The sequence below is a fragment of the Rhinolophus sinicus genome, linkage group LG05 (genome assembly GCF_036562045.2).
Source record: "Rhinolophus sinicus isolate RSC01 linkage group LG05, ASM3656204v1, whole genome shotgun sequence".
Classification (NCBI taxonomy): domain Eukaryota; kingdom Metazoa; phylum Chordata; class Mammalia; order Chiroptera; family Rhinolophidae; genus Rhinolophus; species Rhinolophus sinicus.
The window spans coordinates 151,926,837-151,998,925 of NC_133755.1; the positions used below are offsets into that span (position 1 = coordinate 151,926,837).

Below are 72,089 nucleotides of genomic sequence, written 5' to 3' on the forward strand. Positions count from 1 at the left end.
ATTATACGTATGTGGGCATCTGTGAGTTCCTTAAGGGCAGCAACTGTTTTATCCATTACGGTAGCCCCAGAATTTAGCAGGAAAATTACCATAAAGCATATGCATAATAAATATCAATTGTGTAGATGAATTAACTTAAATTCAGAAACCTGGTTTTTAGTTCCAGATCTGCTTATTAGCTACTTGAATTTTGGCAGGTTGCTTAAGTGAGCCTCAGTTTCCTTACCTGCTAAAAGGAGATACAATATCCACTAGCCAACTATGCTCATCAAGGTCAAATGAGACAATGAATCAATCACACAGCCCTCTTTTAAGTTATATATATATAATACATATGACTTTTAAGTTATATATATAATATATATATATTATACGACTACTTAGCTAACATATAAAATGAGAAATTTATGTTTGCATTTTATTTTTACTTTCCATGTTTTAAATTTTGTTTCACTTGATGTTGAAGTTGGGTTGAACCTGCTTTATATTCTTAAAATTCTTATGCTTAAATATATAGTAGGAGAGTCATGTAGTCAAGTATTCCATCAACCAGTTGAGTCTAAACTAAGACCATTTGTAACTTAAAATATAGAGATATTTTTGAGTTTATTTTGCTTATCCAAACCAAAATCTTGGTTTTCATTATGTGTGGCAAGTGGTAATATTATCTTGGAAGAAATTAGAATTCATGCAACATGATACTTCTGAAAAGGTTCACACTGTGTAAAAAGTCCATTTGTGCCAATACACTACCAGATATGTAATCCCAGCCCCATTTTCCATTTTTAATACAGGCAAAATACCCATTAAAAATACACTTAAAACATAAAAGGTATTTATTATTTACCTGATTGGTTGAGTTAATCTTTAAATAGTAAACACAAACATAACTTTATTTTACTGGAAAAAGCCTAACCAAAACAAGATAAAGTCATCAGAGATAAATACAAGGTAATACAATAAAGGATGAAGAAAATCCAGGTAAAACTAGAGAAATTTAGGCCAGGGTTATAAAATAAAATGCCTCATGCAACCAGATGGATATTTTTGTAAATGAGTGAAGCCTGGAGGGCAGGAAGTTCAAAGTTTGCATCCCCTAACTGCTGGTGATTGTGGCAAATGAGCTCATGCCCAAACTGAAAAAGTCAGGCTCCATCAATGCCTGCCAGTCTGGCCATGCAAGAGTGTGGATCCAATATGGCTAGATCTTTTGACTAGTCACAAGAAATTATAAATTCATATTTTACATGAATTTTCTGGATTTTCAATGTTATTTCCATTTGTTTAAGTTGCGCAGGCCAAAAATTACACAGCTTTGAATCAAATCAGGTTTCTTGTCTACCAGTGTGCAAAATATAGGCACACACAACAGAGCAAATGAGGATACAATAGAATATAAACTGTGTATCTGCCAACAATACTGTAATTTTTAAATGAATAGAATTCTCACTGTAATAGCTACTAAGCTATTACATGGTATTAGCTAATAAGCTATTACATACTAAGCATGGTATTATAATTTGTATTGGTCATCTCATTAGATTGCGGACATATATTTATCTTCTCATTTTCAGAGGAATACATAGCAATTAGAATATTCCTATGAAAAATTATTTAAAATAACATGTTTGAAACATTTGGAAAAGATTACTCCAAGAACTGTTGAGAGTTAACAGTTGTTTACTCAAATTCAATGAAAATTAAGTGTGGTGTCTTATTGCCCCTCCTTTGGACTTTTACATATTCTGCTTCCTTTCATAAAAAAAAACCTTCTCTTAAGTCTTTATGTGGTTAATTCTGCCTGGATAACATCTCCAGAAAGCCTTTCCTGCACTCCCAAAACTCAATCCCGTTCTGATATTGTTTCATGTAATTGAGTGCATTTTCCTATTATAGTACATTGCTCTGTATGGCTTCTTTATTTCTCTTCTTCCTCTGGATCATGCACTCCTTGAGGACTAGGTCTTTCTCATTTTCAAATCCTAGGACCAAGCATAATGTTGACATATAGTAGATAATTAATAAATGTTAACGAATATATAAATGGATTAATAAATCAATCAATCAATGGACAGATGACTCCTTCATTTGACATAGTTAAACACAGGCTACTACTATTTTTCACTCATCATTAATTTCTATTCTATCCAGGAAACATACTTGGCCTTGCTAGCATGCATCATATGTTGACAAACTTTACTTGCAGATGTGATAGGAGAATTAAGGATACTAGCATTTATTGATTACCAATTATGTGCCATATTTTATTATCTACTCCTCATAAAACTCCAAAATGTAATCATTATTATTCTCATTTCACCAATAAAAAAAAAGGAGTTCTAGATAATGAAAAACTTGCTTAAGATCACACATGGAATAAGTGAAGGAGTCATGATTCTAAATAAAATTTCTTTTGGCTTCAGAGTTCATGGTCTTCCCGTGGCAACAATGCTGCCTTTCTGTGAGCTCTGATGGAAAGGCTAGTTTATTAATAGTGTAGCACTGACTTTCACAGGATAGTCACAAGAGTAATTTATTCCTAAAGAGCCCTCAATGGGTGCATGGTAAGTTGGATGTACCTTATCTGCTGGAAAGAGGCTGTTACTTAAAATTTCATTTAAAATGTGTCAGAATACCTTTATTTCTGGAAATTTATTTGTTCTGCTTAAAAACTCTTTTATGATCTCTATTACTATGTAGGCAAAGTTTTCCATTATCTTAGAAAGCATGTAAAACAGGACAACTTTTCTGGTTCTACAGATGTTGTCACATCTTATCTCTTGGTAAGTTGAACACAGGTGAGAAGTGGAAATTTTTTCATAGGAGTTCCAAGAGCTTTCTGAGAGGAAAAGGTTAAAACATGAAGCGCCTTCCCTTTAAAGTTGAGTCTTTAATTAATTGAGATCATCTTTAATGAGGTTAACTGGCAGGAAGATATACGAACCAGTTTCTTCTTTCTCCCTTTCTATACCTACAGAAATGTACGATTAGGACAGTGTGAATTTGGTTCAAGTTTAATACCAAAATAATTGCATGTTCCATCTTGCTCAAAAGAATAAAAAGGAATTAAAAATAGTTTTCTACTGTTAGTTTTTTTAAAAAATGAAACTTGCCTTTAGAATAGGCTATTTGGGCTCTCCAGAGTAGAATTTGGGAAAAACAATGAGGCCACTGGGATATACTAAACACTGCCTAGTTTTGAAAAGCTGAGTTGATATGCTCCAATTTAGACTCATCATTAAATTAGAATGAATGCTGTGCTTCTCTTATTTGCTTAGATAATGCATAATAACTTCAAAGACTCAGTTCATATTTTACCTGCTTTAGGAAGCCTTCTATATCAGGATCCAAAGAGAAAAACAGATACAAACCCTTCTGAGTATTTAAAACATAGGAAATTTACTTTACATATGAAGGAACAGTTTAAGAATTCAACCAGGTAGAGTGGGTCAATTCTGAGAGTTGAGAAAGCAAGAAACAATCCCTAAGTTTGAGAGACAAAGGGAAATTACTAGAGACAAATGGCATTTCTGGAGTCAGCTGGAATCCTGTCGGAGCTTGTCTGATAGGAACTAGGGTCACAAAAATAACCTGTCTCTGCTTTCCTTGTGGGTGCCAACCACTGTTCATAGCGTCTAGATCAGCTGACTTGGGAGGCTCGGAGCAGCCTGCTGAGGTGAGCCCTCCTGAGGTACAGAATAGATCAGGGTCACAATGAAGCAATGAATGAGGAGCAGAAAAGCCCTGGTTGGCACTTCTTTCAATAAACACTAGTCTCAACCCCTCCACTGTCCTCCATGTTAGATGTTGCTCTTATATTCCTGTGAAATATGACTATATCACTTTGCATTGTGGTTTTCTATTTGTTTGTGTGGGAAATGATGAGATGTGTGAGATCAGGGACTGTAAATATTTGATGACTAAATGAATAAATGAATCAATTCCCCACGTGCTCCCCTCAGCTGCTAACACATACTACCATTTCATTTTCAGTCTCATTGTGATGATTATTTTTCAACAATTCAAGGCTCAAGCCCTTGAAGGCTAAGAGTTGCCTCATGTAATTGAACATGGATGGATAATCAGTTGGTCCTAACCCCTGGATATTATTGCCAAATGTAATGTGAGATTTTTAGTCAATTCTTTCCTTCTTGTCATTTTATAAATATATTGTCATACCTCAAAGTATTTCAAAATAGGCACAAATTTTATGCCTGACAAAGAATAAAATACTTCCTTCATATTAGGAAAATGATAACTATAGGTTTTCATATCAATGTTTCATATTATGTTATTGCAAAATCATGGGATCTTTTTATAAAACATTTTATTTTAGATAAAAAAGAAAATAAAAGATCAGATCAGGAAAAATAAAGTTTTATTAACTACAGCAGGTACTTATTATTTTCTTATTGTAAAGAGACATTCTATAAAGTCTTTCTTTTGGTGCCAAATATTCCTGCATCTCAAATCTATCTCAATTGAAGCATGATCTTTAAGAAGGGCTTATGAATCAAGCAGTATTTCCCAAACTATGTTCCATAGTACATAAGTACTAATACAAGAGCTTAACAGGCTGTTACATGAATAGATGATTTTGTGGTCAGATTTAGGAAATGATGGGTTAAACAAGAATAAACAAGTTTCTTATAGTCTTTAATATGTTAGTGTACGAATCTCCAAGAAAGGAAACGAGAATCACTTTTAGCAGAACACTGTACAATGTGAGAAATCTTACCAAGAAAATATAATTTATTGTAAAGTAGAGAAAACAACTATTCAAGCATTCATTTGTATTAGGTAAATAAGTGAATAAACAATAGTAATTAATGGAAGTTACCAATTGATAAAAGAACATGTCGTGTATTTTTCATACTTTAGTGCTTCCTTTAACATGAGATTTTTCAAATATAGGATATTTAGTGTTCATGATTGATTGAATTAATAAAATCTCTTTTATGGGAAAAGGTTTCTTTGAGTGGAAAGCTATGTTATTGCATTTGATTCTCTTATCCACATTTACAACCTCCAACTATGAGATCATATCAAAAGTGTCATCCTTCTTCTGGCAAGAGTATCATGTGGGGGCTAAAAAAAATACTTTTCCTCCCACCTTCTAAATTCTTCCAGCTGGGCTAATAATGAAATTAACAGAGTTAGATTAACAAGAGAAAATCAAATTTTAATACATGTGCATGGGGAATTCACATAAGCATGAAAATTCCAAAGACAGAAGCAAAATTAGGTATATCACACATTTTGGATAATGGAGAAAAGGGAGGGGGAACGAGGTCTCAGATTTCAGAAGTGAGAATGAGCATTTTTACAAGTAGTTGCAAAAGCGTGGAACACACTGGGCAGGCAAAGTCTTGCTAGGCAACTCAGAAACAATAGGACATGGGGTATCTAGCTATACTAATAGGCCGCCTCCTGAAAACCTCCTATTTACCGTAATTAATTCAAATTAGGCGGACGCAACAGCCTAAGATTTCTTTCCTGAATCAGGTTTTTTCATCGGAATCTCTTGGCCAGAAAAAAGGGGAGGGGTGAAGGTTCTAAGTCTTTTGTTTCTTAATAAACAGCTTGAAATCAATATCCCAAAAGGCAGCTTCAGGGTGGCATAACTTTGGTCTCCTTCAGTAGCATAATATCAGCATATCAGGAGGAAACAGTAAGTTTCTGAAGTATCAGATTTTGGCCTTCCATTTACAAAATAATCATAGTTGTTGCATTTATCACGGTAAAAATAAAATGAAATATAAAAATGTATTCATGCATTTCATAAATATTTGATTTCTAATTATGTGCCGGGCATAACTAATTATAAGCACTTACCTTTTAAAGTAATAATTATCTTAATATATGTGTAAATTTTAGTTTCTACAGATGAGTTACCTAGTTACTGGAGATTTTCAAGCCTTCAAATATTTACTTATTTTTATATTTGTCCAATTGAAATATTAATCTCATAGAAAAAGTCTTCTGTGTGCATTTCTCATATTTATGGAAGAATAGATAAGTTATGAAACTAAGCTTTGGTAGCTACATGTGAAACTAGATGTGATTACAGCAACATTTCTTCTCCATATATTTTCTAAAATCATGAGATGATGATCATATTATGCTCTTTTGACATATGTAATAATATAGCTACTGTCTTTTTTTTTTTTCGCTTTTCAAAAAAACCCAAAATTTTTAAAAAGCTGAAAAAGTTTGCTTTAAGCAAAATGCTGGCTGATGGTGGTAATTTGGTTACAAAATATCCCCAATCCCCTTTAAAAACTTAAAAAAGAAGCAGAAGAGCAAAGCAAAAAATCTACAGCAAACGTCTTGAATAAAGTGGGATGATAATATATCCACAAGAATACCAGAATATGGGCAAATAGAACTAAAATCAGTAATGACAGTAAATATCAATACTACAGATATTTTGGAAACTAATTTGGCAAATTCTAATGAAGTAAATACATATATTCTGAGACCCAGCAATCCCATTCCTAGGTATATATTTGGAAAACCTTAATATATATATATATATGCTCATAGAAACATTGTTTGTAATGACAAAAAATTAGCAACAGCCCAAATGTTTCTTAATGAGAGAATGGTTAGATGAGCTGCTGTATTCATACCGTGAAATACAGTAGAAAAAGAATGAATTAACCAAACATGAATGAATATGTAGGATTCTCACAAACAATAAAAAACTAAAAGTTTTTTTTAAAGCAGACTGCAGAAGAATATTAAGAAATGATCATTTTATGTATAGTTTAAAATTTTGCTATGAATATTATATATTGTTTAAGAATATGTCCTTAACAATTATTTAAGAAGATATACATATATGTATACCTATATATGTATGTGTATACGTGTGTGTGTGTATATATGTATATATATACTGAGGGGTGCCAAAAAATGTATACAAGTGGACACTTTGGTCAACGTTGCTCAAGCAGTAGTTCACTGTAATCAGAAGTGTCTGCATATTGGTGGTAACCACTTTGAGCATCTCTTGTAATTGCAGAATTCAAACGTGACTTGTGTTCAGTTTTTTTACTGGTATATATTGAGTATTACAATTTTAATACAGTTTTCCTTTCTTAAAATGTATATACATTTTTTGGCACCATATATATAATATAATATCAATATATATTACATATATGTATACATATACACACACACTTACGTGAAATGAATGGAAACAAAACCACCAAGTTCAGGGGATTGGTTACTCAGGGGACATGGAGGAGAATGCTGTTGGGAAGAGTTATGTATCAATTTTAACTGCATTAGTAACATCACATTTACAAAATAACTGGTGGCTCCATGAGTGATCACCGTATTATTCTTTATACTTTTTAGTGCCTTAAATACTTTATAGTAAATTTAAAAATTAAGCTAAACTATTTTTCCCTGACTTTATGTGAGAGTCCTCCAGTTACACCTGTGACCTAGAGCAAATCTCTGTATAGTCTATTTTTATACCAATCTCCAGTATGTTTACTCCCCTGTGCCACACATGTAGATATCCTTCCTTTCCCCTTTCTTGCCTAAGGAAGTTCATCATTATGCTTTAATAACATTTGCCAAGTAGGTGTAAATAACATGGAACTCAAGGCCATCATAGGACATGGTCATTTTCAAGAGTCCTCATTTTTATCCTGAGTAATTGCCTAGCATTCAGCCATGTACAGCAAAACTTTCTCTGCACGCGGCTGCAGAAAAACAGTCGAAGAATGACCCCTTGCTTCCTAGGTCTATTGCCCAACAAGACACTGTGCTCTCTCATACCTAGTGTGCACCTTCTAATGTTCCTCCAAAATACCAGCACTTCAAAAGTTTGCACTTGCCCTTCTTTTCAATTTAAAAACAGAATGACCAAAACATACAAAATTTTCAAATGTGGTTGCTCCATACTCTTGTTAGACTCTAAGTGGCTATCATCGTATTTCCCAAAACACTGTCTCTAATTTCATACATAAACCTTGCCATTTCTCTTTAGTGGAATAAAACCTGTTTCATATAGCATGACCCTAACCTATCTACATTATTTCCAGTATGCCCAGATTTTTTCATTCCGAATGTTTGTAATTCTGGGAGACAGTGTATACTGACATGGAGATTTATTGCCAGAAGCTTCCCAGTGGAGTCAGTGGCAGGAGATAAAATTTGGTCACAATTCACATGTGTTTGAAATGAGCATTCCAAGAGAAAATGATTAATTTCTCTTTAAAACCCAAAGGATAAAATACCATACAGCATTACTACCTCTGCATTCACTCAGTCTCTCCTGTGATCATTTGTTTCTCTTTGCATTTTCCTCTCTTTTGTTGCTTTTTTTCTAAGCAATGGACTATCAAGTTATCAATATCCAAGAGAAGAAAAAAAGGTATATATGTGTTAAAGAAATTTATTGTCATCGACACCTTCAGAAAATAGTGAAATAAAGTGGAAGAGAAAAGGTAAAACTGTAGTAGCATAACATGCTAGTATTAAAACATTTCTTAACAACACCCATTTAAATACCCTCACCTTGTGAATGTGGTAACTGGAGCCTAGAAAGATTAAGTGCCTTCTCCAAAGTCATTTCATCTGTGTAAGGGAGTCCTGGGGATCCAGATTTTCTGGTTCTGAGAGTCAGGAATCTCTGTGCTTGTAGGATGATGTCAGAAGACTTATTGTCAGTGCTTCATGTGTTTAGCTTAAAACTTTGATCAATATTAAAATGTTTATCACCTCCCTTCCTCCCTCCAAAAGGTGTCCCTGGAATAATTAACATTTTAAGTCTCTGTCCACTGTACTATGCCTCAAAGTAGCTACAGATGAGGAAAGAAAGAGAACAATTTGTATAATGAATAATTTTAACCATCATAATATTCAATGGAAGTGACTTATAAGTGTCAGGTTGCCCAAATGTTTTGGCTACATTAAAAAAATATATGAATATATTCTTGCCCCATATGTGCAAAGCAGTGTACAAGAATCAGTTAACAGTATATGTGGCAAGGTGTTTGTTTATATGTTAACCACCAAGTAATACGTGTCTATTTTTTCAGTACTTACATTTCACTATCAAAAATATTTTCTGAGCCTAATAAATCACTAAATAGCCAAATAGCAAAACCATTAACAAGGATTCAAAAGGGAAAAAAAAAACAAAAACAAAAACTAAAAGCCAAGACACTTTCATTCAATTCTTCAAGTTCCAGGCATGGTGCTCCTTACTGAGGATGAAAAGGGGAATGAGACCTGGTACTTATGGAGCATCTCATATCCTAATAGCCATCGTTGTAATGCAGGCAAACTACCTGTGGACAAAATTGACAACACACTCATCAAAATGTCTGCAAAGAAGCAGGCTGTCTGGGAATAGAAAGAACTTTTCTCTAAAGTTCTGAAGAATTTTAGGGAGTCCAAGAATTTCGGGATTAGAAAAAGTCTTCAGGAGTCATTTACTCCCACACTTTAAACTAGTCCTCTATCTAATACATCTTCATTGAGGGGCTCTCAGACTCTGCTTGACCAACTCCAGTTATTGATGCTACAGGCTATTTTGCAACCTCTCTAATCACTAAATTCTCCCTTAGCATAAACTGAGTTACCCAAGACCACCTGTACCAGTCTGTCGATTCTAATGGGGTCCCATTTAAAGCAATATCTGTATTCCAGTGGCCGATGCTCCACACTGGCTCCCATAGGAACCCAACTATTTAGAAAATGCCTCCTCCAACCCCATGTATTTCTTGTTGTCCCAGAAAATTTCTCACAAGTACTGATCAACAGGTCAGATCAATAGTCCAGTAAATTGTCATGTGGAATCTGTTACTTCTGCTAGGCATGGTTTTCTCACTGGTAACAAGCCACTGTCTACCTTGTTTCCTGGGGCTGGGAGGAGCTGGGGCAGCCCTGAGCTGTGTAGTGGTCTATAGAAAATTGGGGGAGATTTTGTCACTCCCATTTTTGTGGTGTACTCTGTTGCTGCTTTTGTGGCCCATACCATCCCTCCCCAACCCAGTGATGTTCAGGGCTATTAATTCACCACCACGCCTCATCTCCGTTCACAGGACAGACCTGACTCTAAAGTTAGCTGAGTGCAAATATTAGTTAGTGCAAGTGACAGATACAACACTGCACTCAGAAAGTTTCCTTCCCTAAAATTTGTAAGACTTCGGCACTGGAAGCTCCTGAGTTATTCCTACAATAGCTGCGTGGGATCACCTCACCAACTGATCGGTCAGGTCTAATTCCCACTGATAGGCACAGCTTAGACTCAAGCTTCAATTTGTGGCATACTTGAATTGAGTAAGGCTTTGCGTCTTATTTATTCTAATATCCCTTATAGTTAGCATAGTGCCCCCATGAGTAGAAAACTAATTAAGAATAACAACAAAAATATACACTGAATATCACAGCCTTGCAGGTAATATTGTATTTAATTCCCTACTGCAATTCTATACAGTAGTACTGTATTGTTCCTATTTTATAGATCAATAAACTGAATCATGAAAGAACTAATTAATGTGTTCATGATCACAAAGATAATAAGCAGTGGGTTTGGGATTTGAACCCAGGCAGTCCAGCTGCAGAGCCTGCAGGCTTAACCATCGCATGTACTGCCTTCCTACCCTCCACACAAAGAAGGCTCGAGAAATATTTTTAGGAAATGACTATTGTTGCCTTTCGTAACATGAACACATTGATTCTTGACTTTCCTCTGGGGACATAGATTAAACGTAGTGAGCATTCACAATAGAGACAGTCAGATATGTAAAGACAGTTCTCATGGCCCTTAGCCATCGCAGAGTTTTGCTCTTTCAGTTCTAAAAAGTTTAGGTCCTTCTTAGTGGTGACAGTAAGCTCAGAATGCTGTAACACTCCAGGCATCGGAAAATGTCTCCATCTTTTGAGTGAGTGGTTTGTTTGAGCACTTAAGTATTTTTTTGAGAATGTTTTCAACACTGTTTCTTCTTTCCTTCCCTCCATTCCTATTTCCCACCAGGGCCTTTAAATCTTCATTGGCAAATATCTAGAGAGGCCCTCCTGCACAACAAACCATACTCTTCAACTTTCTTATCCTTTTCTCCACCACATGTCTTCTGTGTGCACACAATGGCTAATCATGGGTGCCAGAGTGCATGCCACTCTGACTCTTCTCATCGGGGAAATAAAGTAGATACACTTACCCAAAGGTTGTGATTTATTAGAACTTAATGTATTGAGTCATCAGGAGGCTTTGCTTTAAAAAGATGTTGATAACTAGAGATGACAATGCTTAATTCAAAGGAGTTAATCTCGAACAATGAAATGAGGAGTTTTGAAACCTAGCTAGAATTAGACTAGTTATAGGATAAGATACCTTCTTGAATCCCAAAAGAATAATAACTCAATGAATTATCATATGCTGGGAAATTCCTTTATCTTATTTAGTACTTAGAACACCTTGAGATATATTTTCGTCCCCATTTGGAGAGGATAGGAAAATTTCACAATTTGCACAGTTAGGAGGAAGCATAATTGAGACTTACACTTGGATCTGTTTGACTCTTTGACATTGTTTTATTGCCTGGTTAACTTATAAATTCAGTCCTTTGGTGAATTCTTGGAGTAATATCCAGTTAATCTGGAAAACCATTACTTTGAGTTAAGATAAAAATAATTTAAGGACACTTAGCCTATCTTCACTTTACCCACAGTTTTTAAGGCATCAAACCCAGAAAAGTGATGTGATGGCCCAGAGGAAGGGCTTACCAAGGGCGTGTTTGGGAGCAAGTGGAACTTTCTCTCAAAGCACGTTCTGTGGGCAAAGTGCTCCTTGACCATGAATGATCTGGGAATCTGAGAAGCTGATCTCTACCTGAAAATGGAAATGGACGTTAGAAACTTGACCGCATCAGAGCCTCCTCTGTCACTAATACATAGTTTGATTTTACTTAGTCTGTCTATCCTCCCATTTCCTCGGCTGTAAATGAAAATGTCTGACTGGATCAGAGCATCTCAAAACTGCGAGCTTATCAGAACCAACTCGGGAGTCATGTTTCAAAATATCTATACCTGTTCCAATTTATGCTATTCCAGAAATCACACTCAAAGACTCCATGCATCCATATTAATAAGTTTTAAATAATTTCTGACTTTACAATGTTATGCTTAAAATTTTGGGAAGTTATCATCATCCTGGGTAAAATAGGAAAAACAAAATCAACCAAAGCATGTCAAAGTAAATTTGTAATATCATGATATTTTTCGACTAAAATTATTTTGACTGGACACCAGAATAACTAGCTAAAAGGTTAACAAAAAGGTATATAATTTTCTTGGCTTCATTTCATTTTATTTATTAAACAAGAGATGAGTTGATGCACCATTGTGGCTTAAGTCATCTCAAGCTAATTTTGTCCTCTTCTTTCTTAGAAAAGAATGCGATCATACAATTGTTTGTTTTTTAATTCAATTCATAATGACTTTTTAAAAATTCAGACAATAATTTCTATAGTGTGCATACGTCAAATAGCATGCTTGATTAAATTTTTCATTTTCTAACTAGTTGCTTCAAGCAATATTTCTTTTTCATTTTTTTAAATTAGTTTCAGGTGTACAAAACAATGCAATGGTTAGCATTTCACCCTTCACAAAGTGATAACCCCCTCCACCAATCTATTGCCCCTCTGACGTAGTATTTCTTTTTCATCTTCATCCTATTCTTTCAGTGTTTTAAATCTCTTAATTATTGATATCATAAGTTTCATTGGATATGCAAAACATTTGTTTCATGAGAGAAAATACCTACTGTGACCTGACTTCTCACCAGTTTTATGCATCTGAAGAAAAATCTTTCTAAAAGATTGACAACAGCCTGAGCAAGATGAGTGACAAGAGGACAAATTTTCAAATGACACTTATTGATTAAAAGTACAATGGACAGTATCAAACTGTTTACAGATGTTTCACTTGGCCTCTTTCCCAGTGCCAAATATTTGCATGAAAAATAAAGAGCACAATTTACTCACATATAAGGATTTTTCTCTCCAAAATCTTTTGAGGTTGATTATACTTTAATAACCATTTGCTCTTGAAAATTGATTTCTTTTTTGAGGACCATCTGCATCTATGCAGCTAAGCACTGATTCCTTCTTTTCTTTCAATACTAAATACTGGCTTCTTCCCGTAAAGCACACACTTACTACACTGCCAGGGGCCTAGTAGGTTGTGTTCTTACTGGAGTGAAGGAAAAAGAAACTCAGAGATGTAGCATAGTGTTTTATTTATTCTTCAGGATGTCCATATAACCATGTGGTGGAACAGTAGATAAGAGACTAGATTTTGAAGTTAAATGATTACTCTTCTTATTCTGGCTTCACCAGTTGTGTGGTCATGAATGCATTACTTAACGTTTTGAAGCCCATTTTTACTCATCTTCAAAATGAGTATAATGCTACATATCTCCTTCGAGTTATTAAGATGATTAAATGGGAGAATGCACATAAAGATTAAATGCTCAATAATAGGTAGCTGTTATATTCCGGCAGTGTCTCAGGAACACAAGAAGTGAGTGCTAATGTGGAGGGAAAAGTGGCTGTCAAATCTACTGGGAGATGGCAGCTAATTTATATTCTGGGAATTAAAAAAGCTATGTAATTTAACTAACCGTTGTCATCCCAATAAATTTTAATTAAAAAAAAACAACGAAAAAACTATGTCACTAGTTTCAAAAGGAGTGATGGGTGGGCTGAAATATATATTCACCTTAAAACCTGAGGTAAATAAAACCTTCTTTGAGGGGTTATATACAGGATAAAGAGGGGGGGGTAGTTTTCCAAGTGCATCTCTTCTATTAGGAGCTTAATATTTTTTAGTCCAGTAGTCTTCAAACTTACCTCATTATAAGTATCATCTGTGGTTCTGTGAAAAGAGACAAAAACTAAAAAGCAAAATAAAAAAACAAGAAATTTGACTGGACCAACCATAAACCTACACATATCAGGAAATAAATGAGAAGGGGCATAGAAACTAATTATTTTCTTTATTAGTTTTAGGTGCACAAAACAAAGTAATAGTTAGACATTTATCATTTATATCCTTCACACTGTCAACCTCCCTCCCCCCATCCAGTATCCCTCTGACATTGCACACAGCCAATATATTTCCACTGTGTCTATTCCTAATGCTGTACTCCTGTACTCCACTTCTTGTAAGTATATATATATATATATATATATATATATATATATATATATATATATATATACATGTATATATATATATATATATATATATATAAACTTGTAGTTGACATTCATTATTGAGAAACTAATTTTTTTAAGAACTCTCCATTTAATTCTGATGCATAGTTAAAAATCACTTGCATTTCTAAATTCTTCTCCCTATATTCACAGAGCCAAATGCTAATTATTACCCTGAAGACTCTTAGGAAAGTCACATTCTTAAGGTAATTTACCTATGAAAATGGGAAAAAATTTATATATATATATATATATATATATATATATATATATATATATATGCGCTAGCTACTTTGGGATTTTAGTAAAATAGTGTTTCTATGAAGAAAGAAAAGTACTAATGAAAATATGTCAGGAACTAATTAATTTTTAGCTAGTTGACATGCAGTTTAAACTGGAATGAGGAAAGTATTTAATGGCTTAAAAGAATATAATAAAAGTATCAACATATTAGAAATTCAAAGTTAATTGAGAGCAGTAATAAACAAAATTATGAAAGCAGAAAGTTGAATTAATAACAGAAACAAATTTGAGAAAATTTTCCATAATGTAAGGATTACAGAAAATAATTAGAACAAGTAAAAGAGACAAAATGATAAAGAATATATAAAATGTAAAATCAGCATATTTAATTTAAGAAAGAATAGAAGCAAATAAAACAAAAAACAATAATCAAACATGTAATTAAAGAGACATCCTGAATTGAAAAGACAACAGGTTTTTACCCCAGGCAAAAAGAACAAAACCCAAAAAACAAGGTATCCATGTCTCAAATATATGGTGGCAACATTAAAATTTTTTAAGATTAAATAATTCTAAAAAAAATCTACAGAGATAAAAGAACGGGTTACCTACAATTTACAGAAATTGACGTAATCTAAAAATTCCCCATAAACACTATATCTGAGAATTAAAAGGAATAATTTTAGGGCACTTATATTTGAATAATTTATACACATTCAAAATGTGGAAGTCACAGAACAGTATTCTCAGATGTATAGGAACAAAGAAAACAAAATTCCTATAAATGTTTCTGGTAAAATTTCTTAACAATATAATCCGTTACACTAAGGAACAAAACACTGATAGCATTTAAAAAAACAATTACAGTAAATACTGCAAGACCGAATAATTACTATAACTATGATTAAAAACTCAAGTGCAAATGTCATAAAATTAACATTTCACAATATTTGTAAAATCTATAATTCATGGTTGAATTTATAAAAATGTGTAACTTGGTATAAGAGTGTAGGGGAATAAACCCCAAATTCCAAATCTTAGAAAATCAAAAGTATATATTTTCTTTCCTGTTTTGATTTTTAAGATAAATATTTATTTGAGTTGATTTGAAAAACTTAAAGATAAATATTCATAGAATTTTACTGGAAGATTAAAAACAAACAAAATCATATCATAAAAAGACCACAAGGAAAACAGAAAAAAAATTTTAAAAACTAAAAGAATGTACTCTCTTAAGATGACAGAAAAACAAACCTCACCAATGACAATGGATATGTTATTTAATGTCCTTTAATAATAAAACATGGCACTTTATATAACAAATTCAACTGTGTGCTGCTTACAAGCGCTATATGATAAAGAAAATGGTACAAAAAGTTGACTGACTATTGGATAATAATGGCTTAGTAGGCAAATGAAAATAGATATCAGATTTATCAATATTAAAATCCAACCAAGTAAAATTAATGGCAAAACAAACTAAAGAGACAAGAAGGGTGATACTATTTTGATAAAGGAATTTACAATGAAGATTGTTAGAGAATTAACCCCCTAAAAAACTGTAATGCTATATAAATTAATATTGCTATCTATGAGTTTGGGTCAAATGTGATAAAAAAATTGATGACAAAGGATTTAATTAACACGATGTTAATAGATTGAAAAGCATAAAACAAAGAATTGTATAAACAAATATATAACATTTACATGATCATGAAACATACTGAAATTCTCAACAAATTCTAAATAGTAGAAATTTTTAGATAACATTTTACCACGAGGTACACATATCCAAATTTAAAAGCAAAGTCAGTAATGTAAACATGCTATTATCTTTATATCCACTTAAATATTATTCATACAACTGGGACAATAAAAGGAAAAATATAAATGCAATATAATTTCAATAAAAATAAGGATATTAATATCAAGTTATATAGGATGCAACCAAAGCTATATTCAGATAATTATGCAGATTTATGGGATTGTATTATTTCAAAAGGTGACAATTGAGCGTTTGAAATTTTAAAACATCTTCTTAGGAGAAAATAAATAACATCAGTCAATTACTTAGAAAGTAGGAAAATAATTTTTTTTTCTATTTTCCTTTTAAAATATATAATTATAAAAAATATAAGTATAAAAATACAATTAATAAATGAATCTGAGAACTGATTCTTGGGGAAAAGTGAAATAAAACAAACAAAATTTTGTTTAAATTCTAGTCAAGAAATTAAAAACACCAATACAAATAATGTTAGAAATCAAAAAGGGACATAATAAAAACTGAATTCATAGTAAGCTTTTTAATTCCCAAGGCTTTGTCTTACTCATTTTATTTATCTAAAACCTAGCACATCCATAATCTAATACCTCATGGGTGTAGCAGGCTGTAGTAAATATTTATAGAATAAATGGATATTGAAGATATTAAAAATTTGCAAGAGGACACTTCACACAGCTGTGTACTCATTAACTCCAAGAAAAAGGTTCAGATTCAGAGTTTTATACTTAGTAGTTTCAATTTTCTAAAGGTTATATGCTTTTTTAATTTGTCTTAGGACATAGAAAATATGGAAAACTTCCTATTTTATGAAAGTCAGACACTAATAAAATCTGACAAAAATAGAAAATAAAACATTAAAAAATTATAATATATATGTACAAACACACAAAAAAGGAAAACACACAAAAAATGAAAACCATATCACTTATCTACAATGAGAAAACATTAAGAAAGTGCTAGCAAACCTCATTAAAATATTTTTTAAATAGTTCATCATATTGAAGTAGGGTTTCTTCCAGGGATGCAAGCCAATGTAATACAAACCTGTATAATCTGTTATGAGCATGACCTTGGGATCCAGGCAGCTTGATTCAATTCCCTGTTCTCTCACTTAGTAGCTGTATGACCTTGAGCAAGAGACTTAATCTCTCTGTGCTGTAGTTTTCTTATCTGTAAAATGGGGATAATAATAGTATTGATCTTAAAGAGTCAGTTGTGAAAATTAAATGATATGTAAAATGCTGAGCATAGTGCCTGGTATATATCAGTATCACTGTTATTATTACTATTATTTGTCACTATCATTATTATTTTAATTAATAATCTCAGAAGCTGTCATTGTCAGATTTTATTCCAGCGCAGTAACACGTACAATTGCTTGAATGTACTGTTTTTTGTTATTTTGATTAGCAACATGAGTACAGAAAAATCAAAGAAGGGGTATCATGTATTATATACTAAGTGAAAATATAGCTAATTCTAATACTCATTTGCACAGACCCAAGAAAGCTTTCCCTTAAGGTGGGAGTGTGTGACTCATTCATGGCCCATGGTTGACTGTAGTCTGGGCAAAGCTGGGCTCTGAGGTACATCCATGCCTCTGACCATATGATATACTGCAATCATCATGTACTTACACTTGAGGTGGGAAGATTTGGCAGCTAATACCTGTGACTACTCACTCAGTGAGAAAGCAGGAAATAAAGTGGTGGGTGAGATATCTTCCAAAATCTAGTGGTAAATTTGGAGATAACACTGTCACCATGATTGTAAAAGGGGATTGTGTTTACTAAGGAAACATGGCAAGTGGGGATGGAAGATAACCTATTAAATGTCCCACTTTGTCTCACTAGGCACAGGAAAGAGCTATATATCAAAGCTTGTGCTTGCTCTTTACTGTATAGAATAAATTTGCCTCACTCCTTAGATTAAAATATAAAATGAAGATTAAATTATCTTCTAAATTATTGTAAACAGTTGTGCAAATGAAAAGATTGTCTTCTTCTGGGAACCCCCACAAGGCTACCAAGGAAAACGTAGCCTTTAAATCCTGTGAACTGTTTTGTAATCCGATACAGTGAGAAAAATATCTCAGATTTTGATTCACCACCTCTGGGTTCACTAGTACATCACCGCCCAATAGCGTCAAAATTTCACTGCCACTCAAAACTATACACTGCAGTCACTGAAAGGCAGCAGCTGGAGCACAGGTGATCTGTCCTTAAAAAAAAAAAAAAAAAAAGAGTTGAACAGAAGTAGAGCAATACCACCTCATAAATTTCACCCAACCACCTTTCACAGCCACCAAGAGTTTACACTGACCAACTGTTGTATTTCCTATGATGAACAGGCCTCTATCACAGTGTTGGGCCACTGATTTCTCAAGAACTAAAACTTGGCTTAATGTGATTACATCTTCTCCCCAGGAGCTTTAGGAACACTTCCATGGGCACAATATTCTCTTAAATAGAGATCAATATGAATGTTAGATTTACATGAAATACCTGCAGCATCTGTAAGAAGACAAATTATAGCTTTTTCTCAGACTTCAGAAACTGATTTGGATGCCCAAAATAAGGATGGCCTTAAAATTTATGGGATACATTGAGAGTGAAAGGGAGCACTAAAAATAAATTTATATAATTTTTAGAAAGATTATTTAGTGTTTGAAAATATTATTTATTGTCTGAAATTTTTTAGTATTTTGTTCATGGACCTACAAAGCAATTCTATTAAAAAATTAATTTCAAAACTGAAGTTGTTCCTTAAAGATAAAACTAATGTATATTTGTACACATTAAAAAACTTTAAAAGATTATACTGATTATTTAAACTATTAGAAAAGGGATTGTCCTGGAACATATTCACATACTTTAGTTAGTTACTTAGCTGAATCTGTTTCTAATACCATGTCCAAAACAAGAGGAATGTGTTTTTTACAATGTGGACTTACTATTTTTATTTTTTCCATCAAATTGTCTGTGATATTTCTTAATTAGAATTTTATGTTTAAAATTTTGAAATTATTGACATCATTAAATATTTCTTTGCAAAGTAGGTAAGAAAATATTTTCCTTAAATGTGCTGAGGGAGCTGGTAATCTACGAATAAATTCTGCTAAATGAATTACATTCTCAATTCCAATTTATTTTATACTGAAATGGATAAATATTTCAGCCCAAATATTTTCACAGGCACTGCCTTTTTGCTTCCATTTAGAGCAGCTTCCTTTAACAAATATTTTTATAAGACAACATTTGTCAAATAAGTCATTCTATTTATGATTTCCCTGAAAGTTTCACCAAATTTAGATGTTGCAAAATTGTGGGTTTTTAAAAATTTTATTCCATTCCAATGCAGGATATAAATTTATTTACTTAAAAAATAGGAGATTTATCAACGAATTCTTCCCACAAGTCAGATAGTCAAAGCTGTCATGCAATCTCAAAACTGGATTTTATACACTGTCTGTGATCTCACTGTTTAATTGTTCAGCTCTCCATTGCTTTTGTAGAGATAAAAGTCTTCCTGTATGCAAGATACAGTTTTCAACAATTTCAATTTGCTAAAAGCTTCAACGTAAAGTTCCTTTTTTTGCCACACCATTTGTTGAATACCTTGCTTAAAAGTTTCCAACTTTGAACAAATGCAACCAAAATTTGGAGAAATCATTTATAAGAAAACATCAATATGATTGGAGGACATTAAGGTTGATTTATAAAGTAGTTTATTCAAAGACTTACACATTCCTAAAATCTTAGTGATCAGAGGCTGCAAAGAGAGAAAGAGTATACTGCCATGCTGAAAACATTTTTTATTTGATATTAGTTTTATCATGACAGTTTAGTTATTCCACCTGTGTACATATAAAAATATTTGTAGATTCTGACCATTGTCACTTCTATCTCAATTGGTAGAATTTTATTACTTGTTTGGAAGAAATTGTGAATTACGGGCACATACAATCAATTCCATATACATTTCTATAGGTTTCTTAACATTGTTATTACCATGGTGCTATGCTCCACAAAATTTTCTACTCATACTATCACCACAATAACAAATACTATAACTTCAATGTTGCGTTTTTTGTAATTCACAATGTTAGATTTTTCACCCTTGAGAGAATAAATCTCAAAAGCTTTGCTTTGATTCCAGCAACCATATGGAAAAATAGAAAAAAGACATCTTATTGGAATTAACTGATTTTCATTTTGAGGCATCTGCTGATACAAATCTGAAATCCTTTAAACCTGAGAAGTTCTACTACTAATGGAGCCACAGTATCTTCTGCTATCACTTCCTGCTTTATGCATGCACAAAAATGAAAATGAGCAACATTAAGTTACACCAACAGTCATTTGACATAAATGAAAACTCATTCTTCACAGAGTGATAATATAAAGATACCTTTTGTGTTTGCATATGTAAATAGTCCTTTTGGGCACAGTCTTCATAAAATAATAATTTTTAGTTGATGCTGCTAACTTCCTAGCAGAATTTTTGGCCACTAGTTGTCATCTGCTCAGTGATATCACTATGGCCTTTGTGATGAATAGGAAGCTTAGTACTTAATTTAAAAATTAAAATTTAATTTATCACTTAAAATTAAACTTAAATTTAATTACTTAAAATTAATTATTTACGTATAAATTACTTAAAATTAAATTAGAAATTTTAAAGTTTAATTGAAAAAAATTTTTTAATTAAACACACACTTTCATTTTTGAGTACATTGATGACAAAAGGATTTATTGCAAAATTCAAAGAGTATAAGCAAACAATATGATAAATAGCTATAGATCTATATTGGTCAATGACATCCCTATAACAAGAGTATTCAAATCACTTGCTGTATATTTTAAGACTAGAGTTCTCAGTCTCTATTTTCTATACATAGGTGAACATATGTATATGTACACATATATATCTAATATACATATATATATATACACATATATATCTAATATATATATATATATATATATATACACATATATATCTAATATATATATATATATGGCAATGACACTTCCTTCTAGGATCCTGGTGGTTTTATGAATCTTGATGTCCCCATAGGCTGCAACACAACTGGCCATTACACCAAGTGGCTGGTGGGGGAGCAGTATCTAACACTTCTTTTACTACCACCAAAACAAAAGGGGTTGGCTGCTCATATCTGAATGCCCTACACCTTCTCCTTGAATCTGGAAAGGATACAAAAATAAATAAAAATAGAAAGAGAGGGAGAGAGAGAGAGAGAGAGAGAGAGAGAGAGAGAGAGAGAGAGGCTATCACTGGTCATCCTTCAGTGTAGTTGTAACTCATACCTCCTGCCAGTAAGAAAAGGACAGAAGCTGGAAATCAAGTTGACGTCTACTAGACTTTCCCCGACTTATTTTTTATGCCACTGTTAATAATAATTCTTGGGGAAAAAGTTAAAACACTTGGACTTATGCCAACTGAACAGGCTCCTAGGACCAAAAAGTAAACTAAGACTCTCCTCTGCAAACTGGGATGACCACCCTTCACAGAAGCAAGCTTCTAATGGCATCACCTGGGTAGAGACCATTTGCTCAGGACCAGGACTTATGGTATTTTGGAGATACAATGGTGACCAAAATATGATCCCTGCTCTTTGGGTATGCCCAGTTTGCGGAGTTCACTTTTGTAAAGCATGCAATTTCCAAAGGCCATTCTCACAAGCAACTCCATTGTTAACTTCAGGAAACACGTCATTCTCTCTGCCACTGTTGGCTTCAAGAACTTTCCAAACCCTCTCCCCAAGGGCATCCACCGTGGTGGAGCCTAATGTGCAGCATCCCTACTTGTGCTGTTTTAGGGATATTATCCCTTCCCAGGCCTGGCAGGATGGGCCATTGTTATAACGAGGCTTGTTCAACCAGGTTCTTCCTCTTGGTGCCACTCAGCAGCTTTGAGAGCAGGCAAAGCCACAGGAATGTCAGGGTGATTATTGGTCCATGTCAAACTTACTTTGGAGCAGAGGCCTTTTAAGTTCAGGAGACAGATTTACCTTTCTTATGGGCTTAATAAAATTAAGCAAATCAGCACTTCCTGCTGAAGGCAGGCTGCACAGCCACCAAGCTAGCAGTATCATTAAGAAAGCACATGTGTTTAAAATAAAATTGTTTCTAACAGTGAGTCTCAAATACCTGCTATTCTGGCATACTTTTTGATTTTTAAGATTCAGTCAAGCTGTGATGACTTTAACCTTATTCTTTGAAACGTTCTCCTTTCCCCTCTCTTCCTCTCTTCATCTTAAATTGAATTTCTTCTAATGAAAAAAGAAATAGAATATACTCAAAATATACTTGAGGATCAAGCTGTTGTCATTTTTTTCCTTCCTCATAACACATTTGCACCCCATTTCAATCAGTGATCCCTTTATTCCCATTTCCAGACAAGAAACACTGGTTTTCCCACTGCTCTCGATTCATATGCATCGCCAGTCTCCAGGGTTTGTCATACTTTTTTAAGAATTGATTTTTGCCTTTTCTTTTTCGTCTTTATTCCCATGTTATCTGTTCAGTCTAGGCCTTAATAACATTTTCTCTGTGAGAATGAACCTAAATTTCTATCTTTACCACCGTGGCATTGAAAGCAGGTGGCGCCAGAATGTCTGGTTCTCTGTCTCAGGTCTGTTATCTACTAGGTAGATAGAGAACTGGGTAAACTTGGGCAGATTATTTAACCTCTCTATGCCTCAGCTTGTTATCTGTAAAATGGGGTTAACAATAGTACTTGTGCTCACATGGGTGTTGTGAGGATTAAATGAGTTATTGTAAAGCACTTAGAGAGATGGTTGGCTGTTGTTCATTTACCCCTTATCTCCCCAACTTTAGAAAATCCAGTAGGGCAGCAGAGACATCATTTATTGTTAATCAATGTAGAGATGCTTTGCAAAGTGCTTAAGGCAACTCTCTTAGAGTAACAAGATCAAATTCTTTGTTTGATTGATAGATCAACCTAACATTACTAAAAGGAATATGAATTCCTCATGTAGAGGAGAGGAGATGGTGGCCTTCAGAAGGAAATCAGTCTTCGGGGTTTGGAGGCATATGTTTAATTTCAGAATCTTAAGAAAAATCCTTAGTCTAGAATACACCCCTTGCACAAAAATCAGAACTTTTCTTCGTAATTCATTCAAGTAATTTATCCCATAGTGATCAATGTTCTTTTTGAACACTTCAATCATAGATATTCAAAAGTAGTCTAAAAAAAGGTGTTACCAAAAACACATCAATCAGGGTTTTTTTGCCTTTAAATTATTGACAAATATTGTGGGGACAGAGCCAGGAGAGCAGTTTCCAGGCTCTCAGCCTCACATGGAAAGGTGCTGGCTCAGGTATTAGATGGCCATCAGCTGTGACTAGTTGGCCACCAGCTATTACCGGTTAGCCATTAACCACTAATATAACTGCCGTGGCTACGCTGGGGCGTTGGTTGGCAGAGAAGCGGATGGCAGGTTGCAGAGTGTGTCTTCAACCCAGCCGCCCACGAGAATATAGTGGTATGAGCCCCCTATCCATGGCTCCATTGATGCTCCTTTTAGGCCTCACCATATCCTGCATTCTGGCGCGGGGAGCAGGAGTTGAGACCCTGAATTAAAAATATATAACAGATTTGATGGAAAAAAAACATATTTTATGCTTATTTTGTGAGTCACACATATTAAATCATAATTTTCCTTTTTTTAAATAAGCTGTATGACTTTTTCTGAACCAAATTCTTTATTAGTAAATTTAGGATAATTACACCAGGTCTCAAGTTAATCCTGAGGTGATATAGTGTAGGTAAAAGTACCTTGTAACATGTTCAAATGTGAGATATTCTTAGATCACACGGCTGTGGTTTCATGTTTCAGGATGTGTGTGTGTGTGTGTGTGTGTGTGTGCGCGCGCGCGCATGGACAAGGGGTATAGTCCATGAAAATTCAAACTGCAGTTTCCAGCCAATTTTCTTGTACCAACTCTCCAAGTTATACTCTATCAACATCTTTAATGTGGAATAATTATACCAATTATTAAGTACCTATAGTTTTCCTGACATCAGGATAGGTGCTTAAACCATACTATTTCTAGACTTATACCTTTATATCCAGAAATATATGTGGTCTTCTGGGGAGGGTGGTTAGGCTCACTCTGTTCTTGAGTTTGGTTAGTCTTTACCAGTAATTCCCTTTGCCTCTCTATTATTCGTACCAAATGTCTCAAGGGGTGGCACTTACGGACAATAAACACATATCCCATCTAAGTCTTTATCTCCCTTCTCTTGTAGGTTAAAGCCCTTTCTCAATAGTCAGCATGCTTCCCTTCTCCTCTATAAGATGTTTTATAAATCTTTATGGTCTCCTGTGCTGCATTTGGCATTTAATCTCCCACCTGTTTCTTCCTCTAGGTAATTGGAAAGGGTATGTAGGATTTTGAGAATAAAGGAGACCAGGGAAGGCCTCAGGGTGGGCTTCTGGTTGGTTTGCTGCAAGCTTTTACTTTTATTGCTTTTTTTTAGACTATTTGTCTGTCTATTCCTTTCTGTCTTAAAAGAGGGGGTTCATCACCAGGCACTAGAACCCATTAATTCTTCATAGAAGAGTCACATCATCCTAAAAGCACGATTTTTGGATCTTCTTAAACAATAACAGAAACAATTTCCTACCCTAACTTGAGTTTTATTAAAACATTTCTTCTATTAATGTGAAGAATCATATTTAACTCAAATTAAGTTAAATAATACGAGATATAAGTTCAAGCTATAAGACCATTCTTGGCACTTACTAGTGATAATTGCACCCTATATTTTTTCCATATGTGTGGCTTTTATCGAGGATTTCATAGTCTCAAGATGAAAATTATGTTTAACTGTGCTCTCTCTATTTTTGAGCTTGCTGGTCTGGTACCTGAGGGAAAGGGCAAGGCCCTGCAGAAGCAGCGGGAATCTTGCCTGGTGGCATCCTATGGTATGAGATTGTGCGTGGCCTGGCAGAAACATGTCTGGCCCTTGCCCTAAAATGCAGAGATTTCAGATGACCCCAAGTGTGCCCCCAATCAAGAGACGTTTCTCTTGGTATGCATTGCTATCACAAAAATTTTAACACATATTTAATAGCAGCCAAAAGCGGCAACAGAGATTTGTGGAAAAGGCAAGACAGTCTAATTCAGAATGTCTTTATTTCTTATTTGAATAGAAGTTCCCTTGCATTCTGAAATCACTGGCCAGTTATTTTCTATCTTAAATACAATATTATATACTGGTTAAACACAAAATATTTTCAAATAGTAATTTTGAAGAATTCTCCTCATTGCCCAACTCTAGTAGGGTGAGGTAGAAGACATTCAAAAGAGGAATTAAGTATTTTTCAATGGTTAGATTCAAATCAACTACTTGGGAAAACGTGGTTCTTTAAAATCTTGTTCTTGTGTGAATCCAAAGAGCCTGAAGATAAACAAATTGCTGACTAGAGGGGGTAGGATTGAGCATGGAGTTCAATGGTTATCCTACGGTGAGAGTGGCCAAAGTCAAAAAGACAGGTAAAAGAGTTGATTCTCCATCAGAGGAAGAGAAAACCATTGATAGAGAAAAGAGTATTTAGGAAAAGGCAGGACAGATGTGTTTGGCAAAGGAATGACCACTGATATTTCTTTTTATGTGAAGGAACTGGTAAAATCACAATCAGTTCCATGAGAGAACATGGCAGAGAAAGTTAAGTTCATGTGGAAGAAGTTTAAAATACAATTATCTCACTCATAGGTTACAAAAGTGATTATCTACCCCCTCCTAATTCTCTTGCATTCACTGCCCTTACAAAATACATATGAAAACATCTAACACATGCCAATTTCAAATCACTCTAATTTAAATAGAGTAATCGATGTTTTTAATTTTTGGAAGCTATGATCTCTAATTGCTGCAACACAGGTAGGCCATTAGCTAACTCAAGCCTAGACCCCAGAAACAGAACAATCTGTCTAGACAAGTGAGAGGAATGTCAAGCTTCCACCCATCACCCTTAAGACTTATATCACTGACCAGAAGGCCTGGCAGCCACTTTTCTCTTACAAGATTTACATGGTCATTCCTTTCCTCCTCACTCACACATCTATCCAAATATTTTAAACCTTCCTACACTGATTTTGTTATAAATCACACTTTTGTCCATTTTACATTGACCAAAAATATCTCATATTTTTAACAAATGTCATGTTTCATCAACAGCTTCATGAATGATGATTTTGATCTATTGTGTGGTAATTCTGCTGGTCATCTGATGGGTCAGGCCTGTGCCAGAAGAGTAGTATATAATATCTGGATGGATCTGGAAGTAGTACCAGGCCCTTGCTAGGGAGAGTATATGTGTGGCTCTTTCTTGTATTGCTTAAAAAAAAAAAAAAAAAAAATTAAACAGCACCTTTATTAATATATCATTTATAGAACCATATTTTTTACCCCCTTAAAGTGTGCAATACAATCAATGGTTTTCACATACTACGGAGTTTTGCAACAATCACCGTAATATAATTTTTGAATATTTTTATCACTTCAAAAAGCTATCTTGTACCTATTAGCAGTCACTCCCTAGTTCCACCTCCTACTCCGAGCCCTACACAACCGCTAATCTACTTTCTTTCTCTATATATTTGCCTGTTCTGGGCATTTCATATACATGGAGCCAAATAATATATGGTCATTTGTAACTGGCGTCTTTCATTTCTGCTGTGGCAAGTATCAGTACTGCATTCCTTTTTACTACCAAGTTATATTCTATTGTATGGATCACCACATTTTCTTCATCTGTTGAGGAGAGATTTCCATTTTTTGTCTATTATGAATAACGTAGATAGGAACATTTGTGTACAACTTTTTGCGTGGACATATGTTTTCATTTATTTTGGATAGAGACCTAGGAGTGGAATAGCTGCGTCATATGGTAATTCTATCTTAATATTTCAAGTAACTTTCAAACTGTTTTTGAAAGTGACTGCATAATTTTATGTTTCCAATTGTATTAGGGTTTCCAGGTTCTTCTACATCTTCATCAATCGTTGTTACAGAATGTATATAAATACATTCTGGGGGGGTGGGTATGACGTGTTATCTCATTGGGCTTTTGCTCTGGATTGTGCATTTGATTTGCATGACTGATAAAGCTGAGCAACTTTTCATTTGTTTGTTGGCCATTTCTATATGTTTTTCGAAGAAATGTCTATTCAAATCTTTTGCTTTTTTAAAACTTGAGTTATTTATCTTTTATTATTGAATTGTAGTAGTGCTTTATATATTCTGGATACAAATCCTTTATCAGATATATGACTTCCAAATAGTTTCTCCCAGTCTGTGGGTTTTCCACATTCTTCATGATAACTTTTGCGGCACAAAAGTTTTTACTATTAATAAAGTGCATCAGTTAATCTTCTCTTTTATTACTTGTGACCTTGGTGTCATATCATTGCCAAACCCAAGGTCACAGTGCTAAGATTTCATCTCATCTCTATTAAAAAGAGAAAGGTGTTCAGCTGGAGGCACTGGGAGTCTGTATCATGACTGGGCACAAACATCAATCCTTGCTTAGTTTTAACAAATACCCTTAAGTGTGTCCTGACCTGGCCTCTTCTCCCACTGCCGTGTCACCCAGAAGCCCCAAGCATAGCAGCACAAGGCACGAGATGAGTTGAAGTAGGCAGTTAGTAGAGAAGCCTAAGAGATGGTGAGAAACAATGCAGAGGAGCAAAGAATTTTCCTCATTTAAAAAATTTCCTCATTTTCCTCATCTGAGTGTGTAGACGAAATTCATTAAAAAAAATGCACACCTAGATGGATTCTAGCAAAATTTGAAAATTTCAAGGATTATAAAAGAAACAAATCAATAAACATGCTCAAGCAGGTTTTTAAAATATAGGTTACTAAAGCAAAATGTACACATTACAAATGAATGTGTAAATTTACACACTAAAAATTTCTGTAATTGTCATCATCTTGAGACAAAACCTCTATGTCACGGTTAAAAGATGAGAGAGTGCTTAAACTAGTTAATTTTAGTTTTGTCTGATGTATGCATAGAATTCCTTTAGGTTAAATCTTCAAGATTTATTTGTCAGATCTATTGCTCCCTTTCAAGGATTCTTTTTGCCTCTTTTTCTCCAGGTGATGTGTATGCTCAGGGAAAAGTATCCATGTCGTGAAAGGACAGAGGCTAGAAGGTGTCTTCTGATCGTCATAGACCCTCACTTGCTCCACTGGAAAGTAAGTCCTTTATTTCTTTTGATTATTGGGCATGTTGCATTGGTGTTCACAGGAGCAGCTACTGTCCTCAACTGTTTTTCTTAGGGTATGGCGTCGACCCTCCCAGATGAAGTCTGTGGCCCTGCTATAACCTCAGTTCAAGATGTCTTTGCGTTCTGTAGCTCCCATGTATAGAACTCAGGCCTTTTCTGGCCCAGGGGTTCTCTTAGCCCTGTTGTTTTCCCTACTCGGGGTCTCGTAGATACCAAAATCAATGGCAATCTGAGATCTTGCTAAGGGCTATATCTCCAGATTCTTCCCATGGGCGTATTTACTATAGCATTTGATGGACACCATTTTTTTCCTTTAGGAAATGCCAATTGTTCTTTTTGGAAATGCTTAAAATTTTTCTAAGTTTTTCAGCCTTTTGGTCTACTCCTTACAAAGTTATACCCTTAGCTTTTTCCTTAGGAATTTCTAAAACCTTCCACCTATTTTTCTTGTGCTTCATTCCATGTCTCTGTGTGATCTGACCCTAGAGCAGCGGGAAAGAATGCAGAGGAAAAGAATACATAGAAATCTAACAATTCCTTGCTCCTTATCAAAGCTGCCTCTTTTCTATTAATTATCTTATGTCAAATCATACTCCTCTCTCTATTTTGGTCAAGTCATACTCCTTTCTTATTTTGGTAAAATACAGTGATCAGAGTGGCAAGATCTATTCTGTTAGCTAAAGGGAGAATTTTGGAATTTCTGAATCCCCACAAGCCTACATTTGAAAATTAGTGTCTCACTGTAAACTCAGTTTTTGATTTGGAGCTCAAAGCTGAATTATTATATCTTTGCTCCAGTCAAAGCCCTCCTCTCCCCATGAGCAGTGATGATTGTCTTTGATTCAGTGAGTGGGAGAGCTGTGAGAAATCCAGGAAAAAACATATTGCTTAAATATCTCAAAAATTATTCCAATACACACCCAAAGGAACAAAATTACAATTAGACTTATCTACTGCAAAATGGAAAGATAAATAATATTGTGAGAGAAAAAATATGATTCAAGAATTTCATATGAAGGCAATGGAAAAACTATGATCAACTCTACAAGATATTGGTAAATATACCATTCATATCCTCCTCCTGAAAAACTTACATAAAATCATTCAGTGACTGAGAGATTAATTGCTAATTTGAATTTTAAATATGGAAAAATAAGATTTTCAAAGACTATTACTAACATTTTACTCCAATCAAATGCATTGACTTAAGTCTACTTGTTTTATAAATGAGAATTATTGAATCCAAAGAAAAATTATTCATAAAAAGTTATATACAACATAAAACTATAATTTGATAACAACAAAAACTAAGGTGTATCATCCTAGATTTTATTTGTAAGGTTATCAAGTGGTGATGGTAGGAATAATAAAATCACTAGATTTCTTAGTTTACATGAGGAACAAAGTCTTTATATTGTTATTTTTCTTATACTACATTTTTTTCCTTTTAACAAAATTATGTAGTTAATATATGAGTGTTAAAAACAGGTTAAAAGAAAAAATTGTGTGGAAGAATAGTCTAGTTTCTTTCCTTACATTCCTGAATAAACTTCTAATAACTATGATCAATTCCTCCTTACCTTTTGTTATTTTATAATTATTTTACTTTTTAATTTTATGAGAAGGTACAATACAGCTTCATTATTTGATAATTAAAACAATTGGAATTAAAAACAGAGTTAAAAATCAATGTTCATGAGTTTTTAAACATTGTAATATACTTTTAAATACGTAGAAAACATTTAAAAGTACATAAGATATAGCTCATATAGTAGAAGTAAAAATGAAAAGAAATATTAATAAAGCATGTAAAGTAATCCAAGAGAAAAATGCCAAACATCATCTGTCAATCTGAAAATGAACTAGTTAAATTTTCATGTTTAAAACTCTTCAAATAAGGGTAGAAAAAGTCAATTCTTTACAATAGCTGCAATGACATAGAATGAAACTGAAAATACAAGGATGATCAAATACATATTGGGAAAAATACCAAATAATAGAAAGCAGTGCTGGAGGAATTGATGGCAACAGCCTACATTCAGAAGAAATTTCACAACTTGCAACATACACATTATTAAACACGAATTGGCAAAACAATAAATAAAATAACTAAGAATAAAAAGATAAAATACTATTTTAAAAGCAATATTTAATTGACTAGAATCAGGAAAAAAAATAGAATTAATGAGCCTGTGGATTATTGGCAATAAAATCAGAGTAGATAAGTTTCTAGAAAATGTGATTAAGAAAAAGCACAAAACAAATAGAATTAGAAAGAGCAAGGGTACAAAAATCAAATAGAATAAAATGTAATCCTGAGATTATATTGCAAGACCCAGTGTATGCAGTAAACATGTATAACTGTGTGAAATGGATGATTTTCATGAAAGACATCAACTAACAATAAAAATTTATAAAAATTAGAAAAATCTGAATTGAATAATAACTACAGGCATAATGAAAAACATTTCAAAAACTTACTCCAAATTCCCCAGGGATTATTTTACTAGTGAATTATGTGAAACTTTAAAGGAAATAGTAAACTCAATGCTATATAATCTGTTCCAGATCATAGAAAAAAAACAAGGAAAGCAATCAAAACTATTTTATGAATCCAGGATAATTCTGACATCAAAACCCGACAAACATACAAAAAAATAAAACCAAAGACAGCTCTCTAGTATGAATATAGATTCACAAATGAATCGATATGAGAAAATGTATATGCCTGGCATTTGTTAGCCACTCAATAAATGCATCCTACGGCAAGGCTATCTAGAATGAATTTCCTGGCTTTCTGGCCCTACATCTATACATTTACACATTTGATTCATGTATTAACCCACCCTCACCTCTTTCTTTTTTTTTTTTTCTTTTTTTGTATTTCAGGGGAAGGAAAAAGCATTTTATTCAAAAGTAAAAGCCTCAAGAAATGTTCTGGATCCCATTCTATAAGAAAATCGGTTCAGTATCCTTACTTTGTCAGTTACTTCTTTGTCAGTTACATGTAGCCTCTTTCTATTAACTATTTTCTTTCAGCTCTTAAAAAAATGTTTTCATCCTTTTTCATTCATCATGTATTTACCAAGTACTTCTGAAGTGTCAGATGCACTCAAAAATCATGACCAGATTACATGCAATCCTTGCCTTCAAAGAGCTTTGCATCTGGTAAGGAGCCAGCTAAATCAGAAAAAGCAGAGCAATTTGCTAAAATGTAGCTATACACAGGTACCACTAAAGCTCATTGGAGAGGGATCTGGGACTGTTTCTTCTCCACTCGGTGCCATGTCTTTATCATTCCCTCCACTGACCATCTTCTAAAAGAGTAGCTTTCATTTGTCATCTCAATTCTTCATTCCCATTATCTCTTCTGTGGAGCCTTTCTGCTTTTACTTTTCTTTGGCCTTTCTTGCCTATTTTCTTTTGCAGACTCCCATTCTTTCACCCTATTTTTCTATTATATAGCTGTTTCTCAGGAAAACTCCCTGCTTTACCCTTCTCAATCTGCACACTCTCTCACAGCACACTCTCTCATCTATTTGCCTGCTTTCAGCAACCAAATGCTGGGTCCCTAAATGCTGGGTCTCTACCTACGGCTGAGTCTTTCTTCTGAGGTCCAGATTCAAAATTCTAACTCTCTACTGAATCTCTCCAAATGAATGCCTAACTTGTATCTCAAACACAAGTCCAAAACCAACTTAGTATCTTCGCAAATCCTGCTGCTCACTCTACAGGTTCTACGATAACGAAAAGCATCACTGTGTACCCAATTTCCCAAACTATCCTCTATTCCTTCCTCTACCCCTCTGCAGTCAACCTATCCACTATACTTCTTTAGGATCTTTCCAATTTGTCTCTTTTCTTCCATGACCACTGCCTCAATTCCAGACCATCAACATTTATTACTTGTGTTACTACAGAACCTGCTTAAATTTGTTTGCCTTCTTTCTCATATCCCTGTAATATACTTTTTGAAAATTGCTGTTAGAGATATCTTTTGAAAGGCAAATTGTCTAAGATCATTAATTTCTTTAATGACTCCTCAAGTTTCTTAGCACATACAAGACCCTCATGATCCTACCTGTCCCTCCTGGTTTATTTTCTTAGCCCACAGGATACGTATATTTCGAGCAGAGTTAAAATTTTTTTTAAAAAAATAAAATATATAGATATAGATATAGATATAGATATTCATATACACATGAATGTCCTCAGCTACCTCCCACCTTGTTCTCTTTACTCTCCCCATGATTATATCAATCATTTTTTTTACTTAAGCCTTCTATTTCCAACTGTCTCTCCTGAATGCCTACAAGGTACAAGTTATGACATATCCTAGTAGCAAGGCCTTTGATCAACTAGTTCTGCCCATCTTATATACTCAACAAATACCATTCCTCCCAAAGCATACCATGCTCCAGGTGTACTGACCTCTCCTAATTCCTAAAACTTGGTTTCTCAGTAAGTATTCATCTATTAAGTCAATATAAAATGGATTCAACAAGACAGGTACAAAATCAATATAAAACTGGAAATCCACTTCATCATAATTCCACCGAAAGACTGCATACATCTAAATGGACCAGTCAAAAGAAGCTGGTGAGACAGGGATAGGGAAGCTATCTAGAAGAGGTGAAACAAAAGAAAATAAACAGAGCAATAACCACCCAGACACATTTGGTGTAAGGAGAGGGTGTCCTGTGAGCCGGGACATCCCTGACACAGAGATAGATTAATCATGTTATCAAAATGTGAGGCTCACATGCATCCTGATATCCTTGTCCTGATCCAAATATCATAATTCTAGTCTTCTCCATGAGAGAAACTTCTCTGTGCAGGATGTCACAAGGATCTCTTCTAACTGAGTTAAATTTATCATAGCAAGTGAATAAATTGGCATTCCAGATCTTTACATCATGTTTTGTGAGGTTTGCTAGTTTGAGTTTACATTTCCCATTCTTCCAAGACTGGAACACTAAAGAGACCCAGTTATTAAGTCTGCTGGGCTGAGTCTAGACTGAAATGTGGCCAGTTCCTCAGGATAAAGGTGACAGATATTATAAGGGATGAGTATGGTCTTTCCAAGTGACACTTTCTTTGTCTTACTCTGAGCCTGTTTACATGTAAACATTCATTTAATCAACTAATTCAGTTCCTAGTATTTTGTCCAATTCTTTTTTTTTTTTTTTTTTCATTTCCCCTTAACTATTATACTGAACACAAAATAGGATACCTTCTCAGGAACCAAGGCTGATCTTGTTATCCAATAAGACTTTTACAATTTGGCCAAGCAGTTATTCTAATTCCACCCAGAGCTAAGTGTATTAGAAACTTTGTACAACATCCATTCATTTATCTTCCAATTATTTTCAATTTCAGTTAAATATATCAGCCTCCACAGCATGCTTTAAAAACTCATTTTGCCCCAGGATCCAGATGTGATTATTATTTTTTTTTTATTTTATTTTGTCTGGGTTTGGTCTGCTGCCGTTAACACAACTGGGCTCAACCCCACGTACCATTTTGTCTCTCAGCAAAGTTGCCATTTAATAAATAATAGAGGAAGCCTTTGAGTTCTACAAATTCTTGACTGTGTAAAATACGCTTGTAACCAGCAGCTTATAGAATCAATGCGTATCCTAATGGTTGTTCAGTACTTTAAGAGGTGTTTGAATTATTAGGTGAGGGAAGCCACTGCAACAGTCAAGCAAAATAACTAAATACATCTGAAGCCATATAATTTAATGTATTAAGAGCAGATCTTTTGAAAATTTCCAGAAAGTTATCCAATATCCTATTGACCAGTGTTTTAAGACACATTTTATAGCTCAAACCCTCAACTTAAGTGCCTACGTCGCCCACTGAGGGAGAAAGAAATGGCATTATGATAACCTTAGCCATGGAAAAAATGCTATTTCTTTAGTACACCATTATTTCCCAGTAAATATTGTAATTGAGAAGAAACTTCCCTTAAATGTGCTAAATCAATTAATTACCCCCACACACTTGCTTTAACATCCTGCACTATTGAAACAACTTCCAGATGTCACATTTGCTAATAATTCTTTGGTCATCATGTTTCAGTGAGTTGGCTGTATCACTCCAGCTAGGAACACAGAGAGAAGCAGAGTCACATTGTCCCATATAAGAATTACTCTGGTGATGAGTTGAATTGGTCTGGCCATAAACTCATTTACTATCTTGGTTAAAAAAATGTAATCATTTTATACCTTGACTTCCTCATTTGTAAAAATGGGAGCAGTGATTGGTGATGCTAAGGAAACATTAATAACAAAAATAAATATAAACAATTCTGTGTTTTGCAAAGAATGATACATGTGCTTAGTAGTAATCATACTTTGATGTTCACCATGTTCTTGCATAAGAATGATCTCATTAACTCATTTTCCCATTGAGAAAGTGTCTATGGCAACATTGCGTTCTGTTTGCTATTAAATGCAGTCTTTTTTCATTTACAGGCTAATGCTTGTTTTATTTTAGCACATTTAAAAAAAAATGTTATTCTAACATACCCAACAAATTATATTTCTGAAGTCTACTGTTGTGGAGAATCTGAATTGCATCAGGTTTACCCTAGTAGTAAGTTTTACTCATTAAATGTCATTTTATAAGATGAAGAGATATATTTGGAATTGCTTTGCTGCCTTTAGGTTTTCTAGAACCTTTAAAACCATATCACTATTAGTTGAATTTCTTCCTAAGTTTTGTGAGCTCTACTAATATAAAATCATGCAGCAAATTTGCTTTGAATATTTTTTTTTCTAACTCTGTGCTTTATTAGAAATAACTCATTTACAGAAAGTCTTTTATTTGGATTGGTGGTGAGAATAAACACATAGTTTTCAGTGACTTTTATTATTTATTATAAAGTAATTTGGCAGGGCGTTGTGTAGGCAACTAAACAAAATAAAAGATTAATCAGAACTACCAATCTTTTTCGGATTTGCAGAGTAACAGAAAACAGCAGCCCGGCCCTGTTTTACTCCCTGAAGGTTTAGTTCAGTATGTGCCAGTGATGGAAAACATCGTCCGCCTATAAAGCAACAATTAGGGCTGGTTTTCATTGACTCAATCAGTCAAATGTAAAAATACAAAAGACCAATATAAAATAAACCCTCTTCTGTGGGCCTTCACATGCCAGAAACGTGAACACCCTCGAATATGTGTTGCTCTTGCTATTTACCAATGCTCCACTGGAATTTTTAGGTTTAAAAGTTCATATTTTAATTGCAGAATTGAATACAGAAGGGTAAAAATCAGCACTTTTTCCCTGGGTTAGAGCAGAGTTTGGGGGAAAGGATATAGCTGGAAGAAAAGAGGCCTAAATTCACTTTTTGGATAAGGTTGTACTTAAAGTGAGGCTCATGAATAATTACTAAGCCTCTCGGTATAATTGTTTTCTTATATGTGCTTTCTATTAATGGACATATAATATTAGAAAAACTGTAGCCTACTTAGTTTTCAACATAGAAGTAAGTATATTACTCAGAATTTTTTTTTTCTTTTTAAGTTCTGTTAACATGTACGTTTTTCTCCATGTATTTTGAGGGCAGGGTCAAAGAAAACGATTTGTTGTTAATATGTATTTATGCAAGAAGGAAATTTTGAAATCAACAATGAAGGATAATAGCATGAGTTTAGAGGAATGATATGAAAGTAAGGTATTTTCTGAGAAAAAGAGTGAATTTGATGACAACAGACCTAGGTCATCAAGTGCTAGTGTACATTCACTGATAGGTACTTATTATTTACAAACACACACAAAATATGTTTGAGTTGTGTAGAATGGAATTAGGGTAGATATAAGAAAGATCTGCCTGGCATTGAGGGTGGGGAATTGAGAGTCATTACAGGCACCCTGTCCTCAGTTACAACAAATAACCATTCTCATTGAGAGGAAGCAAGCGAGTTAAGTAGGTGGTGCTTAAAAGGATTTTCCCATTGAACTCTTCTCTAAGAGTGCACCGAGAAGCTGTTACATTACTAAGGTCTTTTTTTTTTTAATTGGTGACCTTCTTAATGACCTTTCGACCAGTGGAAATGTTGAAAAAAAATCAAACGTTTTTATTACTACCTTTATTCTGTCCCTATATCCTTCTTCTAACATTTTGCAAAAGGTAGTGTATTACTTGTGTGTATAAACTCTTAAGTGAGCATAATTCAGCATGAGGTACTGCCTGATGACACAAAGCCCTTTGCTTCAGTTTGGTAGGAATATGCACTTTGTTTTTTGCATTTTTCTTCATGGCTTGGAAGGAATAATAGATTGATGTTCCTAGGTTTTCTGCCACTGGCCTGATGTCATGAGTATCTCTCCAAAACTATTCCAAAACAAGAAATTAAAAGTGAAAGAGAGGAAATTCTTATTTTAGTTGCAATGAGGAGGGGATGAATTTGAGAACTACCAGACTTGTGGTGAATCTCCATAATTTACAGAATAAGAGTTAACACTTCCTAATGAGCTGATGGTTACCAGGCCTTTCAGCCATCTGGCTCTGCTTATCTCTCTCACCTCATCTTTAGTCCTTTTCCTTGTTGTTTCTACCCTCTGAGCATTCCAAGCTACTTTAAGTTCTTTAATATGATCTCCTCTTTCACTTTTGAATCTTTTAAGTATGGATTCTTCTGCCTGGAGCATGCTTCTCCCTATTTATTCAAAAACTGAAACGATCTAACCTTAGCATCATTTTCTTCTAAGAACCCTGGGTTAACTGGCTTTGTTTCCTGTATTCTCACTATGGTAGATACTGTAGATTGGTGTGTTCAAACTCCAACTCACATTTCAGTGATATACATTCCAACAATGCAACATCTTTTTCTGAGTTCCTTGCACTTAAGATTCTGAACAAAATTTAGGGTCCCTCATTTAGATGCAGCTGTGTAAGATCTGTAAGAGAAAGAGAGACAGGGATCATTTTTCCATACTTTTTGGCTATTTCTACTGGCTTACAAAGCAATGAGTACATACAATTTTCTGCAGTAGCATTCCAGTTGCAAGGGCAAAAATGACATATTTCTATCATAGCTCAGCTACTGCTGAGTGTTCTTGTGTTCAACAGTTCTAATGGCAGCTCGGAGGAAAATACAATCAAGGTAATTATTTCACATTATGTGGAGGAAAGAATGACCCATTTTTGTTTTTGTAATTTCCAATAGCTTCCATCAACCATGCTTATCATTATCGTAGCAATCCCTTAACCAAACTCTGTAGAGACTTTTTCATGTTACAAAATCAAAGACAATATGCAGAAGGTACATTGATGAACTATAAACTATTCCAATGTTACCCAGGGATCATCTTTGTCACTTGCATCTCTAGGCAAGCCTCAATAGCAGGGTACCTACGACACTTTTTTACAAGTACTACAACATTTAAAGAAGGAGCTCAAAAATTCTATCTCATATAACGTTACTCAGATTTTCAATCCTGTAAGGAGAAATGGCAGTCAAATATTGTTTTGTATTAATGTCTCTGAAAAAAGAATGGAAATTATTTATATCACCTAGACAATTTCACAACTCCCAATCACCTTGGGTACCAGACAGGACAGTAAGTATCTTAATCTTTCTAAGACTGAGGTCTATAACAAACTTAACAAAAAGCAATTACTTATTATTGATTTTAAAAAGTTAATAAAGTGTGCCCAGGAAGTAGCAGGTGATAACAGAAGTACCATAAAAAAGTAGACACAAAATTTAATGAAAACCTACTGACTAAGGGAATGGAAACTGTAGGCAGGATAAGCTGTTGGACAACCAGGAAGGTGATTTGGGGGAGTATGATAGTTGGAGCAAGCAGGTGGTCTAACTCCTGCGGTCATGTCACCAACTTGACTTTTGAAAGGACTCTTGATATTACATATTTTAAAATGGCCACATGATTCATCTAGTTTGATATTATGATTTATCATTCTGTTATGACCTTAAATTTGTCTAATCATTGTCTGTGCTTTTATTCTGAAGGGCCAATTTCCTCATGATAATTTAGGTTCCAATTAAAGCTCTACTCCTGCACAACATATCTTAACCTCTTCTAGGTACAGGCATCCTATCCCTTTCTCCTTCAATGTGTTGTAATACTTATTTTGATGGTGTCAGCATTTGTAATATGCTGCCTTCTATTGTCACCTAACTGTGATATCGGAAGATGCTTTATGAGCAAGATGCCTTATAATTTGTCTGTAGCTACTCACCCCACTGCTGATGATAGCATTATGCTTTTAGATCATTCCAAATGAAACTTTATTAAATGAATAAATGATGTGGTACAGTTTGCCAGAGCAGAGGTAGTGAGGTGTAGAGTAGAAAACAAAGCACTATAATGAGAATAAGAGTGCATTTCAGCTCGGCCAGTACCTGCTTTAGGAACCGAGACAGTCACTTAGGGCTTTGAGGCCTTATTTCCTCATCTATGAAAGAATCTCTAAAGCCTCTTTCCATACATCCTCTTGAAATAATGGGCGTTATCCATACATTGGAATAATACCTACAAAAAAGTGTAGGAAATGAACAAGAATGTGGCAGCTAAAGGAAATCACAGAGTTAGATATATACCTCTTTATTTCCTACTCACAGACATTATACCATACGATATTCTTTTGTATGGCACATGCATCTGAAAACAATTTACCATTAAATGTGCTACAAAAACTGTAAAACCACTCTAGCTAAAAATGTCCCAAGTACCCAAAAGAAATAGAGAAACCAATGAAAAGACCAGTTTAACAGTATATAAACTGTTGCTAGGGAGAGATTAATGCTATGCAAGTTCCTTTAGTGAATACATTGTCATGTCCTAAGGTGTCGCTTCAACAAAAGAAAAAGGAGGTTGCAATCCACTTCTTATGTTAACGGTAGTTGGTGATGATTTTCACATAAAAATAGACATATGTTCAAGAACACATCATTATTTTAATAATATGGAAAGCTTGGTGTGTGAATTACCAATATCTTGATAATCCCTACCTAAAACTGGTCTTGAAATATATATATATATATATATATATATATATATATATATATATATACTTTTACATATATAAATACTTATATATATATAAATACTTTTATATATATAAATACTTACATACATATATACATTCTTTTTTACCTTACAATGGTAAGACAAGGTATAATTATAAGTTGTATAGAGATAGATTAGCAAAATATAGAAACAATATTTTCTGAGCCTTCATTTCCGCTTGTCTGTGTGAATCATCTATAGGATGCTGTATTTACTGATACAGAACAGGATGATGTCCTGATCTGCAGTCTGAATAGTCTTAATATGGCTTTACAATCATAATTGAGGCAGCTATACTCTTTATGGTACCTTTCAGATAAATTTTGATGCTGCTTTTTAAGGCTGTCAGCTTTATCAACTACAGAGAGTATGGTTTTGACCAGGTACTGGAACTTATATCTAATGTACAGAAATAAAAGGTTAAATACCAAGATATAGACCAAAGTGGTAATCTGTGGCTAGAGTAAGATAGATTTTAAGGACCAAATTAAATATGTATGATTCATTTATTTTTTCCTGAATAACTGAGTATTAATTCTCTATTATGGGGCAACTTGAAGTCTGGGAAAGTAAACTATTTCACCAATATCACAATCAAGATGAATTCTTCTTAAACTACAAAATAGTAGAATAACGGAAAGAATATGGACATTGAAGGCATCCAAGTTACACTAGCACTTACTCAGCAAGTAATAGTAATGGCTAATGTGTGTGTGTGTAACAAATACAATGGAATAAAGGAGCAAATACTGATACACTTCATGGTTGAATCTAAACACCATAGATGAATCTAAAAGACATTTTATATATTCTAAATCTTGTATTGGTTGGTGGATACCCAGGTGTATGCAATTTATTCAGCTTGGGCTGCTATAACAAAATACCATAGGCTGGTGGTTTAAAAAATAGACATACTTATTTCTCAAAGTTTTAGAGGCTTAGAAGTCCAAGATCAATATGCCAGCCAATTCAGTTGTGGGATCCTGGTGAGAGCCCTCTTCCTGACTTGCAGATGGCTACCTGCTATGTTCTCACATTCATGGCAGAGAGAGAGCTCTGGTGTTTCTTCCCCTTCTTGTACGGACACTTATTCCATCATGAGGGCCCCACCCTCTTGACTTCATCTAAACCTAATTCTCTTCCAAAGGCCCATCTCCAAATACCATCACATCTGTGGACAGGGCTTCAATATATTAGTTTGTGTGTTGGGGGGTAGTGAAGAGGGGGACACATTCAGTCCATAGCAGTAACTGTCAAAAATAATTAAACAAGCATTAATAATTTCTGAATTTTATTTTATGTAAACTATACCTCAATTTAAAAAAAAGTGACAAAAATAAGGCTAAATTTTTGGAACTATTTTGCAACTCTGACAGTCTATACCATTGTTAAAATGTTGTCTGTGGCTTGGTGCTGATCCTAAAACTGTTTATTGCTGGCCTAAGTAGAGAAATTATGAGCAATAATTTAGAAACTCTTATAGCAGTTTGACATTGCCATGGCTTTTTTATTTTCCTTCTTCTTCTTCTTTTTTTTTTTCTCCTAATTTTACAAAAGTATCAGACTGCAGTGGGGTGGAAGAAAGTTTGGTTCTTTACCAGAGACAGTTGAGAAAACTCTATACAGTAAGTATAACAAATCCTGTTCACTCAATAATAAAATTAGCTTCTTGAAGGGAGAATAAAATTTGTCATTCTGTTACTGGTATTGGTCATAGATGTAGATTGTCTAACATTTTACTATTTTGAAAATATTTTAAAACACAATTGTATCTTGATGTTTTAGCTGCAATATGGGTAAGAATAGCTTTTAGGAAGATCAAAATATCTTATCTACTCAGAGTAGTTGTCATACATAGACTCAATCTCTGACTGATACCCTTGGGAAATCCTTTCCCCTTTCCAGATTCTAGTATTCATCAACACCAAACTGGTTGCTATGCCATACTCTTCCTTATCTATAATGCTTAGTCACTTGTGATATAAACAAGTGATTCTAATACTTGCTCAGTTAATATTCTGATGAGGTGGCCCATTCCCATACCCAGTATTAATTCCCACACCCAAAATTGTGAATATGGAAATATAAACAAACCCCCTTTTCATTTAATTTAGACTCATTTTCATTAATTCCCTGAACTGCCATATTTTTTCTGTATTCCCCCAACAGAATCTTCTCAAACATTTATGAGCTCCATGCATCAAATATCTTGTTGCTTCCTCCATCATCACCCCACTCTCAAACTTTATTATCTTAAACTTTTAAGTCTATCATAACAATGAAGATCCTCCATCTCTTTGATCAGCTCTTAAGGGTATCTGCCCTGGATTTAGAAATAAGCTGTGAGTGAGTACCCCAGTGTATACTTTGGAAAAGCCATTTTATGTTTAGATTTTGTTTAAAAAGCAAAAGGGAGAAAAGAGGGAGAGAGAACACAAGGAGAGAAAGAGAGAAGGAGTTTCTACATCAAGTTCACTGAAGAACTTGGCTAAGCTATAATTTCAGCAACAGTGAAAGCTGAGAGTTTTCATAGAAAGTTACCAAACACTCCTTTTTTTTTTTTTAAACAAAGACACATACCATGTGTTCAAGAACAAAAGTGTGCTATTCAATTAGGAAGAGAAAATCTGATTTTCAGATTTGTTCTTACATAATATGGGAGGGAATAAAAATAAAGCTTCTTTTTTCACCTGGTTTTGTTCTGTGACTTTCCATTGTTTAAGCTGAATAATGATAAAGATGATGACAACACATCGATGAGAATATTGTAAATACCTTCTGCCAATAAGAGAACAAGGTTGAAAAAGCCTCAAAACTTCCTACCCCAGCTCAAAGATGAAACAACAGTAAGAGGCAGAGATAGGTCCATGGATATAAGCACAGATATCCACATGCATTTATTTGGTCTATGAAATGTATGTGGTTTTGAACTCTATTGTGGGCCTCTAATAAGCCTAGATAGTGAGTCAGAACCAGCGGTATAACCAGCTGATTTAGTCAATTCATTCCAACAGTTGATCAAGTCCAATAAAACCAAAACAAACAAACAAAAATTTAGCCAACTGAGCTATTGGGCTGAAATGGTTGATTGATGGAGCAGAATAATATACCCAACAGTGCCAGGCAGAGTAAGAACGCAGCCCCTTATAGGCCAATTAAAGGAAGCCATCATCTTGTGACTGGATAAGTAATGGACCTTTCTTCAGCTCCTTAGTCTATCTTGGGATAGACCCAAAACAAGTCCTCAGTTGAGAGGTTTAAACTTTTAAAAAGAACCTGAAACAAAATATTATATTTTGCTTAGATTTTGACTGGTGCCAAATCTCATCATTCTTCTCTCTGACTGTCTGTCACTCTTAAGCTTTATCTGAACATTGACTGCCATCAACAGTTCAAATTTTCAGTTGGGTTCACTGTAGCCCAAAGCACTACAATATTAGAACATTCAAGATAGAGATTAAATTGTGTAGCAATAGCTGCCTGCCATCTTAACAGTATGAAGGCATGCATTTACAGAGCATTAGCCTTTGCTTGTTTTTATGAATAAGTACGAAATATTGGTAAAATTTGTACTTTGAATGACAACAGTAGAAATGAAGAAGTATCATTGAGTGGTTTTCTATACTGATGAAGAATGTAATTTTTATCACTTTCAGCTTTGCTCTTACATCTGTTTCCTGGTAAGAAAGAATTCAGTGCCAGTAACAAATATGCTAATTACAATTTGGGCCATAGCTTCAAAATCTTTAAGTAAATGCTGAATACTTTATTTCAGTCAGGAAATTTGCTAAGATACATTTCTCTTGACAGCTGCCAAGGAGAATGTCTGTTTTTAATACTTGAAAGATATACCAGATTTGCACTTTTAAATAACCATAGTTTTATAGCTCCTATTGGAGTCTTATTAAACACTTGACTACATTTTCAGCATTGAATGTCAGAAGGTAGCCCGCTTCAAATGTTTTTGGGTTTTTTTGGGTTTTTTTTATGCTAACCGTACAATTATTCTAGACAGCATTTATCTCAGCGTCAAAAGAGATAATTGTTTTGCTTTTCTTTTTTATTCTATGTAAACTCAGTATCATTGAACACTGACACATACATGTCCAACCCCCTGGTACCCAGAGTGCCCAGGTTTATGTGCTCAATTAGAGTACAGCTTGACCAGCCCCGTTATTCCTGACCATCTTCAGGGGCCAATGCTGGTCTTCATATTCAGATTTATTGTGGGATGGTTTTCATTATTTTTAGATAGGCAGAAAACTCAGCATTACTATATAATGATCTCTTTATTTCCTTCACTTAAAACTGGCAAAGTACACCAAATGAAGCAACCAAATTAATGACAAATGGTGGAAAGGATTTTCCAATTCTAGATTTCCTACACAATATGTTTATAAAGAAAGTAGTAAAGGCAAAAGCAGGCTTTATTTCAAAGGACCAAATGCATTAATGTATCAAAGACTTGTGTAAACATTTTATGTAAACATCTTTTATAGCCTCCACCTCTTCTTCCCCATGATGATAAAGAAACCTAACTCCTGTTCATCAAGAAAGGTTCAAATTTATTTACAACTGGATGGACTTAGGCCAAGCTATGTTTTCCTTAGCATGAGTTTGGGTTGTCCGTTCACTATGGGCTTCCTTAGTATAAGATTTCAATATGGTTGAAATAAATGCTGATTTTCCTACAGAGCTAATGGTCTGAATGTTTTGGCACTTTATAAACAAATGACATATTTTTCTCCGTGTTTAAACTACTTAACAAAACATCATGATTAATACTAAAAATAGTCAATGTGTTGAGATTATTCTTTTCACATCTATAATACCACTTGAAACTTGATATTCTTCAGAGAAGGAGAAGAAACAGACAGGTATTTAAACATCATTAGCTTTGCCTTTACCATTCCTAGAATCTCCTATATGCCAAGACTTATAGTAGACACTTAAGATCCAACATCTCATTTAACATTTATAAAAATTTTACATAAGGTAAATACTCTTATCTAATTTTACAGATAAGGAAACTTTCAGAAAAGTAAAATGACTTACCTGAGGTGATGTGGCTATTAAGTGGCAGAGCTGAAATTCTTTTCCAGTTTTGTTGGACTAGAAAATGTCTGCCTCTTTACAGTAGGTTTTCTTAGAGGAATGAAAGTATTAGTAGGCAAGGCAAATTTCTCCCAGGGAGAGTAAGGTAGCAAAATATGTTCCCTATTATTTGTTAGATCCAGACACCTAGTGGCATCTGGACTTACAATATTGATAAACTGTATTATGAACTGTGTAAGTCAGAAATCTTTCCTTATATATGGAAAGAACACCTGGTGATGTTCTCATATCACCAGAACACAGAACACAAGTAGGGGTTTCAGATGAGAAGTTCTAAGAGTACTTACACCTGGCTCCAGACTATGTCCAAATGAAGGTTTGGTCAGGAACAACAACAACAAAAGGCAGTGATGTATATTATTTGTAGAAGAAAGGACAGTTACTTCAAGAAGAATCCTATATTTTCAGGTTGAAGGGATTTTAACAATTAGTTAGACTCATCTAATAAATGAACTACTCTACCGAATCTGATCATTTACTTAGCTATCTCCTGTGACTTAAACAAACAGCCTATTAGCTCTTCTGAGTCATTTATTTATTTACTCATTCAACATAACCACAAGTATTTCTTGAAATCACCAGTGCCATGAACTGTCAGGCCCTGAAAGGATATACCAGGTAGTAAGGCCAAAGGTACAAATTATACCCCTGCATGGATATGTACTGGTAAACCTCTCCTTCTTTTAACAGTGAGCATGATGGACAAGTATTTGCTTACTTAGCACTATTTTTCAAGGCATATGTTACATTAAAACTATAAATACAGAGGGTAAAGGGGGTGGGGGGGTGGGAGATGAGGGTAAGGGGAATCAAATATATGGTGATGGAAGGAGAACTGACTCTGGGTGGTGAACACACAATGGGATTTATAGATGATGTAATACAGAATTGTACACCTGAAATCTATGTAATTTTACTAACAATTGTCACCCCAATAAATTTAAAAAATAAATTAAAAAAGAAACTATAAATAAAATTACGTATTTTTCTTCCCCTTCTGTCCCCAAATTAGAAATGCCTGTCTTTATTATTTTCCTTTGGTTGTATCTTATCAAGACCAATATCAAGTCCTTTTTGTACATGAAGCCTTCCTTGGTTCAGTTCAACCTCTGCATTATTTGCAATCTTATAACCCTTGTTATTTGTAATACATATATTAGCTCTTCACTAAACATGATTCTTTACACTTTCTAATTGTGTTTTTAGTATAGATCTTCTCTACCTTCCCATGACCTGATGTCTTCAAGGGAAGAGGCATATCTTAAGGTGCCTTTGTATCCCACAGTCTTTACTTTTGTTTAAGCAAGTTGACTATAATAATAATCATGAAGGTCATAATGCACAATATAAAAACCAAACTCTGTAAAAATATGCAACTTGATTATAAACTCATTATGAACAAGAAATGTCTGTTGAGCATTTTGACCTGAATGCCATTTTTGCATCCCAAATTCATCAGGGCTAAAATGGAATTCATTAATTTTCCTTCCCTAACTTTCTTCTGCTTTGATTCTATTTCAGTGAAGGGGTGCTATTGATCTAAGTCAGAAATGTATATACCCTTGATTCACTTTCCCCCACCAGACCCCAAGTCCTACATTTAACTAGACCCCAAGTCCTATTGATATCCCTCAAATCCATTCAGTTATTTCAATACTCACTGTTAATATCCTATCTCTGTGCTTCCTGTCTCTCCCTAGACTCCACCCCAGTCAGTCTGAGCTGTTAAAAGCAAATCTGAGTATGTCACTCCTCTGCTTAAAATCCCTATTCTTTTCCATGGGGTAAAGTCTCAATTCCCTAATAGGATTTATGAAGTATTTCATAATAATGTGGTCCATTTATACCACCTCAACATCAACTCTCAACCCTCTTGCTCCTAACCCCAACTTCCATACTCACATTATTTTGGCTCTTCCAAGCAGACTTTCCTTCCCTCATCTCTAGGCCTTCGCATGTGCTATTCCCTCCACAGAAAGCACTCATTCCCTTTCACTCAGTTAACTCCCCCAACCACCTCCAGTCATTTGACCCTGGATTATATGTTCCTATGATATTGTGTATAGACCTGATTACAATGCTGCTTGTCTGTCTCCTTCACTGAAATGTGATTAGAGTCAGGATGTATCTCTTTTGACATTGTATTTTTTCCCTGTGACATCATGTCTGGTCCATAAAGGGAGTCAATGAATATTTTTTTAAGAAAGAAAGAGGTAGAGGAGGTGAAGGGAGCAGAAAGTTACAGAGAGAAGTAGAAAAAAAGAAATTTATTTTTATTTGCTCTCAACTATTAATTTGTGAGGGTCATTTCTGAACCACCATTTTGGGGCATACCCTTAGGATGTTGCTTCTTACTATTGATTCAGTTACAGTTTCTTTCTTGTAATTAGACTCATACTCTCGTCAGTAGGTTGGTTGAATACAATAGCCAACATTCATAAATCAAATTGGTCCATGTAGAGACAAACACCCACCCACACCCAATGAATAACAACACTATGCTCTTACAAACTAAGCTAATCAGCCCACTCTAAATACCTGTTTATTACTTCCATGGTGTCAGCCAATAGCCAAGTGAATTCAGTGAAGAAGTTAATAAATGTTTGTTCTACCCTTAGCACTGCACTAAGCACTCAACAAATATTAAATGAATATGAGTCTTGAGAACTTGGAGCATACTCTTAAGACTTTTGTCTGGCTAAGAAAATAAAGCTAAATAAAATACAAGAAGTAATCATAGATAAATATTGTGCTAAAAAGATGCTTCTGTATTTACACGTCAGAGTAGTTTAGAAAACAAATCAACTTGATATTTGATCAACGAATATCAAATAAATATTAACATCAACTAGAACTTTAAAATGAGAAGATAAAAGATATTAACCTGCAAAAAAGCCCAGTGGAGTTAACTGCGAGGTAGATGTTTACTCACCAAAATCTCTCAGTCGGTAAAGGTATAATCATGAAGGCTTGCTCTGTTCTCCCCACTATTTACATGAAAAGTAGAATGCCAAATACGGGGCATTCAGCAATCATTAACTCAAGCCATCATCCTCATCCAAAAACATCTCCCACATGCATGGGAGACGCAGCCAAGGTGTTCTGGTCAGGCACTGGGAAATTGCCCTGGCCAACTAGGCTTTATATGATTCCAGCAAGGAAATAATACCCTGTTTTGTTGCTGCACCACATGTGCTCGAAAGGAAGAAATGCTATCAAGGATTCCAAAGCATCCTATCACATTTTGTGCTCTAACTTTCACACAGTACAAGGTAAAGAACTATAAATGCTTTGGGCCACTTTTTCCTCCCCAACTAATAAAAGACAATATTTGTTAAACTGTTGAAAGGAAACATGGTAGCTTATATAATAGGTTTAGGCAAGTGAAAAGGCTCTTGGATGGGACCATTGCACTCTATAAACACTGAGTTTGTTTAGAGGCCACAGCTAATTCGACTACCTCTAGAAATTAATGGTGGGGGCTAGGAGTGCAGTGGAATGATGCCACAATGAACAAAAATAGAAAGCAAAGAGCAAGAGCAGGGAATGTGTCCTGACTATACACTATGTTGGTTTAGTCATTTATTTCTTGATTGAGGTGAAACATTTCAAATGTGTTATTTTCTTCTTTTAACAGTCTAAGTAAAGTACATTATAAGACCAATAATGAAGAGAAAAAATGTGCGTCTAGCTAACAAACAAGCATATTTTGTGATCCCTCTTTGCTAATAAATGATACAGGGAAGTATGGTAAAGCAATAAAAAAGAGTAAATATAGAGTTAGTTTTGCATCTTGAGTCTCCCAGTGTTTAATCTTAGGCAGTTTATTGGAGGGTCCCCAAATCTCACTTTCCCCGTTAATAAAATGGGGACCGATAATAATGTCTTCCTCATACCGTCATTAGAATTAAATGAGAATAAATACATTTGGTAGAATGCCTAGTGCATGATAAGCTTTATTATACATTTGCCATTTATTAATATATTTACATTTTTCCTTATTCCTAGTTCTTTGACATTATCTGTAATCTGAAACGTGAATCAACTTCAAGGCTCTGGAGCCTTTGAGCTTCCCGTTGAGAACAAGGAGATACTCTCTGCATCCCTTCCTGAGTGCAGAGAAGACTCCTCTCCAAATAAGCCCACCTTCAGAGCGCCTACGATCTCACATCACATAAATAACATACATGTGCAAAGTACATAAAAGTAATAATTATTCATTTTTATGTCTTTCTTTGGTAAATCTAGGGATTCTTGCAGATGATATTCAGCCTACCTAATTCAGTTTTATAACATTTATAATACTAGCAAGTGTGTGTGGGGGGGGGATGTGTAGGTTTTATGGGGGAAAGGGAAATGGGGGGGACTGGTATTGGTAACTCTGGAGAGAAAAAAAAAAGTAAGCATTAAAGTGTATGAATAACTCTAAATACTGGAAATAAAAATTTGTAAATATTTAGTGCGGGGATGAATCCTGGAGATCACTTAGCTCAATTCCCCTTATCAATGTCACACCACAGGAAAATGAGACTCAGCAAAGTTAAGTGATCTGCCCAGGTCCACACGGTAAGGTCAGAGCCAGGGCAGGAGGCAGCTCCAGCAACTTCGGGTGTGCGTTCTATTAGTGTCTCTGAGAACTGAGCATCTGTTTTCTTGAATAGCTCAAAAAGCATTTACAATAAAACTGTGTTTTATTTTAAGCATATTTTAAAAGCACAGTCAATATTCTTTCTCTTGACTTTCAATTAACTGAATTTTTTTTTTTCTCTCTGAACATTATAAATGTAACTATCTTAGTCCATTTGTGCTGCTAGAACAGAATACCATAGACTGGGTGGGTGACTTATAAAGAAAAAACATTTATTTCTCATAGTTCTGGAGGTTGGCAAGTCCAAGATCAAGGCGCTGGGAGATTCCATGTCTGGTGAAGGCTTACTTCCTGGTTCACAGACAGTGCCTTTTCAGTGTTGTCACATGGCACTGAAGGGGTCAGGGATCACTGTGGGGTCTCTTTTCTAAATGCAAATATCTTTCATGAGGGCTTCACTCTCATTTTGGGAGGTGACCTAATCACCTCCCAAATGCCCTCCTAATTCCATCACATTGGGGGTTAGTATTTCAATATAACAACTTAGGTGGGGGCACAAACATTCAGATCATAGACTTGAGTGATCAACAAATTTAAAAACAGACATTCCTTCCTCTCTTTGAAATTTAAGTGGAAATGGGTTAAAGGGTTTGCTTTGTTTCTTATATATTATCTTCCCTGTTTCACATCTATGCATTTGTTTCTAATATTCTCTTTATCTGGCATGTGCTTTTTCCCTTTCCCATGTGTCTGAAGCTTCTTTCCTTTACAGATCAGTTCAAACATCTGAATCAACCACTAATCCTCCCAAGTTTCTGAAAGAGACTCCTCTCCCTTGACTGCCATTTTTCTTTATTGTTGTTCCTCTCAAAGTACTTTTCACTTGTAACATTATTAAAATATGTTTGTATCCCTTACATTATCAATCACAGTGTCTTACACATAGTAGGTGTCCAATATTAAAAAACAAAAGGAACCAAGTCTATATGTCAGTTTAAAATACCATGGCCCAATTGGAAGTGACCATTGTTAATAACACAGATCCTTTCATTTACAATAGAAATCCTAGGTTCATGAACCTAAAACACTCTCTTTAGAGAAATATCCCAACAAAATACGCCTATGTAAATAAAATAGTATTTTTTAAACTTATTTTCTTATTGTTTGATTAAAACCTGACAATTGTCACTTATTATCAATAAATCACTAGAAAATATTATATCCCTTGGTAACATTGTCACCTATTTAGTCATTAGTGATGTAATTTTATTATACATCTTATGTTTAATATAGTATTTATAGAAACTCGATTAATCTTATATTAATTTGGCTTCGGATTGTGAACGATCTTCTTGCATTGACAAGAGTGAGAACAGAGGGTCGGAGAGAAATGCACCCAAGAAAGCCAGAGAATAAAAAGCCCTATGCAAGAGCCTTAATTCTATTATATAGTTTGCCTTGTGGATTTGCATATTTTATATTAACATATAAATAATAAGTATTAACTCCATTTATAAAAGACTGGGACATAGAAAAATTAATTTATTTACTAATGGTCATATAGCTAGTAAATTCCAGCCTTGAGATTAGACTCTATGTCACCTGACTAAAAGCCTTTGAATCTTACTACTCTCTTTTGACTTAAGAAAAATTACACCGTTGTACATTTTTACATTTCAGTACTAAAAAACACCTCAAGAGTAGTAGTAGTAGTAGAAGCAGCACTAGTTATAATAACTTGAGCCATCTTAAAATAAGTTCAAATCCCTCATTAGATTTTGTAAGGGTGAATTGACTTTTTAAAGAGCCCCAGTGTTTTCCTTGAGCCTAATTTAGAGATTTTTTTTTCCTCTTCAAATATAGTGAACATGTTCTGTTGCTTTAGAGAAACTAAAGAATGCTGAGAACTTAATTTCTGACCAGAGTACACATGAGGGGGCTTTAAGAACAAAATAAATGTCTTTCACATAACATGTGCTTAATACATTCTGCTTTCATAACCGAAGCCACTAAAAAACTCATTTCTACCATCAGCTGGGACTGTAGGTAAAAATCACTGGTTCCCTACTACTTAAAATTTTCTGTTTCATAAACAGCTTTCCTGAAAATAAAGAAATTAAAGCATTGGGAAGACTTCCATGACCACAGCTGCTAATAGTAACTGACCCTTTTATTAACTTATCCAGCATTTGTACTCTGTGCTACTGTTTTTGCATAAGTATCTTGGAATAGGTTTTTTTCTCTATATATCCCAATAAAATTTTATTTTTTGAGGATAGGTTCACATATTAAACTAATTTACAGTAAGCTATGAATAATCTATGAAGTATACGGACCCCCTGATATATGAAAAGAGGATCAGGTGATAGCTTTTTGTTACTGGTGCTTTTCTCAAAGTGTAATCCTTAGACCACTTGAGTCATGAGCACTGGGGTATTTGCTATAAACGCAGTGCCAGAATCTCTCTATGGAGGAGGGCCTGGAACCTGAGTCTGATACACACTAGAGTTTGAAAATCAGTGAACTAGAGGGTAAGGTTGGGAGCACAAGAAATAACAAACACAGACACAAAATGTGGCTTCCGGTTAGGGAAGGCTAACCCAAAACCAAACTGCTCATCTCTAAACTTTGCCTGACCGCTTTTCAATTCCCTGCTCTACAGGTTCACAGCACAAGTCATTTCTCACTGAGGATTATTAACTTTCCTTATGTGATGAGATTTCACTGCAAATGTGAAATCATTCTGCCAGAAACATCACCAGTGGGTTCTGAAGAAGCCAGCTCCAAACAGCCTGCTGGCTGAATAGCCATGTGGACAGTTATAACTGAGTTCCCCATGGACTCAAGGAAGTGCTGTAGGTTGGGTGGTCTCAGTGAACAGTAGTTCAAGGAGTAGAACAGAAAACAGTGAAGGTAATTTAATATAGCACACAGTCTCAACTCTGACAAGGCCCAGGTCTGATTCGTGTGAAGATCGAATTACCTCTCTGTCCACAGAGGGACACCCCTCCCCAACCACCACCATTGGCAGTGTCTGTGGGAAGACGTACTAGCAGCTGTGCTACCTTATCTAGTCAAAGGAAAGAAAGAGGTCATCAGATTCCAGGGCTGCCAGTTGTTAAACCTTTATAAGAACCACAAAGGGGAGGTGAAAGGCGTGGGGGGGACGGGTAGAGGTTTTTAAGGAAAAGATACACAAAAATAGTTCTAATTCCTTTGAGAACATAATCCAGGATTTATTTTTCTGAAATAAAAACCTGGAAGGGAAAAATAAACACATATTAAACTATTAATGACCAAATATCACTTAGGGATTTAACTATATTTTCCTTCCTATTCTAATGTTATGAAGCCAAAGCCAGAATACGCAGAAAGACTAATTGTGAATGAAATTGAGACTGATAAGCATTTGATTAACTTCTGTCATATTTATTTAGTGTATTATACTGGGATACATTAGTAAAAAAACTAAAATAAAATAAAAATAAATCTCTTAGCCTAACAAAGAAAACTTTGAGGGTTAAATGGACCAATGAAAAAGTCTTGGCATCACAAAACCACCCATAAAATCTTCGAAACTAAATTAGTAGTCAAGCAGGCCTAAATATGTGATAAACCTTATCTATATAATGTTAGCTGAAGCTAAAACAAGTCACACTTTGAATTAATCATTTTGTTTTCAAGTTTCCTTTTGAAAAATCTGAAACTAAAACCTCAAGTTCTACACTATTCTTGGGTCCCAAAGTGACCAGGGTTTTCTAAAAGTCAGTTTATTTTGTGAGGCACTGGATGTGAATAATGTGACTCTGCTTCCCTACAGCCTCCAGGCTGATCCCTCTACAGCCTTGACACAGACTGTTTTACTGTTATCTTACGTTTGTTTACCCCTGTCTTATAGCTTAAGCTTCTCAGGTCAAGGACCCTGTCTTTGGTGGTTTATACTTTGTGAAGCAATAGACTTCTCTGTAAATAATTGTGTTTGGTCATCACAAGACACTTTAACTGGATTTTCCCACAAAAAAAAGCAAGTTTTTTAAAAGGGTGCTTTATTGTTAAAGCACAACAGAATGCTTAGTGGGCCTTTTTCTATAAGGCTTATCAATACATGCACGAGTTGGAAAACTCAAGACACAAAAAAGCTAGTTACAATCAAGAGAGGTTCAAGTGTTTCTCGGAGCCTGGGTTATTTTCACAGCACTGCAGGCAGAACCCTCCAAAACAGGTAAGAAGTGATAAATCTGTTAATTGTTGTTATTTTGGAAGATTGTGAGACCAAATAGTTTATTTGCTTCAGTGAAATGACTATTATTTGGGGTATTAAAGATATAACTAGATCTTTGTTTACTAGCAGAGGAATTATTATGGTACATATTTAATGAATTTCATTTTCTATTTCTTTAACATGTATTGATGTTGAGGTTTCAAACTTAGTGGGACATCAGAATCACTATGAAACATTTTAAAAGAATTAAAACAGACACATGTCAGAGTTTTGTTTACTCACATGGTGGGGCCTGGTTATCTGTATATATGTGCGAAGCTCCAGAGGTGGGTCTAATTTTTGATGCTGTGCTGGTTGGAGACCACTACATAGGCCCATAGATTTGAGTGGGTCCCCTAGACCTGCACTATTCCTCTTCTAAATATCCAGTATATAACAGGAGGGCCTAGAGTCCCAGACTCAGAATTCAGGTGCATTCTCAGTTTATCAGCACACAATCACCTTATATGAGAAGTTTAAAAATCTCCAAAAACCTAGCTACACAAACAACTAAAATTGTCTAATAGCTTTGAAGACAATTGGAAAATTGATGAGGGCATATATGGCATTGGCTCACCCTTCACTGTCCAATAAAGTCACCTAGAAGCTTTATAAATATACCATGCCTAGTCTCTGTCCCAAGAGATTATGGTTTCATTGGTGTGGATGTGGTCTTGGCATTAGTATTTTAAAATCTCCCCAGGCAATTTTAATGTGCAGACAAGTCTGAGACCCACAGGAAAGGATGAAACAATAATTTTACAAAAAACATTAGTGAAGTACTTATATAATCATGCACATTGCCTAGATTTTTTGATACCTAAGTCTCACCACAATATTTTGAGGTAAGTAGTGAAATTCTCATTGAGCAGATGAAGAAACAGAAAATATACTAGAACCTTCTGACTCAAAGTGTGGTCCATGTATTAATAGCAACAGCACTCCCTGGGAGCTTATTAGATATGCAGATATCCAGGACCCAAGCCAAGTTTTCTGAATCAAAATTTAGTATTTTAACAAGATTCCCCAGTGATTTGTCTATACATTAAAGTTTGAAAGGCACACTGCTTTAGGGAGAATTCATATTCCTGAGGCTTCTCATGGGAATGAATGGGCCTTCCCTGCACATACCTGCCTTGTGTATGAAACTGTTTGGTATCAATTCCAACAGAAAGACTTTCCTCCAGTGAGCATAGCTGAGTGAACTGGGTCTATATCACCTATCTCTTCACCTTGGCTTTTTCAGTCAAATAACTATATAGTATTTAATAAGCAGCAAGTGTTTTAGAGAATCTAAAACAAGAATGGAATAATCTATAGGGGACTAACTTCTGTCAGATGCCCTGAACTAATAGCTTGTGTGTTACCTACTTTGACCTTTGGTTACATGCCTGATACCTCAACCCTTGTTTGAACCCTCAACTTTTGGCCTTGACCCTCTCTCTCCCTAAATCTCAGCAGAGCGAAGGATAAAGGGATCTTAAATTCTAAATATAGATGAAGTACTAGTGTTAGGTAGCCTTAATTCATTCACTCTTCACTAACACTGCACTGGGTGTTATGATCCAAAGATGAATAGGATGACATTCCTGATTGTAAGTAATTAATAAATTAATGGGAGAGACAGACAATAATAGATCATTACAATATGTGTGACAAATGAGAATACCATATGTTGGTGAGGGCATGATAAGATCCATATTTTGTACACTGCTTGTGGGAGTATATGAATTGCTGAAACCTTCCTGCAAGCAATTTGGTAATATGTATTAAAAGTCTTAAAATGTTCTTGAATTTGGATCGTTTATACATGACACATTGAGGAGCCATTGTAAGGGGTTTAGTAGGGAGGACAGGATCAGATTTATATTTTGGAAAGTTTACTTTGGCTTAATGTAGGGAATGAATTGGAGGGGTGTGAGACTGGAAGCAGGAAGATTAATTAATAGGCTGTTATAGCAACCCAACATTTTTCTAATCTAAGAAAAGATGAGAATCTGGAATAGGGCCATGATTATGTCTGGCTTCTATGAGCCTAGTATGTTTCTAGTCTTACCTCAGAAGTGCCTCTTCTCGGAAACAATAGACACTAGACGGACTATGAGAGGCAAAGATTCACAAAGATGTTTACTGTTGCAATGCTTGTAATAGTGAAAAGTAAAAAGGGCCTTCAGAGTGCTTGCTTCGGCAGCACATATACTAAAAAGGGCCTTCAGGTTATCCTTAAATAGATCTTAATATATCAATTTGGTGGAATTTATAGTTATTAAAATAGAATTTATAAATAATTTTAATAAAGTAGGGCTAAGCATATGCTATGATGTAATATTAGGCAAAATCCTGTGTTCAAAATTATCCAAACATTCACTCAAGCTTTAATCTTGGCCTAACTCTATCGACTTATGCCCGTGATGCTTCATCTGTATGGAAATGCTGGCTATTCTCTAAATATAGCAAATTCTCTCACAATCCCATGCTACTAACTATGCTATGTTTGTTTTTTTGGCTTGGGTATTTTTTTTTTACAAAAATATTTTTTTTCTTTTCTAGCTCAGAGAAAAACCGTAGATGCTCCTCTTCCCTCCCCACCCACACTCATCCAGGACAGCCCAGGTCCCTAGAGTCATCTGTTACATGAATTAGTTAATTTTCTACCTAATTGTCCCCTCTTTGTACTTACTTTCCCTCAGCCTAGTGGGCACAATCTACCACAGAACTTGGAACTGTATTCTCCCTATGGTCGTCTCCAGTTCTCATTCAGAGGCTCTTCCTCATGGAGATTAATTACCTCAGTGAAATAAAAGATTACTTAGAGGAGCAGACGCTTTTTCTTCTGAATATTTGAAAGCCACAATACATTTCAGGACATATTTTAAATACGTTATTCTGACATCTTGAGAGATTGAATAAAAATATTTAGAAATAAGTTCATAAATAAGTATGTTGATAAAATGGAGAAAAAACGTATTGTGCAGCTTCATGGAAAATGAATATTTTTATTATTAAAGACAGTATAGAGAAAATCTTAGAGGAACAAAAATTTTAAAAGGGAATTGATGAAGAGATTGGCCTTCAGAAGTTGGCTATTTAGAGGAATATAAAATCTAGACAAAGATCTGAAGATAGGATATTCCCAAACTTGTTTGCAGCAAAATGAGTACATGGGCTGATGCCATAGCTCCATAGAAAGCCAGTGGTGAAAAATTAGATGAAAAAGTCTAGAAAGAGCTTTGGTATTTGAATGTTCATACTGAAGTACTTAAAATTTATTTTTCATATTGTAGGAAATCATTGAAGGTCTTCATATGCTCGCATAGACAATGAAACGATTATGTATCTGTGTATTTTAAAGATAGCTGAAAGTATGTGAGAAAGATGGCAGAGAGGAGAACCTAGAGCCTGAAGCTCCTAAATTGGTCTTCTGCTCAAAACCTCACCTGAATTCTAGACCCATAAATTGATCTGCCTACTAGGCCATCTTACCTGCTTACACAAAAGTCATTATGTCTGAAAAAGAGTTTGTCAAAGTTATTTGTTTATCCCATGAATTAAATTGTGCATTAATAACTAAACATACCTACAAATGTAATTTAAAAAAATTCTTAAGATGTTGGTTTCCCCAAATAACTAGAATTTGGGAGATCCAAAGTAGTTGACTGGAGCTCTCGTGTCCTGGGAGTTTAGAATACATGAAGATGAGGGGCATCACTGGCCAGCGGACTGCAGGGCTTGAAGGTCAGGAGAAAAATACAGAAGGCCATGTATTGAGGGGAACCTCAAATTCAATCCATTCGGGGACTATCTCACTGAGTCAACTTTGTGAAAGGCTAATCAGAGAGAGATAATCTGGAAAAGAAGAGGAAATGAAGAGGATCTGAAGCAAGGGTGGGAAGAATGTCCTGAAGCAAAGAACATCTAAGGATGACTGCCACAGCTCTCGGCAAAGGACTTTAATGCACTGGGCATGCATAGTGAAATTGTCCAAATTGCTATCCTTGCTTGCTCATATTTTGCCTTTTAGTAGAAGTCCAACCTTTTGCTATAGCTTTCTGTTGTGCTTCACTATAAACATTTTGGAAATCATGATATCCTATAATATTAATATATAGGACAAACTTTTAGAACACTTGTGTATCTTCAGTGCTAAAATTTTCTAATATCCTATTGACATTTATTCTCTCTCTCTCTCTCTCTCTCTCTCTCTCTCTCTCTCTCTCTCTCTCTCCTTGCAGTGTTCTATTTGACTCAGTTTTCTATCTTAACGTAGTATCTTATTCTCCCCCCCTCCCACTTTTTCCCTACTTCATTCTATTTTAGTTCATTCTCTCTTTCCTTCCCCGGTCTTATTTGTGGTATCAAAATACAGAGGCCTTTAAGTTTCACCTCTACTTCCACTGATACTGGTTTCTGATATATGGTCCACATAAGTAAGAGTTTTCTAGACCAAAAATCAATATGGATATGAAGTAGTATCCTAGCACATGTGCAGGGATTAAATGAAATTTTGTTGTTTGGGCTGGGACCAGGCATCCTCTAAGCTTCTCCCAAATTCTCTCCTGAGCAAGGCTCCTTTGCCATCAGGATTTGCTTGTGTCATATTACAAACCATTGACCATTCACACTTTCAACAGTGAATTTTGCAGAAGATATCAGCTGTAATACCCCAGCTGATCCGTGTTTCAAGTATTGCACTAAACACTAAGGACACTGGGTGACTAAGACTTCTGTCTTTGAGATTTTTCTCTTCCAAAAACACAATATAAAGGGGGGAATCAGACAGCTACATATATAATTACAATATAGTATAATATACAATATATAAACATACTGCATTTTTTTTTTTTAAGCTGAATCATGAATCATGTTCTTGGGCTTGTAAACCAGGAGTCACTTCCTACTAGAGGAGCCACATTTGGTTCCAGTATGGGACAAGGCAATGCCATATATATATATATATATATATATATATATATATATATATATATATATATTTTCTCTCTCTCTCACACACACACACACATACCAGTGGGTAACCTAATTCATATACAACCTCAGCATTTTCATTTGGTGAGTAAATTAGAGCTCTGTTACACTGGCAGTGGATACATATGCTGGGCTGTAAATTATTCATACATATCTACATGTTTTGGTCTACAGATTTATTGAGCTCATATATTTATGAATATGGAAGGGAAAGACTTATTTCCCTAGGAGAGAAAAAATGCTGAAATCAAGAAAACTTCAGGAAATCTGTATAAAATGGCGGGTTGTAAGGAATTTGTGATTTTGATGCATTGGTAATTTGTCATTCCACACCAAAGAAATTATATGAGGTTAGAGATATTGTGATCCACTGGCACTTAGGTAGGAAGAAGTTGGTTTTTCTTTCCTTCCTTTCTGATATGAGAATGTTTAAGGCCTCATTGTACATTTTGGGTAACTATGGGTCTTCCAAAATCTGCTCTCCTTATGCCTATGGTACCATAAAAAAATAAAAATTATATTTATTTATATCTCTAGCCATATTTATACCTACATCTATCTATAAATACAATTAAGAGAGGGAATATAATATTCTTTATTTTAACAATGTCAAACTATTAAAAGAGGATTGGGTCAATAGGGAGAAAGGAACATATATGTCCAGCTGCTCTACTGTCTAAACTTTCATAAAATAAAATTATATTTAAAGTAAATTGGTAGTAACTCTTGAAAATAGGAAAGATGCCCGTAAGTACTCAACATAATTTAAAGTTTGTTTACCTTTTACCGAAATCACTAAATAATTTATGGTAAACATAATTAGAAGCCATACTCAGATTTGCAAGAATACTTAAATACAAAATTTTCAGAAAACAAAAAAAATTATCATAAATCTGAAGAAAACCAAAACAAAGAAATTTCATGGAAACAAACAAATAAATATTTGTAAAAGAGAAAATAAAAAAGAGAGAGAGATAAAAAAAAAACACAAAAAAAACACACCAGCATTTAAAATTATCCTCAGCTCTTTGAGAATTCTGTATTTATAAAAAAAGAAAGTAGATTTTGTGGAAATAAAAGCTAACGTAGTTGAAATGTTGAGAGAGAGAGATACAGAGAGAGAGAGAGAGAGAGAGAGAGAATGGGCACAGCTAGATAATAAACCCATGAGCTGAAGATGGAGCCAAGAACATCTTCCACATCACAGCACAAAAGAACAAAGAAGTGGAAAGAATAAGAGAAACGTTAATAGACAAGGAAAACACATTCCAACTTCCATTTAATAGGATTTCCAGAAGGAACAAAGAGACTGGAATGGAAGAAATGACAAACAAATCACATAAATTATAGAAGAAAAATTTGAATCTAATGCAATAGCTGTAAGAGCTTATGTAATAACAAGAACAAGCAAGATGAATAAAAATAGATATATACCTAGGCCACCATGCAGAGGTTTCAGAATTCCAAAATTGAAAACTAAAATCCTACAAGATTTTAGAGTGTAAAAAATAGCTTATCTATAAAAAACACCCCACAAATCAGCTGGACAAGAATCATCTTCTTGGCAACACTGAGAGCCAGAAGGTAATAAAGCTATATCTTTAATGTTATCACCAAAAAGCTGATTTTTAAACCTAAAACACTATACTGAACCAAACTAATATTCAAATTGGAGGGCAAAATAATGATATTTTCAGATGTGCAATACATCAGAAAGTTTACCACCCACAGTTGTTCTCTGAAAAAATTACTCTTAACTCTAACACAGGAAAAAGGAGCCCAAGAAGTGGGAAGATGTGGGATACCAAAAAAGGTGGTGCACAAAGAAACTAATAACCCTACTTAAATTTAAAGTTTTGTTAAAGTATGATGTAAAAATTCAAATGGGAATCAAATTTCTGGAACTGAAATCTCATGATTTTCACATAGGAAGTAGAAGGACAGGAGTATGAGCTTTGGGGAGAGAGTCAAGTTGTAATGTCCTAAAGTTTTTACTGCTTCACAGAGAACATATAAATTCAACTAAATGAATATATATGTTGTGTGTGTGTGTGTGTGTGTGTATACATATATACATATATACATATATACATACATATATATATTTATAATAAATAATACATTTATATATTAGATCTAAGCACAATCTAATAGCAGTAAATTCAACATAAGTTAACATTTTATGAATAACAGCATATACAAATTTTCCAGAACCACTAGAGAAAAAAAAAATCATGTGGAAAGAACACGTGATCCATTTAAACAAAGAGAGAGAAAGAAAAAGCAGGGTAATTTGACAAATAAGTTCAAACACATCATTAATCAAAAATCTGTTAAAGTCATCCATTAAAATACAGAGATGACCTGATAGAGTTTTAAAAACTCAAGCTATATGCTATTTACAATGGGATAGAAATAAATATACAAAAGACAAATACAAACAAAAGATAAACAGTGTGGTAAAATTAATATAAGACAAAACAAACTTTACAATAAAACATATTTAACATGTCAGAGTGATATTTCATATTCTTGAAAGCTACAGTCTATTACAATATATAATAATAAACAGCACAGCCTGGATTACATATTTTTTAAAAACTGATAGAAATATAAGAAAACAGTAAGAAATCTAGTCTTAAGACTTTAGTATGCCCATAAGAAGTCATTAGTAGATAAAATATAAAAATATAGAGACTTTAAACAACGCAATTAACAATTATTTAATAGATAATATACAAGTTTATTCACTAAAATCAGAGAATTTATATTTTTAAATATAATATAAATTCAAGAATTCACAATTTAAAAGACCACAAAGAACAAAAGAGGTAGCAATTAATTCTGCCTGAAAAGGGAGGAGATACGGAATATTCAAGATAGACCAGTGCATTTGAGATAGACAAACAGTATGATCAGAGCTTTTCATCCAGCTTCTGCCCAGCCCAGATCTCCAAGTATACTATATCTACCAAACCTGCTTTTATGGCTCCTTAATCACCCCCAGGAAATGTGTTAGATGTTGGAAAAACTAAGTTTGCAGTATTAAAATTATACTAATGGGGGGAGGATAGAGAAAACATAAGCATTTATATTTAACTTTTCTAGCTCATCTATCAGGAGTGCCCTTCAATACACAATAAACAATTTCATTTAGACTTTTTTAAACACTAGGTATAGGTATAGATAAAGGTATGAGATATACATATGTATATGTAAACACATATGTACATATATGTATATATGCACACACGTTTGCACATGTGTATGTATGCATGCACACATGTAGTCGTGTGTGCGTGTATGTGTCTGCATATATGCATGCCTGTATATATACATTGTTTTCATATATAAAGATAAAGATAGAGGAAAAAATTACAAATACTTAACTAGGATTATGGAATACAAAACCCAATGAATAATGAGCAATTAAATTTAATTGATAGGTCTTAATTACCTATAAGTATGTAGCATTATTGTTTACACTACAGAATGGTATTTTGTCACACATGAGTTCTGTGTTTGTCATCATGCCTGTAAATGATAACAATTTTTAAAAGGCAATTTATGGATAAGTCTGCTCTAGTACACAGGAGCAAAATTAGAACTTATGAGCAAAGTGTCAATAATGGTATTGAGGAGGATGTGTTCCATAACCCAATATACGATTTGGGATAACCCAGGTCTATTAATTTATTGGCTTATAGGATATTGCTATCAATGACCAGATAACTGTTTTTCATATTTATCAGTGCTGCTGGTTTATAAAGCTCCAAATAAAATGAGAGAAAATACAAGTTTCTGTGTAAACAATTGCTGCTAGACATAGAATAAAAGAAAAACCTTTTTGACAGAAATTAGGAGATTGTTATATCAATATCATTTAGGCCCCTGTGACATGGCATGACTCAATCTTCAAGGTAACAACCTGCACTTTTTTATTCTATAAGTATTTCTTGGTTAAAAGAAAGCATTGTCCTGGAATCTCTATTTAGCCCTGTCTTTCCAAATAATATAATAGTAAATAATTACTGCACTTTACTTCAATAAGTTCTATGGACATGATAGGGCACAGAACTAACACTCCAAAGAGTAGTGCTGTGGACTTAATTGTGTTCCCTCAAGATTTATATGTTGAAGCCCTCAATCTCAATGTGACAATATTTGGAAGTGAGTCCTTAGAGAGGTATTCGGTTTGATGAGGTCATGAGGGTGGGGCCCTCATGATGGGATTAGTACCCTTATAAGAAGAGACATCAGAGATCTTGTGCTCCTATGCTCATTTTCCCTGCCCCCACCTCCTCTCTCTCTCTCTCTCTAGTAAAAGTCATGTGAGCACACAGTAAGATGGCTGCTGTTTCCCAGGCAGAGAGGGGGCTAGTATCAGACCATACTGGCTCCCTGATCTCAGACTTCCAGCCTCCAGAACTGTGAGAAATAAATGTGTGCTGTTTTAGTCACCCTGTATATATTTTGTCTTATAAACGAGTCAAGGATGAGAAAACTGTTCTGAGTTAACTGGCTTTATTTATATAAGGATAAATTTATCTAGATGCATACTCATATACCAAATATATTTTATAATTCAGCAAACACCAATAAAAGCCCCAATAGCACAGTGTTAGACATCACCAATAGAGGTCTTTAAATGCTAAGCTCTTTGGTAATGGACTGGATTGCTCTAATCAAGTGGAATAGCATAGATCCTCTGTCATATGCTGGAACCTCATAAACTCAGCTCTTGGTCAAATTCCCTGTAGCTCCTTTCACCCAGGTTTCTGTGTAAGGCCCCAGAGACAGCTCACCTAACCTACATGAACCCACAGTAAACACACGCGTCTAAGAAGTTATTGCCAACCTTTATTTTTTTCTTTTTCTAGCTTTTACACAGATAGGAAAGAGATAAAAATGTGTCCCAAGTGCAGCAAGCCCATTAATTCTGCTCCAGTGGCCAACTAAATAGAATGGAATTTTCCTATTAGAGGGTGTCTTACATGCCTCTCAATCCTCATTCATCCAGCTGTCCTGCACCCACAGAAAGACACGTTTACACTTAGATGCCTATGACTGAAAAAACATACCCTTTTTACTTGAACTTTTGTGGTGTACTTCTTATCATCTTTTCCATCTTTTCTTAATTGTCCATAGTTTTATATGTAACCATCCTCTTGTAGTATTTATCCCCTTTGTTATCCATGATTCATTTGTTCATTTGTTCTTTTTCCACCTAACTTAATTGACCCACATTTTTGGCCGAAATGTCTTTTTTCTTTCTCCTCATCCACTAATTTCAAAATATCCTGCATTGTTGATTGGAAAAAACATAATGTAAGTGGTTACATCCCATTCTTATTAAAAAGGAATTAGTTCTCTTTCCATCTCCCCAAGAATGCCCACTTCCACTCCTCATGCTGCCGTGGCCCACAAAGCTGCAATTGTTTCCTTGGATTTTGACTAATAAAGATGACTTGTCCTACACAGCTAGGACAAGGTTAAGGACCAGGAGTAGATAAGATGAATAACTAGATGAGGTTGAAAAAGGAATAAAGGTAGAAGGAAAAGGGAGATGCCCCTCATCGTGGAAAGGGTAGAATGAGATGTGGTTTAAAAAAGTTTCCTGAGTATGAATGCTTTACCATGGACTACTTATTTCAATAACATTGATGACAAAATAGCACAGAATACCTGTAGTCTCTTGATCTGTGATTTAGTATAAAAGGAAGGAAAAAGTAGACTTTTAAAACTCTTATCAAAACTAAATGTGTCAGGTTTCAACATCCAGAATCTCGTGGAAGATTGTATAAACTTTGGTTGCTTGTCAATTGGGACGCTGACAGTTCCTCTGGAGAACAGAATCCCAGATTCTGGAATATACCTTAGGTCATTTGTCTGACTGACTAAGTATCTCGAACTAATAATTACATTTTACATTAGCTAAATTTTTCTAACTACAAAAAGTTGGTAATGTAGCATAGCGAAGCAGTATATATAGTGGTTGTAGCAAAAACTGTCATATTCTCACCTTTGTCATGACTTTTCTCCATTTATTTGTTATGTAACTTTGGGGAAGTTATTTATCTCAGTTTTAGTTTCTTCATTTGTAAAATGAGGATAACACTTGTAAGTACTTTTTAGAGATTTTAGAGAATTTAAGGAGTTAATAAATAAATAAAGCTTAGTGCCTGATACATAAGAAACATTTGATGTATTTTAACCATTATTTTTAAGAATACTTCAGTCATCTTCCTTAAAGCTACATTGAGTCTCTCAAGCATCATTCTATAACTGCTCAGTCATTTGAAGTTACAAGTTCTTCAATATTTACATTAAAGATCTTAGCACCTGTTCAGAAGTCAAGCAACACAAGAGAAAATATCCTGCAACATGATTTTGTGAACATGAAGAAAGAAAAATCTGGATTCAGAAATTCTAGTGTTTTAACTTTTTTTAAACCAAATTGTGCCCACTAATCAAGCATTTTTATTCCTTAATTTTAGCAGTTATAAAATGTGAAACATAGAAGCTGGTCAATTTGAGAAATGATGTAGCATGAGCTTTAAATTATGAACACTGGTTATATATACAACAATTTTATTATTCTATAAAATTAAAATCACAGTAGCTTAGTTAGTACCTACATAATGATATGTTGCTAGGTTTTTATGCTGCCAGGTATTTATGCATAAATAATATTTTAATCTGTTAACACTGATTTATAAAATCATAACAAAAGTTAGCTTTTTGCTAATATTTGAAGAGGCTGCATGAATTTAAGATGGCAGACTCTGGAGCCAGACTGCTGGAATTTGACATCCATTTTCATCACCTAACAACTAGTGAGAGTTCCAGCAACTTATTTCACTCTTCCCTCATTGCAAAATGGAGAAATAGCTAAACCTCATTTTTCTGTGATGAGAATTAAATTATATGAACTATGCAAAGCACCTAGAATACTGCTGGGCACCAGAGTGAACACCAAAAATTGAAATATTTTTATTTCTCAGTTATTTTTGTCTGATCAACATACAATTTCAATATCATATCCTAAAACTGCATGGCATTTTGTCACTCTTTGCATCACCATTGCATAATTTGCACAGAAAATTGGGTTAAGACACAACGGTTTGGGGACTTATTTGAAAATAAAATGGGTTTCTTTGGTCAGGTCCATGACCCATGGCTGCCCCTCCTGGCACCACTTGTCAGATTTCTCTCTACCTTGTGGTCTCCAATGAGATTCACTGAGTGCATGCTCTAGGCTCACAATTTTAAGTCAAAAGTTTGGGGGCCGGATGGCTTAGGGGAGCAGATTCCCCAGACTGCAAGTCTACAATTTTCTTTCCATGGGTTGTCTGCAAATTTAAACATGTTGAGAAGACAGAAGGAAAGGTGCAGAGATCTTAGACAGAGACTGAAACATAAAGAACACAGAAAAAAAGGTGGGCTTAGAATTAAGGCAGCATTAATTAAGGTTAAGGTTAAAGTTAAGAAGAGGACAAGGAAAATGAGAGAAAGGAAAGGCCTTACCAGACCAGGCATCTTTTGGCTACTTCTGAGCAACCACTCTCCAGGCATTCTCAGACTACTCAACAGATTTAGATCTATGCCTAAGTGTTGGAGAGCATGTGTAATCCTTCCCTTACTTTAGTTCTTCAGTCATTTTTTTTTCCCATTCATTCATTCATTCATTCAACATGTAGTTATGTACCACCTTCTCTGGGCTAAGCACTCATTCTACTAGACACTGGGACGGGGAAAAGAGAGAAGTGGTCACCAGGATGAAGAAAAACATGACTCCCAACCTCAAAGGGTGTGTAGTCTGGTGGGAGAAACTGATAAAGGCACAAAAACATTACAATAGAGCCCTGAGTTAATGAATATAAATGCTAAGGGCACAGAGAGGGAGGAATGATGAGCTCTGTCTGAGCAGCCAGGGATATTTTCACAGAGGATTTAACACTTGAGTAAGTCCCTAAGGACAACTAGGTACTCCCCAGCCTGAGAGAAACCATATTTTCCACAGCATGAGGCAGCAAAAGCATGATGTGTCAGGAAGTAGTGGCTGACTGTGACTGTAATAGAGGCTGTGGGTGGAGGCACAAGATGTAGTCGAAGAGGTGGGGGCAGTTGAGAAATCATGTGCCCAAATAGGTTTAATATGTCTCTTTCATCTTTCTTCTTCTCCTCCTCCCACCATCCTCCCTACTGTGACTGGATGAGAGATGCCTTGGACGTTCTTGTTGCTGGTTCTGGGGAAGGCACTGAATCCGTGCAATTCTGAAAAGAATGGCCTGGGGTGACCTGAGCATCTGGAAGGGCCATTTTCAGTCTTCAAGCTGGGACAGCTGAGTGGCTGGTGGTGTCACCAAGTGACTCAGCAGGATTGGGGTCTATTATTGAATTTTATCATGTCACAGCTAATAGTGTCAGTAAAACATAAGGCATTACTTAGAAATTATCTGATGGAATTTCTTTAGTGGCTTTGTTGAAAATTACAGGTATGCTACACTGGTATAGATAGCCATCGGTGTGTGTGTGTGTGTGTGTGTGTGTGTGTGTGTGTGTGTGTGTTAGTTTGTATAGCCTATAGGCCCCAGGAGCCCTGAAGAACAACCATGCCCTTTTAATATTCTTATTTGAGCACATACCTGTTTATTCAGGACAAAGGTACAATGGGGTTTTTTGTGCCCATGGAAGTGTTAGAATAGGGATAAGGAGACCAGGAGATGCTGAGATTCTAACAAGACATGACCAGTTGTTTCTTGTCTGGTGACAGAATGTGGCAAAGGCTCATGCTTCCTATAGCCAATCCTGCTCGCAGCCCAGGCCTTCAGATATCATTGAAACAACTGTGTTTCCCCAAAAATAAGATCTAGCCGGACCATCAGCTCTAATGTGTCTTTTGGAGCAAAAATTCATGTAAGACTGGTCTTATTTTAATATAAGACCAAGTCTTTATAATATAATATAACAATATAATATAATATAATATAATATAATATAATATAATATAATATAATAATAATATAATACCAGGACTTACATTAATTTTTTCTCCAAAAGATGCATTAGAGCTGATGGTCCAGCTAGGTCTTATTTTCGGGGAAACATGGAAACACTTCTTTCTCTTGTAGGTTCTAGTCTAGATTATGCAAAATCCTTCGATCTGACAGAAAAAGGCAGTTTAACCAATAGAATTATTTGCCTATGTTTTCCTGGGACTCTCTATTTAGGGAACAAGTAAATAGTTTTACTCTCCTCAGTAAAACTCCCTGGAAATTCTGCCTGCCCAGGATATACGATTACACAGAATAGCTTAGTAGAGAAGGAAACTGATATGAAAGGTGGACAGGAAGTAGCCAAAAGAGTTCTCTCTTGAATATATGCATAAAAATGCAAAGCAGTAGAATTAACTAACTGGTTTTCTAACATGGTAGGAGGTAATGCAATCTCTGGCTACCTGAACTTATAAATTAAGAGAAAAGAAATCCATACATTGATTTGCATAATATGAGGTGCTTATGCAGTCTACTGGATGGGATGCTCCACAACATAAACTTTCCATGTTTCAACATGATTTGTTCTTAAGGTATCAGAAACTAAAACTGAATACACTTTCTGTTGGATCTTATAAAAGAGTTCTTACAGAATCTCAGTCTAATAGTTCAGCACTGGCAACACCAATCTTGTGCATTTCTGAAAGCTTTCAGCAGTAAATCTCTAAAAATGTCCACTTAAGCAGTAGAGGTCATAAATACTTCGTGAGAGCAATAAAATAGAACAGAATTTTGGAAGTTATAATTTTAGTGGATATAACTGCACTATAAAAGGAAGGCCTCTGGGACCCAAAATAAATGTAAAACCCTGTATAAGTGAACTGCAGTGTTAACCCATCTGCAAGTGGTAAATTATCCCCAGTCCCAGGTGTGGTGCATTATCCTAAGGGTGTCCAGTGATTAAAGGTAAAAACATGGCTAAAATCCAAGGGAACACTGAACTTTAATGATGGCTGGAAATTGTCAACAATTTCTCTGGAAGTTTGGTTCATTCCTATTTGCTCACATTAACCAGGTCCAAAGTTCAGCAGATTGTCTCTAATCAGTACTGATACTCCAGTGAGAAAGGCCTAGAGGGTTGAAAAGGTCTTTGGCTTTTCATTTGCTCAAGAAGGAGTTCATACAGGATGAAAGTAGAGCCATAATCCTATTACCTGTAAGCCCTTCAGGCTTCAACAAAGAATAGACACTCACTGAGATCATTGTCCTAAAATTCAACTGATTGCAAAGTGAGTAAAAATTTCATTACATTTGTATTCCTTCTGGTACATCACTTATTCTGCTTAGTACCTATTTGCATAAATGTTCTTTTACATTTAAATTTGTGTCAAGGTCTTAGAAACTCCCAAAGGGTCAAGGATACCTTTAATTGACTTCCTAAGCTCTTACCCTCCCTCCCAACCCATATACACATGAAGAACACAGTGCATTATTGAATCCAAGTGACTATTATTTCATAATTACACCCATGATTTTTTCTAATGTTTGAGGTCACAAAGTACCCATCTTTTATTCTTTTCCACAAAGTTTTTGAATTGACCCCACTGCCTCAATCTAGTTTTGATTGGTGCAGTATAGAAAACTGATGAGTACAATATTGAATGAAGGTGGCAGGGATAAAAAACGTTACATCTGAAGAGCAGATGAAGAAAATTTTCATGCAAGAGAAGCCCACACTTCCAATTTTTAATCAACATTTGATTGTGGCCTATTAAAATGCCAAATCACTTTGCAATATTGTGCTGTCTTCACAGCTTTAAATAGTCACTGTGAAATAGTTATTCTACCCCAACTTTCCCATCTGAAAATAATAACACATTGTACCTTTTGCTGTTGCTTCTAATTTTTTGTTTTTTGTTATTGTGTAACTGAAATGTCAACCTCCTGCATCTAAGGGTCACCTTCTAGTTTATTTGGAAAATAAAGGAACAAGAGGATTTGTCTCATGTCAATTCCTGAGTCATTGACTTGGCAACTATTTTCTATACCACGTGCTCCTCTCAGCTTTGCTTTCTGAATGGCCTTTGGTCACTGCTCTTTTTTTTTTCTTTACCACCTGGAACTTGGATCTTCCTTGGTGGAATAGTGCTGATTCCAGAGGGCCACACTTTCTATCTAAAAATTGTCACTTTCTGCCTTTTAATACCCTACTACAAAGTTTACGGATATTGCAGATTTAGCTGCAGGTTTGGGGATCATTCCAAGTAAAACTCTCTAGTTCTTTCTCAGAAAAAAAAATAAGAAAATTGCCTGATAACTTATGTGAATTGGTTTCACCATGGCCTTTTTTCAATGCAGCCACTCCTGGGATGTAATCACCGCACAGAGCATTTCCCAAAGACTGAGATAGCAAGTCCAAAGTGGGTGGGAGATGGATTTGAGAGGAAGAAGTCCTGTAGAAAAGAATCTGTAATGGGTTCTACAGCTTAAAGTCTGGTTACCATCCAGGCCTCTCAGCTAGTGTGAAGTGAAGCCAGCCTAAGCTGTTGGGTAGACATGTGTTGATTTGCATACCCAGTGTCATTCCCTTATTCTTGTAATAGCATCGTGACTTTCTTTAGAGATCTACCTAAAGAAAAACTTTCTTTAGGGATCTACCCACTTTCATTCACGTAGGTTAGGTGGAGCTAGCCCAACCCCTGGAATCAGAGGTAAGCTCATGACCCACATCTGAAAAATTGGTATCGTAGTCTGGCCCTGATGATTAGTTCATCACTCTTTATTCAAATCAAAATAATCCCAGGAATGTTTCTGCAGCAACTGGGAAAGACAAGTTTTAAGTATTTATTTCTTTTTCTAAGACTTATAAGCTAGCAGAGAGGATAAAGTAAGTCTGGCTTCCATCAGGCATTATAAAAGCATAAAATAAGGCCAATCAAAAGGAAAGTAGCACTGAGATGTAAAAAGAGGTTATCTCTGATGATGGCATTGGAGCCTCTTATATCTAGCCATGATTAAAGCTGGTACTAGTGGAATTTTCAGTATGGGAACAAAGTTTTTTTTGTTGTTTTTTGTTTTTTGTTTTTTTTAACTTAAGCCAATTTGACTTGATTACCTGTTAAGGTATAAAGGTTCTTAAATAATATATTGAATTCTTCCTATGGCACCACGTCTCTAATGGATACCAGAATAAACACACACACCTACCCCTGGCCATACATGAGGATAAACAATAACAATATTGCAGTCTATATCCATAGTAATGGAGGGAAACATTTTTTTTGTGTGAAATATAATATACACAGATAGTTGTGTGAACAATGACTATAGTACTTTATATTATATAAAAAGTACCAGTTTCCATCTCTTATTTCTAGACAATAATCCTAAATCTTAGTGATGCAAAAGAAATAAACTCCATTAAATTTTCATGACAAATAATAAAACTACATACTTCTTTAATTACACAACTAGCTGGAATTAAAATATTTGAAGTTCAAGGTCAAACTAATAAGCAGGCATCCCCCCTACCTCACTATATCTCTATAGGCAGGAGATCACAATATAAGATTTATTTCCCTGTTCAAATTCCTGAGATAAAGGAATGAGGGAAAGGCAGGGCAGCAGGCTGGTTCTTCCAGTGACATTTTGGATTTAGGCAACTTTAACCAATGTTTATAAAGAACACAAAATCTATTTACAGCTTACAAATTCATTTATGACCTTTCTCAATACACGCAAATTTATTTCCATTTATGAGAGGAGAGTGGTTTATGTTAGATGAAAATAGGCCAACATGGGGCGGAAAAGTTGAGAGATCACTATACTACTCAAGAACAGATCATATTTGTTGGGAAATCTTTATTATTGAGTCAGACATGATTTAATTATCTATGCTCAATTTGAAGATAAAAGATTCTCTAACTTTTTTTTTTTACTTTCTGTGGAAACTGTTTAAAGTCTAAATATTTTAGTGAATCAGAGTTTGGATACCCATACATATATTAACTTTTTCTTGGTATGGTGTGTTTGTGCATGTGTGCTTAGAGAAGGCAGAGGAGGGGAGGCAAGAACCATTGTATTACCTTTCGATCGCTCCCTTGGAGGAGAATGAGGTTGGTGAACAAGAGATGGCATCCCAGTTTTGGTATCAGATATTATTCCCATTCCAGAAGATCCCAGTGTATGATTTATATGATACCAAATAGCACAGAATATTTTCATGGTCAGTGATGATTAAGTGCACCCTCTGCCTCCAGGATCCTAACAACAATATGGAAATCTGCTTAGCTAATCAACAGTTGGTTCTCAGTGCAGAGCACATTTTGATTCAACATACATATTTAGGGAGGTTTTTTTTGTTTTATTTTGTGTTTTTTTGTGTGTGTTTTTTTTGTTTGTTTTTGTTTTGTTTTGTTTTTAAGTATATCAAAATACTGAAGTATCAGGAACAATGAATTTTGTCCCTTCTTAAATACTCCTGCTTTCTGGCACTCCATTTCATCAATTCTTTATAGCCAATCTAAAGTAGATTCAA

At 34.8% G+C, this 72,089-nt stretch overlaps 1 long non-coding RNA gene across 1 annotated transcript; it reads right to left on the reverse strand.

The window, feature by feature from the left end:
- Nucleotides 1–17,240: 17,240 nt before the first annotated feature.
- On the reverse strand, nucleotides 17,241–47,745 carry LOC141571709 (uncharacterized). Its single transcript, XR_012496743.1, has 4 exons — nucleotides 47,657–47,745; nucleotides 37,366–37,473; nucleotides 18,386–18,495; nucleotides 17,241–17,445 (listed from the first exon to the last, which is right to left on the reverse strand). It is a non-coding gene; the product is annotated as an uncharacterized LOC141571709 (long non-coding RNA).
- Between the last annotated feature and the right edge of the window lie 24,344 nt (nucleotides 47,746–72,089).